We start from the raw sequence: 72,089 nt of genomic DNA, 5'->3' as shown, positions 1-72,089 counted from the left end.
GAGGGAGAAGCAGGCTCTCCACCAAGCAGGAAGCCCAATGTGAGGCTCCATCCCAGGACACTGGAATCATGACCTGAGCCGAAGACCACTGACTGAGCTACGCAGGCACCCTAACTTACCCAGATTTTGAAGGCCATTCCTCGGAGAGCAGATAGCTTAATTTTAGGGTGAAGTCAAGGAAATCCAGTTGTGAATCCTGACTTGGTGGCATGCGAGCCAGATGGATGTTCTTCTCTGGAACTTTTATTCCTTAAGGTGTGGCCATGTCCTATCGAGAGAGTTGGAACATTATTCTGGGGCCGGGGGTGGGGCGCGGTGCTATGGCAGCATCGAGAGTCCTGCACTGATGATGTTGAGCTCTAGTGACAGCGTTGCTGGTGAAGATATCCTAGAAGGACAGTTCTGTGTAAGAAATGCCTATACATCCTGTCGTCTGGTCTCTCCTCATCCTAGCTGAGTTTCAAAGCCTGGTTGCCCAGGTTCTCATCAGTTATGGAAGTTACCAAGTCTCCTTAGGCAGAGCTGGGCTCCACTGTGTGCCACCAAGCATTCTTCTACCCAGTGGTCTACAGTGTGGGATCCAGTAGTGTCTTGAAGGCAGTATAAACTAAGCGAATAGAACAGCAGCGACAGTCTGAGATTGTCTATCTGACTGAGGTGTGGCTGAAGAGAATTAGATTTCTTTTCTTTTAAGAATTAGGATTCTGATTTAAATAATTGATGTAATTATCGCATGTGGTCATGTGGAAGAAAGTGCCTACTGAGGGTCAGTATTGGAACCATGGTGTCTCTACCATTTGAAGATTGTTGGGCATGGAATCTTCCAGAAAGATAGGATGAGACAGCTCCCTCTCATACCCCAGACAGCTTTAAAGAAGGAAAGATGGGTTTCCATAATTTCATGCAGGTTAATGTTTGTTTGTTTTTTCCCCTTGAGACATCCTCTTTGATTCATTTATTATTTTTAAGTGTGTTTTTAGTTTCTAAGTATTTGAAGATTTTCCTGTTATCTTTCCATTAGTGATTTCGGGTTTAATTCTGTTGTGGTCAGACAACACGCTCTGTATCATTGCAGTTCTAAACTTGTTGAGGTTTGTTTTATGGCCCAGGATGTGGTCTGTCTTGATATGTGTCTCAAATATGAGTATTCTGCCATTCGTGTTGGGGGGGCAGTTCTATAAATGTCAGTTAAATCCTATTGGTTGAGGGTACCTTGTATTCCCTATACTAGCTGATTTTCTGTTTAGTAGTATCATTCAGTGTTGACAGGGGTGTTGAGGTCTACAATTGTATTTGTCGACTTTTCTGTTTCTCCTTTAAATAGAGAAGATGCCCATGATTTTTTTTTTAAGATTTTATTTATTTATTTGACAGACAGAGATCACAAGCAGGCAGAGAGGCAGGCAGAGAGAGGAGGAAGCAGGTTTCATGCTGAGCAGAGAGCCTGATGTGGAGCTCGATCCCAGGACCCTGGGATCATGACCTGAGCCGAAGGCAGAGGCTTTAACCCACTGAGCCACTCAGGTGCCCCTGCCCAGGATTTTTAATTGTATTTGGTAAGAGGAACAGAAAGAAATATTGAGATGAGTCCATATTGAAAAATATTGGGAAGAGTCCATCTTCTCCAAAGTGGAAATCCCCTTCCCATGGCTCTTTTAATTGAAAAATTACTTCTGGTTTGGAGAGAATAGTGGCCTAATTTGGACCATAATGTCATATGTCACTGCCTGATTCTCGAATGGGTACCTTTGGTGTTTTGGAAAAACAAAAAAAAAAAACAAAAAAACAAAAACAAAAAAACAAAGATCAGAAATACACATATTGAATCTTTGATTTAACTTCCCATCAACTATGTAGCAGGGTTATTTTTCTCTAAGGAGAATGAGCTACTCACATCTTCCAAGGGTCACTGGACACTGGCTATAGGTACCATTAATTATTGGGATCTCAGTGTACCATTGCTTTGCACTAGTCACAATAGTCTTACAAGGGTCAAGGAACGAATGGAGTTTTGATTCACAAATGCTTCTCATAGTTCCAGCAGATCACGAGTCTTTTTTTTTTTTTAATCAATTTTCTGGTTGGGGAGCATGTAGTTGTTGCATATACCGTCTATCCTGTACGAACATGCCTTTCAGATTTGATACAAGAGCTATTAAGGTAAGAGGAACCAAGTTGAAACGTATGGACGTCCCTCTAGCGATCAAACTACTAATGCGGAGGTATTATAATTTCTATGGAGAAATATTTAAAGTTAATGTTACCCCCCACCAAAAAAAATTCCGGGAAAATATGAGGATGGTGGGGTTTTTTTAAATTGTTTAATTTAAATTCTGTTAGCCAACATATAGCACACCATTAGTTTCAGATGTCGTGTTCAATCATCTATCAGTTGCTTATCACATTGGGAGATGGGCGTTAGGGCGGGCACTTGGTATGACAGGGGCGGTATCTTTTTTATTTTTACTTAACTCTCAGATGTGGCCAGGTCAATTGATCTTGGATTGGTCTTGGACAATGAAAGTGGATTATTGGGGCACCTGGGTGGCTCAGTAGGTTAACCCTCTACCTTTGGCTCAGGTCAGGTGTCCTGGGATCGAGCCCCACATCAGGCTTTCTGTTCCACAGGGAGCCAGCTTCTCCCTCTCTCTCCCTCTCTCTCTCTCTCTGCCTCTCTGCCTACTTGTGATCCCTCTTTCTGTGTCAAATAAATAAATAACTAATAATCTTGAGAAAAAGAAAAAGAAAAGAAAGTGCATTATTGAGGTTTAGCAGGTGGTAACTCCAATCACATTTATTATTTGGATGTGATCTCTTTGGAGGAGCAAGGCAATGAAAGTTCTCCTGTTGATCCACTGGGATGGCCACAACCATCTCACCGCAGAATTACTCCAGCTGTTTGGCTCCATGTCACAACTTAGTCTACAGAGGCACAACTGTCTTAGTCACTTGTAACATATTACACAGGCCAAACATCTTGGTGACATGAGCTGCTAGAATGAAGACAAGAAAGGTCTTTGGCCTTAGTCAAGCTTATGTCTGTTCATGGAAGGAGACATGAGTTCTGTGAAAACCTATTACCTCATAGTCTGAGAGATGCTCGGGTATTTGTTTTCCCCAAAATAAAAGAGGACTTTCCTTTGTTTACTCTACCTCATACTGTGTATTGTTAAGAATATGTGCTGGGGCACCTGGGTGGCTCAGTGGGTTAAAGCCTCTGCCTTCAGCTCAGGTCAGATCCCTGGGTCCTGGGATCGAGCCCTGCATCGGGCTCTCTGCTCAGTGGGAAGCCTGCTTCCTCCTCTCTCTCTGCCTGCCTCTCTGCCTACTTGGGATTTCTGTCTGTCAAATAAATAAATAAAATCTTAAAAAAAAAAAAAGAACATATGCTGTCTTTGGATGGATATTTGAAGCTAATAACTGAGTATTCAGAAATACTCCTCTAGTGGGTTGAAATATATGTCCATGTCCTAAACCCCAGGACCTGTAACTGTTATCTTATTTGAAAAAAGAGTCTTTACAGATATAATTAAGTCAAGGATCTTGAGATGAAAATCACCCCAGATTTAACTCATCCTTATAAAAACATGTACCCTAAGTCCAGTGAATAAATACCCTTGTAAGAAAAGGGAAAGATGCAAGGAGACACAGGGGGAAGTCAATGCGAAGACAGGGACAGAGTTTGGAGTAATTCGTCTGCAAGGCAAGGAACGCCAAAGATTGCCACAGGCACCAGGACCTAGGAGAGATTCAGGGGGCAGATTCTCGTCAGAGCTTCCAGCAGAAACCAACCCTGCCAACTCTTTGATGTTTAATTTTTGGCCTCCAAAACAGAGTAAATCCTGCTGTTTGAAGTCGCTGAGTTTGTGGTAATTTCTTACAAGAGCCCTAGAAAATTAAAACAATGTCCCCATTGGAAAAGGATCCAGAACAATTTTCCCTAGATGGTCCAGGTTACGGTCCAAGCAGATCCCATCAATGGCCCTTAAAGTTTTGGAGGTAGATCAAGATATTGTAGGAGACAACGACAAACCCCAGGAGGAAAGTCTCAGACCACTGAGGTTTTCATCAAGTTCCTGCTTAGCAGGAATTTATTCTCTTTGACAGAAAGAGCTTTTGGATTGATATGGGGCCTTGATAAGTACTGAACTCTTGGTTATGGAAAGCCAGGGGAGCCGAGGCCCTGAGTCACTCATTAGGACCTGTGGATCTATTCCATTTAGCAAAGCTTCACCACGTGCAAGCAGTGTGTAAAGATGAGGTCTGAGCTGGCCCTACAAGGCACAGGTAAATGGTATCAGCCTAGGACTCATGTTTTTCTTCTGCCTAGTTCTGCTGTACCCTATTAGGCTTAATTCTCAATTAGTCAGTGTACAGGCTGAGAAATCAAGGGACTCTTCGGACTGCAAAACCCGAATGTTCTCACTGGAGACTGTGACAGGGACATGCATGTAAGTCTTAATTCAACCCAGCCTGATTGGCAGGGGAAAGCATGCATTCTTCCGAGACACTGGGGAAAAGGGGCCCCAGACAAGACACTGTTCTTGTTTGTCAACCAGATTGTAGTAAGGGTGTCAGTCCAGTGGTGAAAGAAATGCAGCCAAGAGTCTGGAAAAATGTAGAACATCAGAAAGTAGGAAGGAAGGATGTGACGAGAGAGAGAGAGAGAGACACCTTCAGAAGGACGATGGGCTGGGTGAAAAAGGTGGCAGGACCCGGAGGGAGAGAGCATACAGAGACCCTATCTATAGCTGAGGTAGCTCATTCCAGCTGGTTTCCCTGAGGAAGGAATGTCTGGAATTGGGCAGGGGGAGGGGCATGGTAGAAATGAGAGGAATATCCTGGCCCAATAAAAATCTGGGTAACGCTGAAGTTCTTAAAGCTGTTAATACAGACTCCAGAAGTCTATGGTGACCTTCCAGAATATGACCCAGAATCTTACAGGTGAGTTGACGAAACAGAGTAATTCAGTGTTTACTGTGATGGATAATGCTGGTACTCCCACCAGATCTCCTTCGGTCTCTTTTATTATTAGGGTCCCAGGACTTTGAGAAGATTTTGCTCCCAATAACCAGCTCCCGAAGCTTCCCCCATGACCATCGAAGGATTGGTCTGGCAGAGTCTGGGAATTTCCTCTCTTCTAAGCCAGTGACTAATGGATTTGGGAGTTTGAAATCTCCATGCCTGTTGCCTTTGGTCAGGACAGGGCTGAGCTGCAAACTACATTCCAGTGATCCAGCGATCCCCATCGTGGGATAAATCTGAGTCAATTATCTGTAAACTTTACCTGAAGTTTACCTAATATGGCTTCCTTCTTGTTCTTGTCCTGATTTTCTGATTTGCTCAGAAATTTGCTTTTGGGATTCCTTCATTCATAAGTCACGTGTACAACACTCCCTGTCTTAGAGTCTGAGGTGGAGGCAGTGGACCTGGGACAATTACGAATCTCATCAGTAAATGGTCCCTTGAATTTGGAAGTCAAGCTTCATGTCTTTTAAACAAATAAAGCCTTTGCTGAAAGAAAAACAACACAGATCCTTTAATGAGGGACACCCTCAAGCAAGCAGCTAACATCTGGCCTTTTAATATAGTAAGTCGGGGGACTTGGAAGACAGTCCCTACTGCCTGCCCCAACACAGCAGACACAGTACAACTGATCTGCCATTAGGATTTTCAAGTATGTTTTCCCGCTGGGAATTTCAAAATTCATACACTCATGACATGTGAAAAATATTTAAAATGCCAAGGAAAGCAGATGGTAATTCACACGTTATTTTCTTTACTAATAATTCAGTTGGTCTCTTTGAACGGGTTGTTGTATGAGTACTAGGAGGGCCACGACACAGTTCCACAGGCTGGGGGGCTAAGCAGCAGAGATTAATCTTCTCACACAGTTCTGGAGGCTGGACTCCAAGATGAAGGTACAGGGAGGTTCAGCTTCTTCTAGGGTTTTGCTCTTTGGCTTACAGATGGCCACCTCCCTTCTCTGTGAGTGTATGTCCCTGGTGTCTCTTTGTGTGTCTGAATTTCCTTTTCTTATTGGGACATCAGTCAGATTGGATTAGGCTCACCCTAATTGCCTCAGTGTAGCTTAATCACTCTGTAAAAGGCCCTATCTTCAAATACATTCACCTTCTTAGTTAACCCGGGGTTTGGACGTCAACATAAATTTTGGAGGAACACAGTTTATCCCATAGCAGTTGGATAGGGTGTAAGAACGTCAGGTATGAAATATTTCTTTGAATGAAAGACGATTTAATCAGAGGAAAACACTGCTTATTAGTTGTACAGAAAAAGCCAGATTTTTAAAAAATTTTTTATTTCTTTCCAGCTTAACAGTATTCATTGTTTTTTGCACCACACCCAGTGCTCCATTCAATCCGTGCCCTCTCTAACACCTACCACCCACCACCTGGTTCTCCCCACCCCCCACCCCCCGCCCCCCAGATTGTTTGGTTTAAGGCTATGGAGTTTCCATTTTTTCTTAAACCATCTTGTGTCTTAAAGTCTTTATTTTGATAGAAAAGTTGGGGCCACTTGTGTAGGATTTTTTTTAAGATTTTTTATATTTATTTATTTGATAAACAGAGTTCACAAGTAGGCAGAGAGAGAAAGGGGGAAGCAGGCTTCCCACCAATTAGACAGCCCAATGCAGGGCTCGATCCCAGGACCCTCTGATCATGATCTGAGCCAAAGCCAGAGGCTGTAACCCACCAAGCCACCGAGGCACCCCTTGTGTAGGATTTAAGTGGGGATTTGAATAACCTGGTGGGGATACAGCCATTTTATTATTATATCACATGAGTTCCCATGAAGACATCAGAAATAGGCTGGCTGAGAATTGAAATCTTACAATGTGGTAAAGAGCATCATTTTATAATTATAGGGTAGGATTGATTTACTATCAAGTCATATATGTTCTTGCCCAATAAAAACCAAAGTATGGGTTTTTTTAAAAACATTTTTTAAAAGATTTTATTTATTTGACAGAGAGAGACACAGCAAGAGAGGGAACACAAGCAGGGGGAGTGGGAAAGGGAGAAGCAGGCTTCCTGCTGAGCAGGGAACCTGATGTGGGGCTCCATCCCAGGACTCTGGGATCATGACCTGAGCTGAAAGCAGACTCTTAACAACTGAGCCACCCAGATGCCCCAAACTAAAGTTATGCTTTAAAAAGAAACAGAAAATTAGTGAAAGGCAGCTCTGGAAGGCCACAAGAGGACCCAGAGCTGAAATCTTCCTGTGGGACATGAGTGTCACCCCAGTGATGCAGGGCCCCCAGCCCCCGAAGGGCTGATTGAAGGCAAAGCAGAGCAGGCTGTGGTCTAGGGAAGCCGTCAGCAGGACCCACAGCAGAGACCTACCTCAGAGAGCACTAGAGCCATGACCCAGAGCTTCCTTCCGTATTGTATTATGTCAGTGTTTCAACTTCCTTCTTTTCAATCTCTTTCCACCAAGTGTACATATGCATTAGTGTCCTCTGACTTTGTCCTGACTCTGTGGCTTACAAAATATCAGAACAAGCTTGCTGGAGAATGAAAACCAAAGGAACAGATGTCAGTCAGGGGTCTTGGGGCAGAGCTTGGATAGCCTGGAGAGATTTTAATGGGCTGGTTTGGGAAATAGGGTGTTTTCAGTGGTGCCAAGGCTGCCTGTTTTCATGTGAAGCAGAGCCTTTTGAGTCATATGCCTTGTTTGGTTTTGGTTTTGAAATGCAGGTGTGGGAAATGGAGAGATGGGGAGGGGGAGATTAGGTTCTCCTATTTGGCTGCTCTTGACTGTCAGACTTTGTTTTGTTTTTTTCAGAGCCTTATTTTAATTTTCATTTTTAGTAAGAGCCTTATTTTTTGAAACAAGGTCTGCCCTGAGTATCCTGTGGGGACATCAAGTATGTCTCACATAGCAGGACCGTCAGGTCCTCTTAGAAGTCATGGTGGTAGGGGTGCATGGGTGGCTCAGTCCTTAAGCATCTGCCTTTGGCTCTGGTCAGGAGCCCATCTTGATCCCAGGATCCTGTGATCGAGCCCCGCTTTGGGCTCCCTGCTCAGGGGGAAGCCTATGTCTCCCTCCCCCACTCCCCCTGCTTGTGATTCTTCTCTTGCTGTCTCTCTCCGCCAAATAAAGAAATAAAATCTTAAAAAAAAGAAAGAAAAGAGAGAGAAGTCCTGCAGGTGGATAGTGGACAGATTTTGAAGGGTTTGCTAAGACAACACCTGCCACTAGGCATTTGAATCTCGGGAGAACAGGTGGGGGCTTCACGGCTTTGCGGGGACCATAGCTGAAGCCAGATCACATCTGACTGCATATCCAGCGGCAGCCGGACCAGCGGCGGGGCCTCACCTGAGCTCATGCCGTGTTTTGAGCTTTCCTGTCTTTTTCACACCCCGTTCAGCCGTGTTGCTGAGTCTGGTTACCTGGTCTTCTTCTGAATTTTGGGAGTTTGCCCCAAAGCCTTGCAGATAACATTCCTTTTTACTTGAGTTAGCAAAGTTCTTTCGCTGTGGCTTGTAGCAATAAATTCCAGCAAATCACCTTTCTTTCGGCACTCATCTTTCACCTTTCCCTCCTCGGTTTCCAAACCGAATTCTCTCACCTGCGCCTAGAAATCTTCCCCTTCCTGCCTTTCCGGGAATCTTCTCACGTTGGATGTCCTCCTTCCCATAACTTTCTGCAGCAAAGATCCCGCTAGCCAGCACCTCCCCGCCCCAGCCCTTTCCTCTGACTTAGTCCCAGGATGCTCTCTGTCTCGCCCTCCGCCCCTTGGGCTTCATTTCTCTGTCTTGGCTACTTCCTCCTCCTTGTTTACACCCCTGTCTCGGCCTCTTCCTTTTCTCATAAGCGTTCTTATTCATTATACAGTGGAACACATAAGGCACCTGTTCCAAGAGCGAGGATTTGGGCCAACTGCAGCTGTGCCCCAAGGATCGGCCTGAGGCTCACGGCTCTTCTCTGGATTAAAACACTCTGCGAAAGTACCAGGTCTCACCATGATGCCTCTTCACCCCTGGACCCAATCTCCCTCCTGTGTGTTTCCACACGCACACCATCCTTTCTACAAACATTGCGTGCATCACCATTCTCCCGATCCCTCCACAGCGAAGCCTGAGAAGCACCTCTGATCCTTTGCTACATCTGACCCCCACCAAGTCCCGAGTGCAACCTGTCTTACCTCTGGCCCTTCCTTTCCATTCCCCTATCGCTCCCTGCATTCAGTCCATCTTCCCCTGACAGCAGGGTCATTTCTGAGATAATTACCTTTCTTATAATGACTTTTGTTCTTACCTTTCTCATACACATCCAGTAAAGATTAGTCATCAAAAATATAATGAATATTATATGAATATTTAAGAATTAGGTACTCCTTTGGCTTGGGGTAAACCTTTCCCTTTTCTACGTTATCATGTTGTCAGCATGAATTACTTTAGAGAGATGCTGATCTGTGAGCATCCAATGTGAGCTGACTGTCCCTCTGATCTAACTGACGAGGTGTATCGGAGGGAATTTTTGGAAGATAAGAAGCTCAGCATTTTGTACCCTATAGGACTTTGTCTTAGAGTGGAGGACTAAGAAATTCTCTTTATAATTACAATCAGTTAGAACAGAACTTTTAAAAATTATTTAATCAACTTATTAATTAATTAATTAATTAGATGAACTTATTAACTGAAATGTAGAGACCTGAAGTCATTGGTTTGAGACTTAACTCAAGTCTAATTCCCCACCACTCAAATCCTAAAACTCATATTCATACCTTTTTTTTCCCTAATTGAGGTAAAAAATGCATGACATGGAATGTACCATGTACATAAAATAGGGCCCCCCAGGTCCACCTATTTTATTTTATTTTTTGACCACTTTAGAGATCTCATATGAGGGGACTCAGAATATCTGGTGTGTGTGTGTCTGTGTGTGTGACTGGCTTATTTTGCGTAAAGCAATATCCTTAAGTTTCATCCATATTGCAGCGTGTGACAGAATTTCCTTCTTTTTAAAGAATAATATTACATTTTCTTTACTCATTCATACCACATTCTCTCAGTCCATCCATCCATCCGTTGGTGGGCCTTTGGATGGCTTTTTCTCTTGGGCTCCTGGGAATAGTGCCCTATGAACCTAGAAATGCAGAAACCCCGTTCAGATCCTGATTTCAGTTTTCCGCAATACAGAAGTGGGATTACCGGATCATAGAGTATTTTTTAATTTTTGGAGGAAACTTCGCACCATGTTCCACAGCAGCTGCACTGTTTCACATTCCCACCCAACCGTGCTCCAATTTTTTCACGTCCTTCCACAGCCATGCCCGCTACCAGAAGTCTTTGTGACAGGAAGGGTAGGCTGATGCGGCAACCTTGGTAGTCATCGTCTTTGAAAAAATTGCCACAGTTTTCTATCAACCACTACCCTGATCAACGTGCATCCATACTGAAACGAGACCCTCCTCCCAGCTAAAAGATTACAGCTTGCAAAAGCTCAGATGACGGTTAGCAATTTTCAGGAAGAAAATATTTTTTAATTTGGGTGCCTGGGGGGCTCCGTTGACAAAGCAACGGCCTTCAGCTCGGGTCATGATCCCAGAGTCCTGGGATCGAGTCCCCCATGGGGCTCCCTGATCCATGAGCAGTCCGCCTCTCTCTCTGTTCTTCTCCCCTCTCATGCTCTCTCTCATTCTCTCTCTCTCAAATAAATAAAATCTTAACAAATCATATTTTTTAAACAAGGCATAATTTTTATTTGTTTAGAGATAATGCTATTGCACACTCACAAGACTGCAGTGTCGTGGGATAAACACCGTTTATATGCACTGGCAAATGTGAAAAAAAATGATTTCCATAAAAAATATTAATTATTGAATTATGTGCTTTATGGTGACTTTTGCATTATTGTGGTGGCCTGGAACTAAATCTGCCTTCCCTAGGGGCCTGATGGCAGCACTTTCCACCTCCTCCCTCCAGGCAGGCCCAAGGGTGGGAACAGCTCCCCCTGTTGTTAGCATCTGGGAGTCTCCCTCTGCTTTTTGCTTTCTGCTTCCACAGCTCCAAGGAACAGAGCATCTATCTGATACATTGGGCAATTCTCCTTTTGTGTATATACGAGCTAGGTATATTTTGCATATTAACAACATTGTGTGAACATCATTTCTTTCTTTCTCTCCTTAAAATTGTTTTAAAAATTGGCAGCTTTCTTTACTGTTCTATTACTCTCTGTTACCGCCAAACTGACTAAAAGCGCCTTGTAAACCGCATGGGGGAGTTCTGTTTGCTTGCCATCTCTGAAAAACTTTTATTTTCGGTACATAAAATTTAGAAATGTCTAAGCATTTAGCAAACAATATCTTAAACAAAAGGCAAAAAAGTTTTAAGAAGTTAACAAAGGGAGAAAACGCTGTACTTTATGCTCTGCTAAGATAATTTATGAATTTAAGGTTAGTCTAAACAAAATTTTATGAAGTTGGAATAGGGAATTGTTGTTTTAGGGTTTTCTTTTCCCCAGTTTTTCAAATCAAAATTTATTCAGATACATATTAATTGACTTGTGCAGATGTCTAATGCAAGCTTATGTGTATGAAAACAGCACACAAAAATATTCATGCCATAGAAAAATGTTCTTAAAAAAAAAAAGAAAAATGTTGATTATTTTAAATGTTTGTATCCATGCCAAATTTTGATAATTGTTAAAGTAACTGGAGATCTTTAACTTAAATCTTTAACTTAATATTTTCTAGTTCTAGAGGGTCTGGTGAAAATAATACATTTGTAAGAATGACAGGAAATGACACTTTAATGGAAAAATATTATCTGAAAACAATAATGCTAAATCAACTTGAATAAAAGTTATTGTAATATCAATTAAATAACTATCTGTCTATCTAAATAATACCTAAACTAAAAAGAGATAAGTCCAAATAACTTTGAAGACAGAAAACACATGCAGATGTTATGCTGTGGTTGTGGGAATTCAGAACCGGCCTGCGGTGAGCTCAGTCAAATCCTCAGGGGGCTCTGGTGGTGTGGCCCAACTGCCTGGGCCCTCAGGTCCTGGCTCTTCTCCTTCCTGGGGGTGCAGATGATCCAAGGGTTCTCTGACACTTCTGGGCCTCTGTGGGCAGTTGGTGGAGGAGCAGGAGTAAATGGGCCACTTGGGAAAAGCTGGAAGTTGGACTCTGCTTTGGCCAACATTTGCCTGTTGTAATCACTTTCTTTCTTTAGCTCCTTGAGGCTTCTCTCGGTCAGCACAGCTGCCATCCAGCTTTCCTGAGCTCTCTTTGCATGGAAGAGGATCCCCTTTTGATAGTGTATGGCATTTTCCTCCAATTGTCTCCTGGTGTCTTCAGCGATCTCCTTGTAGAAGTCTCGAGTCTGAGACATAGCCTTGATGTTTCTACGTGTGCAGGAAAGATTCCACTTAATGTTTGCACACTGCTCTTCTGCCTCAGACCATTTTCTCTCAATGGGGCTGATGCATTCTTGATATAATTTAGGCAGAGTTGAAGCTTCTGTTTCAGCTGCTGAATCTTCTCTTCAAGCTGTGAATTTTCATGCTGCAAAGAGGCCTCCTTGGCTTGAAGATCTGTTATTTGTCCCATAAGCTCCTCATTCATTTGCTTTCCTTCATGCAATTGTCTGGCTAGTTCCTGCTTTTTCGCTTCAGCACTTTGAAGGGACACATTGGAATCAGCATCATCAGTGACACCCTTCAGATCACCCTCTGACCCGAGGATGGGGCCATCGTCATTTTCTGTTTCCCTCTTTTCCTCGACCTCACAGTTGACATGACCCAAATGATCTCCAAGGTGAGGGGGCCTGGGGAAGGTCTTCAGCAGGTTTTCACCCACCGGTACTAACTGGCTGACTTTCTCGTTCAGGGCCTGTTGGAATCCTGCGTTTGACTGTTCAAGCCTTTCTTTCTCCTGCTCCATTTCTTGGAGTCTCTGCTTCCATCTCGCAGTTTCTTGGGCGAGTCCTTCTGGACTCTGTAGATCAGGAGGGTTTCCATTCAAATCACCCAGGGTTTTCTTCCAAAGCTCCTCTCCATTCTTCTCTGATGGGTCTGTGACCAGTCTCTTGAGATGATTTAGGAGGCTGGCCCTTCAGCAACTTTTTCAGAAAGTCAAGAGTATTCTGAAGAGACAGCCTACAGTGGTTTGTATTTATTGCTGATAAGCACGAGGATGTTAAGTTGGGAAGACTGGCCTCCGCCCCGGGCAGACCTCGGGCATCATCAGCTTGTGTCAGCGGTTCCATATTCTCACTGCCTTTTCCACAGACTTCAGCGTGGGCGAACCACCTTTTGCCTGACACCTTCACACTTCCCAAAAATGTGTTGTTTCTCCACTGGCAAAACCAGTATCACAGTTTATACCAGGATCTCCCAGGGAAATCCACGGAGACCTGAAACGTGTCTCCAGCTTTCAGAAATCACCAGTGGAGGACCGCAGAGGTGGTCAGGGACCAAGTGGAAAGTGGATGGCAGGCAGGAGGCCATCTAGGGCTGTGGAGAGCTCCCCAGCTCTGCCTCCAAAGGCCAGTGTTCTCTGGGTCTCAACTGAAGGCTCAGAACCTTGGGGGGTGCTCTACCTCTAAGGTAAACAGTTGCCTGACAACCAGAGCACAGCAGTTGCATTGGGGGATGGGGAGGCCAGCCAGATTTTAGGACACAGTTGCTCTAACTTTGCTCTGAAATAAAAAGTGATCTCCCTTCTACAGGCATGGGGGAAGGTGGAAAGCACTGATTGTAGCCAGGTGTCCAGCCACTCAAGGCCCACGTGACCTGACAGGAAACCTACGGTTCAAAACAGGGCCAGACCTTGACCATTCTCTCAGGACCCCCACCTGTGAGTGAGGCTCATTCTCCTGATTTAAAGCTTCCTTCTGCTTCAGAGAAGCCTGGAACTGTCCTCCAAGGTCTCAGGGATCTGTCTCCTTTGAGATCCCCTCAGCCACTCTGGGCAGCCAGCTTCCCAGGACTGAAAGGGTCTCCCCAAAGGTATTAATTAAGACACATGGATCCTAATTCTAGCAAGCCAGAAGAAATCAGCTGGAGCTGGCAGAGTCTCATGAATTCATGAATTTTCTGTGGAGCTAGCATGTCCAAGAATATTTGGAAGGGATTAACTCTGTTCTAGGGGTGACTGCAGTGGTCCATGTGGTTCTCCATCTTTAGCCCATCACCCCCAAGATGGCCCCCAGGAGGGTCTCTGGTCCACAAAGTCATTTCCAGAAGAGGACCTCTGGGGAGAGGGAAGGTCCTTTTTTGGGCTCAGTTTGCCACCTTTTATTTCATTAAACCCTGTCTCACTCCCCAGGCATCTCTCTGGCAGACACAGCTCAGAATCTCCTTGTCTATCTACTCGGGCTCCCTCAGGAGCAACTTGTCCTTAGTCCCTTTATCTGATGGAGAAACAAGAGAACTGCCAGCTGAGGCCAGGCTGGGGGTCCTGAAGACTGTTAACCCTCAGACCACAGGGGCTGCATGGGAGACGACAGAGGCTCTGGCCCCGCTGGTGATGCAGGCAGGAAACCGCCAAATGCCTACAGAGAGACTGGGTTCTTTTCTTCTTTTCATTAGACCATTTCTTAAGAGCGATCTTAGATTTACAGAAAAATTGAGCAAAAAGTGTAGAGAGTACGCATGTTGTAGTAAACTTTCTCTGAAACAACGTGTGTTGTATTGGTGTAAAACCCAGCATTTGAATAACCCCCACTTTATTGAGATACAATTTACCTATAACACAATTTATCCATTTTAAGTGTACAATTCCACGAATTTCAGCATATATAGAATTACACAACCATCACGATGAGCTTAGAACATTTCCATTACTGTAAAAAAAAAAAAAAAAAAAGACCTCGCCAAGCCTGCTATTTCTATCCCCTTTGGCCCATTAGTTGTCAGAAGGAAATCTAAAATTTTCTGGACTTCACAAATACCCTCAGGGCAAACCTTTCTTCCCAGTTGATGTACCTACCTGCATAATTAGTTTCTTTGCCATATTGGATTAGTGATTCCTCCCTGTCTTGATAAGCTTTCTCATTACTTAAAGACTTTAAAGCAAAACAAAACAAAACAACAACATGAACAGCAACAACAAAACCCCAAAGCCTTTTCAGGCTCTTTCACCTGTTTGCTGGTGCAATGTGTGTTCACAGGACGTCCCCTCCTGGTTCCTTCTTTGCCCCACAGCTTGGATCTGAGAATTAGGGTTAGTCTTGGGTAAATGAGCTTCACTGAGCACAGTGGGGAACGGAAGGGCCTGGTGTTTGCCACGTGCTGTGAACCTCAGTGCTGCTGCTTCTGTATGTGAAGCCACCTTTGCTGGAAACGCCTTCCAGTTTGCCAACGGGATCAGATTCTGTATGGCTCATGGACGTCTCATGGGAATTTGTCCTCTGACTGGTATAAATGCTGAAGACGCTGGCTGGCCATTCCCCAAAGAAAGAGGTTTGATGATTGTTTTAGGAACAGAACGGTGGTTTTGCATCTTCTGAAAAGCTGACTATTCCAAACTTGGGAATATTTCCTCTGTTTCCCAAATAAATACCATCCACACCCATTCTGCAACAAAATTAAAATAGAGAAGTATAGGTTCAAAGATCTTTCTATCAGAAAGACCTCTTAAAAAAGAAGGAAAGAAAGACCTCTTAAGAAAACAGACACACACATGCACTCACTATAGTTGAATTCCTGGAGGTCCTCTCCCTATCTTACTGTCCTGGATAATAGTTCTAGCATCTAGAATTTGGATCTTCATTGCTTAGTTTAAAATATATATTTTTGAAGATTTTATTTATTTATTTGACAGATCACAGTAGGCAGAGACATAGGGAGAGGGAAGCAGGTCCATACTGAGCAGACAGCCCGATGTGGGGCTCAATCTCAGGACCCTGGGACCATGACCTGAGCTGAAGGCAGAGGCTTTAACCCACCAGCCACCCAGGCACGCCTTCATTGGTTAGTTTTATAGATACGGTTTTTCTTGGAGATGAGCAAGTGGGGTCTGTCTACCTTTCTCACTGGTGATCCCTCACAGAACCTAGCATAGAGCCTGTACACCTTTTAAAAGATTCGTGATTCAAAAAGGAACCATGTTAATAAAAAACCCAAGAATTCAGACCATAGATTTGGAACAAAGCATATGAGTTTCAGAGAAGCAGACATTTTAGAGGAAAACTGCCCCTCTAAACTTAGAGGCATTGAAACCATCCCTTTTCCCAAGGTCTTAAAGAAAAAGAAAGCTCATCGTTTTTTTCTCCAGCCTTTCTCTCGTCCTTTGTGGGATGGATGTCTTCGATTTATTGTAAGACGATGGCACACTTCACATCAGACATAACATGGGGGACAAAGTCCATGTATGTTGGATTTTGTCCATTTCTTTTCCATGATTCAAAAAATAGCCAGGAGAATACTTCCTTGGTTGTTTTAAAGATTGAAAAAAAAAAACCACATATAATATCTTCTTAAGCTATTTTACTATAAGTTGATGTTGACTATAAGACAAAACTAGATTGGGGAAAAAAAAATCTTCAACTAAAAGGGGCTTGTGCTTGTGTGTACGCACAGCCATATGAAGAAATAGGGGCAGACTGGAATCAGAAGAAGATGGGAGGGCCCGATTTACAGAGTCTGTATAGACTTATTTAAAGTAAACTTCTAAGGCAGTGCTTCTCAAACTTGACTTTGTATCATGGAAGGTCTTGTTAAAACACAGATTTTTGTCCACTTCCCCCATCCCCGCAGCCCTGCCATTTCTGATTCTACAGTTTGGGGTGGGTCCTAGGAATTTTCATTTCAAATAAGATGACAGCGATATTCTAATGCTGGACCTAGGACCACACTGAGAACTATTGCCGTCGAGGCAATTGTCAGATTCTCAACCTTGATTGTACCTTGAGATCACCTGGGAAGCTTTGCAAAACACCGATGCCTGGGGTGAACCAAAGCCTCAGTTGAGAAGTTCTGATATTTCACTGCTTTGGGTGGGGGGTCTGGACATCAGGAGCTTTAAAAGTGCAAAAGTTAAAAACAATTTCACAATTGTTAAAAACAATTTCCCTGTCGGTTCTGGTATATGTTAGAAAAGGGACATTTAATTTTTTGTTCATTCTGTAAATATCAATTGAGTTTCCACTATAACCTGAGCCTTGTGTGGGGTGTTAGGGATATGAATATAAATCAGACAGAGAAAGGCCGATTTCACTTTGAAAACTAATGAGGTGGCTGGCATACCAATGATTTACAGAGAGCTGTTAAGAGCTGTGAGTGGGGACCCTTGGATGACTTAGTTGGTTAAGCATCTGCTTTCAGCTCAGGGCAGGATCCTGGGGTGCTGGAATTGAGCCCCACGTCCAAATCCCTGTTCAGCAGGAAGCCTGCTTCTCCCTATGTTTGTGTTTTCTCTCTCTCTGTTAAATAAATAAAATCTTGAAAAAAAGAAAAAAAGCTCTGGTGGAGGGCAATGAGTTTTAAGTGAGCAAAGATTTCATTAAGGAACTCAAACTTATTTTGAATAATGAGGATATTTTTATGGAGAGACTTAGGGGAAGAGAGGCCTGGAGCTAGGAATGGACACATGATGTGTTCACAGGTGATCTCAGTTACCTGGAGCCTGGGTTAGGTGGTATGCGAGGAGGCGGCAGAAGTTGTTTAGAACCAGGGGAAGTGTTTCGAGATTCCAGGAGGACGGGGCACCTGGGTGGTTCAGTCAGTTAAGCGTCTGTCTTAGGCTCAAGTCATGATCCCAGGGTCCTGGGATGGAGACCCACATAGGACTCTTTGCTCAGTGGGAAGGCTGTTTCTTCCTGTTTCTCTGCCTGTTGTTCCTTTGTTCCTCCTGCTTGTTGCTTTCTCTGTTAAAAAAAAAAAAAAAACCCAGGAAGAGAGTGATATGACTGGGTTTAATCACCAGCTACATTTGAGATAGGAAAACCTACCTGAGAAATATTCTCTAGGTAGAATCATCTTTATCTTTTTAAAAAGATTTTATTTATTTATTTATTTATTTATTTATTCATTTGAGAGAGAGAGAGAGAGATAGAGCGAGAAAGAGAGAGAGCTCGCCTGTGTGCACATGGGCGAGGAGGAGGAAGAGGGTCAAGCTCCGATGCAGGGCTCGATCCTCCACCCTGAGATCATGCCCTTAGCCCAAAGCAAGTACTGGATTCCTCAGGCACTGAGCCACCCAGGCGTCCTTAGAATAATCTCTATCTTGAGGTTTTATTTAGGATATTCTCCAGAGGTATGTAATCAGGGCACCCAAACATCATAGACTAATAGGAAAATAAGACACCAGCTTCCTCCTCATTGGCTAACTCCCAAACTTCTGATTTGATTCTGGGGGGATAGGAAGGATACATTTGTTCTCACACGAGTCTACCTGGTTTTGGCCTTCGGAAATGTGGAGAAAGAAGACACCAGACTGGAGCAATAGGAAATGCAAAAGACCCCGAGGTTTGGAACAGGATGGAAGGGTAAACAAAAATTGAAGGTCTGGGAACCTTCAGAGGGTCCCTCTGAAACCCTGCTGGGGAAGACCAAAGGACAGATCTGGTGGCCTGCACTGCCACCTGCAGGTACCATCTTGAATTACCGCCTGAATTTTATCCTGAGCTCTGGGGAAAGCCAGATGGGACCCAGGATATGCCTGGGCTCCCCGCAGGTTCCCCCCAAGCTGGGCCAGCAGTTAACGATTCTGTTCCTTGCATTTCAGACTGACTGGCTTTTAAAGGATCATTCTTCGTGAATATGAAAAGGTATTTTTCCCCCTATGTTTTTATATCTCTGAAGTCCGAACATGTCTTGGAATTAATCGTCAGTTTAAGCCATAGACAATTTTCCCCTTTGAGCTACACAAAGGAGCATCTTACCATCGATACCATCTTAAACTTGGGAAAATACGGCGATATTTATTTCGCATGCATCAGAGGTGAGGCCTGATGGACAAGGCATGACTTGGAATGTGGAAGATCTACCGTCCCCTTGAATCTCTAATACCCTTTCTTTCTTATATTCTGGATCGCGGTTACTCACTAGTTCTTTGATTTTTGTCAAATTATCGGAGTCTCTGGGATGCCTGGATGTCTCAGTTGGTTAAGCAGCTGCCTTCGGCTCGGGTCATGATCCCAGCGTCCTGGGATCGAGTCCCACATCGGGCTCCTTGCTCGGCGGGGAGCCTGCTTCTCCCTCTACCTCTGCCTGCCATTCTGTCTGCCTGTGCTCGCTCTCTCCCTCTCGCTCTCTGATAAATAAATAAAATCTTTAAAAAAAAATTATCGGAGTCTCAATATCTTCATCCTATGTATCTTACACGGTTTTGTCAGAGTTTAATGATCTTATATATAAAGTCCTTGAAAGGTCCCTACCTCGCACATTAAATCACTCAGTAAATAGCTATTATCATTTCCAAATTAAAGTCTCAAAAACTGAGAGCTGTTCTACAAATACCCCGAAGGAAAAGCATCGGGACAAAAACACTCTTCATTCTAGAATGTGCTGTTGAATCGCAAAGGCAATCTGTGCGGTTTTATCCTTGGAATTTAGGAAGACCTGCTGCTGAGCCACTTGCTTTCTGTTGATTACAAAGGCAGGAGAATTCGGATGGAGGCCATGGGGGCAGTTATTTTAATTATTTGGATGTTTTAAGTCTTACGCAGGAGCCTTCTATCTTTGCCTCCTATAATTCAACACCTCCTGTCCCCAAACCGTGTTTTCTTTTGTGCCCTTAAATCTAGCCAGCTCGACTTCTGCTTTATTTTGATAAACCTGGAAAGGCAGAGCCCAATCTTTTAAGTAAAGCTTTTCCAGGGCTTAAGGCAGCCGAACCTAAATGAAACTGAAAATGACAATGAGAAGAGGTAATGCTATCTATCACTGTCGGCTGGTTGCCCTCTGTAGCTCTCCCTAGCAATCGCAGGACAAAATAAAGCCCCGTGTTGAAGGGCAGGGCATAAGCAGGCTGGGTCTTGAAGCCTCAGTTAGCTCTGCAGGGAGGTGGCTCTGAGAAGGACACCGATGGGAATGGAGCTTATTAAGATGTCTTGGAGCAGCCTTTCATGTTTGCCATGTGGCTGCCCCTTCAGCTCCCTAATACCCCTTCTCTCTTAAATGACATGAAATTGTACAGTATAAGTTCTTAGCACAAGTCCCAAGGAGAGGGAAGAAATCAAAGCTTTCCATGGTGGTCGTGCTGTGCTTTTGTTTCCTGGTAACACCATTGCATTTCTGGGGGTGCATCGGGAGGAGGAGCTTAAGGGGGAAACATGGAGTTTTTGTTTTTTGTTTTTTTTTAAGATTTATTTGTTTATTTTAAAAAGAGAGAATGAGTGGGGGGAGGGGCAGAGGGAGAAAACCTCAAGCAGATTCCCCATTAAGTGTGGAGCCTAACACGAGACCCGATCCTAAAAGTCTGACATGACCTGAGCTGAAACCAAGAGCCAGACACTCTACCAACTAAGCCACCCAGGAGCCCCTAGACAGGAATCTTGAAATACTCCTCCTGCCTGAGGTCTCCTTCCTCGGTGCCTCTGTCCCTCTTCCCGGCCACTGTTCAATCTTCCATTCCCAGCTCTCTTACATAGGTTGTAAGCTCAGTTGATACCTCGAGGTCCCGGATGCATTAAGAATCTTTCAGGTATGAGGGACACCTGGGTGGCTCAGTCTGTTAATCCGCTGCCTTCGGCCCAGGTCATGATCCTAGGGTCCTGGGATTGAGCCCCACATCGGGCTGCTTGCTGGGCAGGGAGTCTGCTTCTCCCTCTGCCTCTGCCTGCCTCTCTGTCTGTCTGTGCTCTTGCGTGCTCTCTCTCTCAAACAAACAAATAAAATCTTAAAAAGAAAAAAAAAAAAACTCGCCGGTATGAGATAAAGTCATGGTTTGAGTCCAGGTTGAGGTGACATCCACCTGTGGGTTTTGATTTTGTTTTTTCCTTGAGAGCGCCCTGCCCCCCCACGTTCCCCTCCCCAAGTAGGAACCCCACCTGCATCCTTGTCTGCGCTCCCAGCAGGCATGTTTGCAGATATGGTAAGTGTTTGTATGACTCATATAGTAAGTCTGTTAACATCTGCTAATTTATTTATGCCCCAGAACAGCCTGTGGAGAGAAAACCACTGGGTCCATTTATAAATGAGAAACTAGACCCCGAAGGAGGGAAGTAACTGGTCCAAGGTTAGAGACAGCCTGTACAGAGGGAAGTGCACATCCTCACCCAGATTTCACAACGGCAAAGCTCCTGTGTTGCCAATCAGGCACAATATCTTAACTTTTATGTTTAAAAAAATGAGAACAATGTATTTTCTTTGAATAGTATATTTTGGTGACCAAAATGACCCATGTTTTGAGGCTTCCTTCAATTCTATAATAAACAAGGATGGTTTGGAGAGTGGGGACAGATGGTGACAATTATTTATTGAACGCCGGAATCTCTTTTCACCTACTTTTACCTATGCTTGTTAGCGATTTAATTACCTCTTTTTGAAAGTTTCATTCACCTGTATAAAAAGTTATAAAAACTTTAATTAAGCACTTGGTGAGCTTTGAGGAGGCGTCTGACAGCTCTCTGTGGTCTTGTGTAACTCTATCGTCCCACCTGCTATGATAATGAAATCGTAGAAACAGCAGGAAATGTATGTAATATACTACCTCAGTCAAGGTGGCCAGGTCATCAGAAGGGGGATGGGAGGTAGGTCAGGGCCGTGTGGCTGCAGGTGTTTATCATGGGGACAAGTCACAGACTCTCACTAGTGGGAATACGGACATATGCAGAGTGAAACTGCATAGATGACCTCTTACTACCACGTGCTTCAGGGGAGAGGCCCATCATGCTGGGAGAAGGGCTGGAAGGAGGCTCAGCGGTCAGAGGCCTGGCATGGAAGTCTAGGACCGCCAGGAAGTCCAGGGCTGCCTCTCACCGGGATCAAGATGTTGGGCATGCCATCATCTGTGCCTCTTTCTGCTCGTGGATTAAACCAGGCTGATGGTTCCAACCCTGCGGGTCAGTTGTGAGGATGAAGGGAGTTAATACTGGAGCAAGCTACAGCAGATATTCCTCAGAGCAATCCCATGTATCACCCTTACTACGGAGAGGAAGAACTAGAGGACAAAAGAGAGGGAGAGGTTCCCGCAGGAGGCCACACTGCCCCTAAGGATTGGAGCCAAAATTAGAACTTGGATGTAGGTGGCCTAATGTTCATATGCTTTCCCTGCTCCATTCCTGTTCGAAATGTCCCATCGATCATTTGATCTTCTTTGCTCTTCTGGAACATTCTTTTTTCAAAGATTTCATTCATTCATTCATTCATTCATTCATTCATTCATTCATTCAGCTATTCGAAGAGCATGTATGCCCGTGAACAGGAGGGGAAGGAGCAGAGGCAGAGAGAGAATGCCAAGCAAACTCCACAACAACCATGGAGCCCAAGGCAGGGCTAAATCTCCGGACCCTGAGATCCTGATATGAGTTGAAATCAAGAGTTGGATGCTTAACAGACTGAGACCACCCACGTCCCTCTCTTCTGGAACGTTCTGACTCCTAAGGAATTTTTCTGAGCAGACCTGCCCCTTGGGATGTGGCCAGTGGCCAATGCTCATCACGTCCCCAGGTACAGTGCCCATGCAAGCGAGTATGCTGGCTTCTGAGTTTTCATTTCAGCCTCTCCTGAGAATGGCCAAATGTGAAAGACATCTCCAGCCTCTGTATCTCTACTAAGGTTTGTAATATCCTATGTTTGAACGAATAAAACGGAAGGCTATTCTGAGGGAACCCACACTGAGCCCTCCTCTGTAGGTTTCAGGTGTCAGAAATGACAAAAGCTCTTCACGTATCCACAGTCATCTCACCAGCATTTAACAAACAGAAAGGAGTTAGAGACAATGGCAGGAGATGACTATCTCTTTTTGTTTGAGAAATATCATTTCATTTGCATCAGAATAGATGAATCTTCAGGACACCTGGGTGCTTCAGTTGGTTAAGCGGCAGCATTATGCTCAGGTTATAATCCCAGGGTCCTGGGATTGAGCCCCACCTCGGGTTCCCTGCTCAGCGGGGATGCTCCTTCTCCCTCTGCCTGCTGCTCCCCCTGCTTGTGCTCTCTCTCTCTCTGACAAGTAAATAAATAAAATCTTTAAAAAAAAAAAAAGAATAGATGAGTCTTCTTAAATCTGAGCTAAAATTAAGGCAAGCTATCCAAATTCTTTGTTGTAGAAGGCAGGGTTATGTTCATAATGTAAATATATTTAGGTAATGATTTCTGTTGTCCAACATCATGTAATTTATTGATCCAGTGATGAGGACACATATATTTTATACATGCGTTTCTAGTATTATAATATTTTATCTACAGTTAACCCTTGAACAACCCAGGTTTGAATTGTGAGGGTCCATTTACATGTGGATCTTTTCAATACCGTAAATATACTGTAAATATGTTTTCCCTCTCTTGTAAGTTTTTTTTTTTTTAAGATTTTATTTATTTATTTGACAGAGAGAGATCACAGTAGGAGAGAGGAAGGGAAGAGATCACAGAGAGAGGAAGGGAAGCAGGCACCCCGCTGAGCAGAGAGCCCGATGTGGGACTCGATCCCAGGACCCTGAGATCATGACCTGAGCCGAAGGCAGCGGCTTAACCCACTGAGCCACCCAGGCGCCCCTCTCTTGTAAGTTTTAAATAACATTTTCTTTAGCTTATTTTATTGTAAGGATACTATATACAACTTGTAATATATATACTTTATGTACACAATGTGTGTGAACCAACTGTTTATATTATTGCTAAGTCTTCTGATCAACAGTAGACTATTTGTAGTTGAGTTTCTGGGGAGTTAAAAGTTATACACAGATTTTCTTTAAGATTCATTTCTTTATTTGAGAGCAGGGTAGGGAAGGGACAGAAGCAGATGGAGAAAATCCCAAGCCTGTTCCTGGCTGATTATGGGGCCCATCACCGGGCTCCATCCCAGGACTCTGAGATCACTATCTGAGCTGAACCAAGACTTTGTTGTTTAACCAACTGTACCCCCAGGCATCCCTATACATGGATTTTTGCCTGTGGTGGCATCAGCACCCCTAACACCTGTGCTATTCAAGGGCCAACTGTATACGTATACACACATGTACACACACATGCCCAGGGCAAAAGGCAACCGGGAGACACGGATGAGGTTTGTTACAGGACTTACATCAGAAGAACAGACCCAAACCAAACTGCTCCTGGCCGCCTTTTTTCACAGACTTTGTGAGACCCTGGAGAGGAGCCTCAGAGATTTCTGCCACAAAGATGAGCAGAGTGGCTGACAGATCTTTGGAGTAAGATGTGCTGAGATCTGAAGTCCCCTGAGCAGCCCCTGAGTGAAGGCAGATGCTTAACTGATGGAGTCACCCAGGATCCCCAAAGGAAATTATTTTAAGCACCAACAGCTAAGACCGCTGTCTCTTCTCCCCTAGAACAATAGGCCTTCCTTGTGCACCCAGGACTGAGAGATGCTGGGACATGAGCCTTGAAGGGCTACAATCGGCAAAGACCTTGGCAAACTGGGACGAGTCACTCATCCCACTTCCATTCTTCCCTTCCGAAATCTCTCTCATCAGATGGCGCTGGAAGAAATACAGGGCCTATGGGATCTGGCAGAGGGGAGATTGACTAAGGGATTCATTTCATTTGGGCATTGTTGGGGAGATGCTTGTGGTTGGCGGTCCTTTTGCGGTAAGTTATTGGTACGTGTTGCACAATAGGACCAGCCTCCAGCTGCTGGCCCCGACCTGCTCAGCATTCTCTCACCAAGACACAGGACCTTGGCTCACGCCACACTATAACCATGTCTTACTGCTCCCAGCACCGGGAGAGCAGGGATAGTGGGGAGAAACAGGTTTGGAGCAGGCAGGTCCAGAAATCAATGTGTAGAAAGGTCTTCCAATGATCAAATGTATCCAATTGATAGAAGATGGAATTTTCATTGATTTTTAGTCAAAATGGAAGTTCTACCCTCTCAAGTATCAACTTGAGAATGCAGTGTTATACCAATATGAAGTTATCCTAAATTTTTTTCTTTCTGGGAATTGAGCTAAATGCCATTTTTCTGATTCCCTGTTGGAAAGGTACAGTCATGTAGTGGTTTTATAGTGAATGTGTTGGTGTCTGAATTCCTGTGGATTATTTATCCTATCAATGATAGAACAAGTTTTGATTCACTTTACTAAGTGAAGGGTTATTTTTTCTTGTTATTTTCTCTATTACAATTGCAATTATATAGTGAGGTGCTTAAAACATATAAAGCCAAAAAATCTAGGAAAATAGAAACACCATAGAAGTGTTAAGCAGTCATTTCATGAAAAATGTTATGCCATCTTTCTGAAGTTAATAATGACTTTGATATCAGACTGAAAAAAGAAGAGCACAAAATGTATTCTGCAATCTCTCTCATGAGTGTAAACTCAAAAATCCTGAATAAATATTAGCAAATGGAAGTTATCACTTTATTATTTTGAAAGCCATCATGATCAATGGGGACTTACCATGAGACTTCATGTATGATTTAAGAGGAAAAAAAAGCCATAAATGCAATTCATCTCACAGACTAATTTAAAGGATAAGAACTTTCTAATATACCCAAATGTACACAAAACATTTATTAAAATCCATTATCCATCTAAGATTTGTATGTACACATACGCACACACAAAGTATAGAAAGCTACATCTTAACTTATAAGTGTTATCTAATTCAACACTATAAACAATTTTATGTTTAATAGTGAAATGTAGAGCCATTCTTTTGTAAGTCAGGAACAAGGCAAATATAAGTTCAATACTAGGAAAAAGTAGAAATAGCTCTACAATGATGATGAGCTAGCTTCTACGGAGGGAAAGCTGATTTTACTGAATGAGGTAGAATAAAGAAATAAAGCAAGTTCTTTGATTGGAAGACATGCTTTCATGAAGATGCCAATTGTTTTCAAATAATATATAAATTCCATGCAATTCTAATAAAAATCCTATCAGTTTTTGATAGAACTCAAAATGCTCATTCGACATTGTGTATAGAAAGCCTAGTGCAAAAACACCCACAAAACAAAAACACCCAAAAAAACCAAACCCACGTAATTCTGAATTAGAACAAGGTAGAGAGACTCACCCTACTATGTAGTCATATATATTGTAAAGTAATACCAATTAAGAGAGTGTGTATCAGTGCATGGTAGACAAAAAGGAAGTTCAGGAAAGATAATGTACCTGACACTATTTATGTCAAGCCTGAAACATACAAAAATAATATGATATATGCACATGGAAGAATATGTGTAATGAAAATATAAAAATATTAATAAAAATGTCAATTATCAGGGACACCTGGATGGCTCAGTTAATCATCTGCCTTTGGCTCAAGTCATGATCTCAGGGTCCTGGGATCACTCGAGTCAAACTCGCTGCTCAGCAGGGAGTCTGCTTCTCCCTTTCCCTCTTCCCTTTCCTGCTTTGTGTTCTCTCTTTCTCAAATGGATAAATAAAACCTCAGAAGAAAAAAAGAAAGAAAGGAAGGAAGGAAGGAAGAAAGAGGAGGGGAGGGAGGAAGGAAGGAATAAATAAAATGTCAATTACCAAACATTAGAATTGTAGTTCTTTAAATGGGAAGAGAGAGGTACAAATCCACAGAGGCTACAGCTGCATTTGTAATGTTTTATTTAAAAACACACACACACACACACACACACACACACATTTCTAATGCAATTTTCTTAGTTCAGAGCAACTTTATTATCTCCATTGTTCTGTGATGGCAGCTGGGCTGAAAGAAAAGTCTAAAGGTTCCCTTTCTTAAGTATTTAGAATTCAGAAAGCTTAATAGTAATGGTTGTGAGGTGTCCAATGTCCCCACGTCTCCCTTGAAAATTAAAAACATACAGTGGTGTTCCTATGAGTTCCTTGTGGCATAAAGTTTGGGAACCACAAATTTTCAAAGCCAATCTTGAAAATAATCTAAATTCAATGCACTGGTAGATTCATGAATGTTTATTGTATTTGCTCTCCACTTTTATGAAATACTGACAAATGTCAGGGAATTGGGCTGGGTACTTTGCCCAAGTTATTCCATTTTGACCTCACAAGGGATCCTGCACTCTCTTTCTGCATAAGAGGACATAGAAGTTTATTAAAGTCGAAGAAAATTCACCATCACACACTTCTAAGTGCTGAGGCCTAGACTGCGGTCAGCCCTGTCTGACTGAAGGTGATTTGGGACTGATCGCTACTGAACCTATGTTTCAGGGACCAAACCCAGCCAGCCAATGGAGAATGGGTGTAGCCATTGTCCCCGCACATGTGGTAGGAGACCAAGACAGAAAGAGTGTGAGCGCTGGAAAGACGTGTGCTCGACCTAGTGGTGAGCAGTCAGAAGTTGGGAGGGCGTTAGGGTTGAATTTGGGCTGGGGCTTGCAAGATAAATACACATTCATTTATGTACAAAATACTTTTTTGTACAAAAGTACAAAGACATAGAGGTAAGGAACCCTGTGGTCATTTTTCAAAACAATGGATTGGTTATGCCCCGAAGTCCAGGACAAACATTAAATTATTTGTGAGGCCTGCATTGTGCTATTTCCCACCCGTGGTCTCTAAAGTGTTAGTGACTTTGACTACTCACAGTCTAATTCCATTTTATTTCTATCATATCTTCCCACTCCTCCCAAACCAACAATAAAAGCTTTACACAAAAGATACTTTTTTATTTCTTAACATGTGTGCAGTTAGAGCTTACTCATTTCAGTATTTCCTAAGACCTCAGGCTATGTCCTGATTATATTCTAAAGGAAATGGCAATTTTTGAATATTTTTTCAAAATCTGGATTGTTTGGGTTCACAAGTATTAAGCTGAAAGAGAAAGAAAAGCCTCAGTGGGTTTTCATATGCTCTAGCTGTCCTATGAATACCCCTGGGTCTTAGAAATTGACAGAAAGTTTTAAGAGCCCCTGCCATCTTGATGTAAACGTCTAATGTTTCTATTGCAAAAGCAAATGAATGTTCTCAGCAGTTGTGGCTTCAAAAGTCCCTGGGAAACAGAATTCCACTTATACAGCAAGGCTCTGGGTCAGAAATCTGCCTGGATTAAGTGGTGACTTTGTGTCCTTTGAAATTCATTTAGTTCCATCTCTTGCCTGTGTGGTCCTCCCCTTCTTGTGATGACCAAGCATGGCTTACCTTTAGTCTGGGTTTCCTAGGTCTCAGTACCTAACTTTCAACTCTTGGCTTCTCCTTTCACTCAGGCTGGTCTCATCCCACCCGGCGACCCCACCTAATTCCCTTGGGAGGTCAGAAGTTCTCTGAGAAAGGAGGCACCTGTGGGCCACACCACCGCATGGCAGAGGGGGTGGGGTGTACCTGTGTTCAAGCATCCAGCTGGGTCATAGAAAAAAACAGGCTCTTTGACAGTACCTTCTTTCAGATCACTAAGCAGAGCCTACACTCAGCAGATCGATACAGGCGAGACAAAAAATTACCCATGAGATAAAAATTATCTTAAAATCTTTGATTTTTATATGGGAGGGGAGGAGACCAGCACAGAAACTGTTTTTTTTTTTTTTTTTTCCATGTTTTGGTGCAGCATGGAGTGGTACCAAGAGCTCCAAGAGCTCCAATCCTGGAGAACATGAAGCAAAAAGACGTTCTTCCAGAGGGCTGAGTACGTGCATCACACATTTGACTCCAGAAATCAGAATTTTGGTCTAGAAGACAGAAGCTCCCGCCTGAGGGGCAGGTCAAGGCAGACAGCGAGGACTGGGGAAACAGAGCTGCAGTGATCTCTGTCCCCATATATGTGACTTCTGTTGCATGCGTAGAGACCGCCATCTTTCTGCCACAGTTCAGTGTCCATGGCCCCGATTAAGTAAACGAGCGATCTGAAGAAGGCAGCATGGGTCGTGGAATGTGTGGGGCCCAAGCTGGGAATCATCAGAGCAAAACAGTGAAGCAAGGAGAGAGACCAATTCCAAGCAGACATGCCTGCCTCCCTACAGAGGTGTGATAGCAATTTCTCAGTGAAGGAGGCAGATAGCTCATGGGCACTACCTTCTGGTCCGTAGAGTTGGTGTTGGGAAGGTGCTGCCATAAATTAATAGTTTGTTCAACCATTCTGTCTCACAGTATCCTGACTTATTCTTTTTTAGAGAGAGATTTTATTTATTTACTTGAGAGAGAGAGAGAGAGAGAGAGAGAGACAGACATTGCACAAGCAGGGGGAAGGGGCAGAGGGAGAAGAAGCAGACTCCCCACTGAGCAGGGAGCCCCACTCGGGGCTCGATCCCAGGACCCTGGGATTAATTATAACCTGAGCCGAAGGCAGATGCTTAACCGACGAAGCCACTCAGGTGCCCCTGACTTATTCTTTAGAATTTAGTAACCATGTAATTGGAACTTCAACAGAAATTACTAGTAGAGTTAACATCATACTCTAAAAATATAGACCAGGCAGCCAGTGAAATCACTTCATGAACAAAATGGGGGAGAAAAAAAGAAAAAAAAAAAAAGGATTTAGTAGTGGCCTGGCCAGGACAAATTGCACAAGACTTATCACCAATGGAAGTGTGGGAATGCCTGCCATTATTGCCAGACCTCCTCTAATTGTCCAAGAGCTGCCAGTAACCCAGATTTTGACTTGAATCATTTTGATGTGTTGACATGAGTGCAAGGAGGCCAGCATTTTTTTGGCCAAACTAACATGTATATGGTACAGGTGAATCCAAAGCCCCATGGTTAGTGAGACTGGCTGTGACCCTACTTATCATTCATTCTATTCTCGATGCTGGTGCCTGAGGCATTTTAGAAAAAGCTGCTTATGGAGTCTGTTGGTGAGAAATACTTCACCATTTCTGCAAGTCTCTTTTTCCATTTGTTTTCCATCTTTTGTCAACAGGACATGCTTGTGAGTCTCAAGCATTTGTTGGGGCAGGGGTAGGATTGGCTGCTATGGTCTTTGTGGGCTACATCTAGAATGCCAAATATCTTCATTTAAAATATGTTGTACATCAACATAGTATACTTACATGCAATACTGAAGTTGCATTTGCTGAGGAAGGACATGACTGTTCCATTCTATTGCAGACTCTAAATGGTGTTCATAGGGTCGGCTTGATATGCCAGAAAACGAACAGATCTCAGCTAGGAGGGGCACAACTATTGTTTGCCTTGCAGCGTTGCTAGATGAAGATCCTCCTCCAGATATGGACCGTAGCTGTCTTGACCCTCAGCTGAACATTTTCCAAGAATAAATACTAAAATGAGGAAAAATCATCTTTTCAAAAGCAAAGTATGAATCCCAATAGGTCAAAGGGATTTTTGTACTTGGAATGAGGCAGAATGTTTCTTATAATGGGCTTCTCTGTGATGTAGTGTTTTGAGTTCATGATTAACTTAGTAAAAATATGTGTAAATTAATGTCCAGAATGATTCTATGCAGTTTGGATGGCAACGATCAAAATTTAGTTGGACTCTTTCCATCTCTAATTTCTAGTTCATAGTCAAACAGTGGTACACTTATTAGAAAGTCTGCCCAACAAAAGGAGAAGAAAATTCGCAGAAAGCAAACTTTCATTTTCTTTTAAAGATTTTATTTATTTATTTGACAGGCAGAGATCACAAGTAGGCAGAAAGGCAGCCAGAGAGACAGGGGGAAGCAGGCTCCCTGCTGAGCAGAGAGTCCGATGTGGGGCTCGATCTCAGAACCCTAAGATCGTGACCTGAGCCGAAGGCAAAGGCTTAACCCACTGAGCCACCCAAATGCCCTGCAAACTTTCATTTTTAAAACTATCTTTTATTCTGAGATTTTTATCATGAAATTAAAGAGATAGTAGCTGGTAGAGGGTTTTTTTAATGTGAGTGCACGTCTGTATTTGACACAACTTGAATTTGTGTCTTATTTTCATCTTCTAATTTAAAAAAAATACATTTTACCAATAAAAAATCCAAAATCTGGGGACAACTGACCTAAAACCTTTATATCCTTCTCTATTCTCCTCTCAAGACGCTAGATTGGACTTCAACTGTGAATGATCTAAATTTTTAGAAAGTCCAAAAAAATTAGCAGGATGAAAGATCAAATAACACATCAAAAGCGGAGATATATCAATATGTCAGGTTCAAAAATAATGACTTACAGCCAGTGATAGGAATGCTTTTCCACTGTGTCTATTTCGAGGGCAAGCTTAAAATTCACAACTTAGCAGAAAAAGTAAAAGATCTGTGGGGAAATGTAAAGAATTTGTCATTGCTCAAATCTGGTGCTCAGCCTTGGGCTGAATTTAGTATTAATCTTGATAAAGGCATGTTTGCCGTGGACCCAGAGAATAAGAGAAATGCACATAGGATTTATTGAGGAAAAAATCTATTTTTGTAGGACTATTTTTTCTTCCACAATAAATGATTAGGGGAGGAAAAAAAGAAAAGCTTAAAATTGGTGTCAAGCACTTTATTCCAACCATTTGGGATAGTGGGAAGATAAATATATCTGCTTATAATGTATCACTTTTGATGGCGCTGGAAAGATAGAGGGAAGAAAAGCATCCAGCAAGCAGGGCTTTGGTGGGAGGTTTTGCTGAAGTCCCTACCTGTAGTTTGCCAATAGTAATGGACTATCAATGGATTTTTACCGACTGAATTTAATACATGAGCTGAGTATAGTCCTTAACCAACTCTCTGAGGAGATGAATGTTACAAAATGAGAATATACCATTCCTTCCTGCCCAAGATTTACAGAGGAAGGCATTTTTCTCATCTGTTAACAAAACCTATGATACTGTGAAATGGTGATCTTTGTTGAATCTGGGGGATTTTACTAAATTGTAATGGGGCAATTAGACTAGGTGATTATTTGACTCTGTTCCCACATTAGTTAAAGACAAGCTACATGACACAAGTTTTTTTTAAAGGACAGAGACTTCAATGTAGTGGCTCAAAACTGTCCATCATTCTACCAAACACTGGGTTGAATCAAGAGGTATAATACAGGGATCCTTTGGGTGAGGTGGCGTTCCCAGGACCCTGGTATCTAGTCCCACCAGGACCCTGGGATCTAGTCCTGCATCAGGCTCTTTGGCTCAGCAGAGGGGGGAGCCTGCTTCTCCCTCTCCCTACTTCTCTCTCTGCCTGCCACAACCCTGTTTGTGGTCGCTCTCTCTCATTGAGAAGTAAATAAATAAAATGCTTTTTAGAAATAAATAAATAAAGGGGTGTAATTGGAGGGGAAAAGGCAACCACCATCATATAGTTTCCTTTTTCAACCTCATTTCTAGTTGTTTTCCAGATGCTCCCCATCTTGTTCTTAGTTGGAGTAATTAGTGCTTATCTTTTTCCTTTGCATATTTCAAAAACCATCTGTCTTAGATAACCCATGCATTCAGTCTCAGTGAGCTTCTAACAAGGAAGTTTTGAGACAGGAGGAAAGTAGGACAATGGGAAGTATGCATTTGTGGTTTGGTGCAGTTCTGGAAGTACATACCCATACAACATACATACAACATACACACATACAACAGGCCCATGGATAGCTGGTGGTATTATATCCCTCCTCTTGCAATGTTCCAGTTTCTGTTGCTCCAATAACACCAGGAAACCACGTAGATAACATCGTGGGTGATTTGCGAGGCTGCTTAACTTACTGTTCTAGGGGAATTAGAAAGAGACGAACTATTATATGCTCGCTCTTCTTGAACCCAGTGTCCATAGTGGAAATGTTTGGAACTATGTTCCTAAGGACCTTCTTTTTTTTCCACCACTGTTTTCTAGATTTGAGTGCTTTTCACTTGCATACGTGTTTCTGGTCTACTCTTTATAATTTCCCTCACAGTATGTATAACAAACCCTTCTGTATCTTATAAGCATCAGCCTTTAAATTGATAGGGGCTACATGTTTTTCCCATCGAGCCCCAATAGTTTCATCTTCATTTCCTCCATGTCATCCTTAACATTGTTTCCAGAATTTTCAGAATACCTGCCTTTGGGGGGAGTTGCTGTACATTTCATCATCACTCTCTAAACCGAGTCCTTGAGAAGCTGAAAGTCCTGTTTAGAAAATAGATATTAGCTGAGGGGCGCCTGGGTGGCTCAGTGGGTTAGGCCGCTGCCTTCGGCTCGGGTCATGATCTCAGGGTCCTGGGATCGGGTCCCGGATCGGGCTCTCTACTCAGCAGGGAGCCTGCTTCCTCCTCTCTCTCTCTGCCTGCCTCTCTGCCTACTTGTGATCTCTCTCTGTCAAATAAATAAATAAAATCTTAAAAAAAAAAAGAAAATAGATATTAGTTGAAGTCTGTATTAGTAAGTCCATCACTGTTAAGAACTCAGTCCATGACATGTTAATTTACTCTTAAGCTTCCAGCTGAGGCCGGACTAACTTGAATGGTCTCATGAGTTGGCATGAAACAGGATGGATGGATGGAGCAAAACAGCTCATTAGTTCTCCTTAGTACACTTGATCTTAGCCAAAAGGCCAAGAAGCAATAGTTCTTAGTACAATTGATGATTTTAGGAACTGTGGTTTTTAGCCTGTGGCATTGTTTGGTGGACTCCTTCCTAAGCCATCAGCTATCCAAATCAAAACACTACCAGCACCTTGTAGAATGTAATTTTATGTTACGGACATTCTCTAAGAGACTTAGTGTTGAGCTGTTCTAGAATATCCCCCCCCCACCACCACCATTTTTGTTAATTGAAGACCTCTTATTATTTAATGTTAAATATTTCACATGAACTATTGACTATCACGAGAAAGTTGATCCATTTCTAGATAATATTTTTCCTGGTTTTGAGACTGAAAAATATTTCATATAATTCATATAGTCAGAGGAAAGTTGTTGAAGCAATAGATTTTACGATTATCCCTCACCCCACTCCCATATACACATGCAAACCTGCACACATGCGCTTTTAAAAAAATCTTTCAGGCTCCAAGAATTCTTGTGAGAAGCCCAAGTACCTCCAGATAATTGATTTAAAATGACTTATGATTAAAATGCTCTTTAAAATGAAAAAATGATGGGAAATTTCATCAGAGAATAGGAATCTAAAGTACATTTCTAGAACTGAACAAAATGTTATATCTGAAAGTAAAAATTTAATTTATGGGTTTAATAGAAGATAAGACAAAACAGAACAGATGGTTAGTAAATGGAAAAACAGGTCAGTGAAAAGTATCAAATTTGAGAAACCAAAAGAAAAAAAAAAGATAAAACAAGGTAAAAAAAACACTGGACCTATATCTAACCCAGTACTATCCAATAGAAGTATAACAGAGGCATCAAATGTAAATAAGATTTTTCCAGAAATACAGAATCTGAAAGATTTCCTCACAAGAATACCTGCACTATAAGAAATGTTAAAGGACATTCTTCACACAGAAGGGGAAAACACAAGAGAAATATCAGTCTACAAAAATAAAGAAAATAAAAAATGTTGTCTGACTGATATTAATTGAATGTGTCCCTCCTAAAATTCACATGTTGATATCTGATCCCTGATGTGATGATATTTGGAGGTGGGACTTTGGGTGGTGATTACCTCGTGAGGATGAAACCCTTATCTATTGGATTAGTGCCCTTAAAAGAATAGGCCAGGAAATAGCTTGCTGTTTTTCTGCATGTGAAGATAAAAGAGAATTCAGCTATCTGCAACCAAGAAGAGTGTTCTTACCAAAGCCCAACCATGCTGACACCCTGATCTCAGACTTCCAGCGTCCAGACTGTGAGAAATACATTTCTATTGTCTGTACATAAACCAGTCTCTGGTAGTTGGTTCTATCAGCTCAAATTGACTATGACATAAGTGGACATACATAGGATTTTAAAAAATATTTCATTTTCAAAAAGGTAATAGACAGTTTAAACAACATAGTAGGAAAGTTGGTAACATATGTAGACTTACAACACATATAAATAATACCAAAAAGGCTAAGAATGGGGAAATGGAAGTATACTGCTGTTAGTTTCTTACATTATATGTGAATGCATATAATATCACTTGACACGAGACTGCGATTAAATAAAAATATTATAGGAGTGCTTGCCTGGCTCAGTCTGTAAAGCATGAACCTCTTGATCTCAGGGTCATGAGTTTGAGTCCCATGTAGAGGGTAGAGATTATTTAAAAAAAAAAACTGATTAAAATAGTATAAATATATTATAAATCATAAAACAACCACCAAAATAACAAAACAGAGTTATGTTAATAAAGCCAAAAAAAGAGAAAATTGATTCATAAGAAATATTCACTTAATCCAAAAGAAAGCAGGAAAAGAGGAAAAAGGAAACAAATTGTAGCCAAGACAATTAGAAAACAAATAGCAAGATGGTAGATTTCTGCCCACCATGTCAATAACTATATTATAGGTGAAATGTGTGAATTCCTCAATTACAGATCAGAAATTGCCAGATTGGATAAATAAAGTAAGACCCAAATATAATTCTTATAAGAAACATACTTTAATTATAAAGTACAAATAAGATACAATGTTGATACTGTTGTATTGATATTCTTGATATGATATACAAAAAGATATTCCATGGATAGTTCGTGGTACTGTATCCCATTATTTTGATTAGCTAACCCTAATCAAAATAATGCTGTTGGGGCACCTGGGTGGCTCCATTGGTTAAGCCTCTGCCTTAAGCTCAGGTAATGATCCCAGTGTCCTCGGATTGAGCTTGGTGTCAGTCCCTGTTCAGTGGGAATCTGCTTCTCCCTCTCCCTCTGCCCCTTCCCCTGATTGTGCTCCCTCACTCTCTCACGCACTCTCTCAAATAAATAAAATCATTTTTTAAAATGATAATGCTGACATGGTTTTATTAATATAAACTAGATTTTAAAACAAAAATATTACCAGAAATAAAAGTTATTCCATAACAATAAAGTAGCCAATTCATAAAGATTTTTTTTTTAAAGATTTTATTTATTTATTTGACAGAAAGAAATCACAAGTAGTCAGAGAGGCAGGCAGAGAGAGAGAGAGAGGGAAGCAGGCTCCCTGCTGAGCAGAGAGCCCGATGCGGGACTCGATCCCAGGACCCTGAGATCATGACCTGAGCCGAAGGCAGCGGCTTAACCCACTGAGCCACCCAGGCGCCCCTATAAAGATTTAACAACCAAAAAAAACTTACGCACTTACAACGAAGCTTTAAAATACATAAAGCAAAAACGGATTAGTTTCTCTCTAATTGAATAGACAAGGAGGCAGAAAATCAGAAAGGCTACAGGAGACGTAAATAATACTAACAGCCAACCTGATCTAATTGATCTATTTTACAAAATATTGCAACCAAAACCAGCAGAATTCACATCGTTTTCAAATGCATACGGACCACTTACCAATATATACCATACTCTGTGCCATTAATTAACTCTCAATATATTTGAAATGGTTCAAGATGTGCAAAGTATGTTATTTAATCACAATAGAATTTAATTAGATTACAGGGGAGAAAAAAAACCTAAAAGAGCCCCACATACTTGGAAATAAAATGGCATACTCCTTTATAAACCATAGAACAAGGAAAAATTAAAGTATTTTAATTAGATTTAATTCGTATTTTAATTAGAAAGTGTTTTGAACTGAATGAAAAGAAAAACATAAATTCTGGTTTCAGCTCTGACATGTAAGAGCTTGGAAAATGTCACTGTCATCCTTACAACAGAAAAAGCTGAACAAACCCCAAATCAATGACTTTTCTTGGGCTCCTCAGGGAACAGAGATCAAAAGAGAATCTCCTGGCTGTTGCAGTCTTGGGGGAAACTCTAAAGGCTCCATGAGATTCTCACAGTAAAAAGCCACAAAAGTAAAAAGTCCACAAAAAACCCAAAAAACAAAAAAGAGGAACACACTAAAAAAGCCACACAAAAGTGTAAATCTGGAAGGGGAAAGGGAAGATTAATTATTGTAAAATATTCTTCATGAGGGATCTATAACAAAGCATTGCCTCCCAACGGGTGGAAAGACCTTATCCATCTTGCCTTATCTCAGATGGAGAAAATAATTTTTCCCATTTCAACTCCCACTTGCCTTTTTGTCTCACCAAAGCATTGTGGAAGGGGAAGGTGAAATTATACCTCTGAGGAAACCTTGTGAACATTCATAGCCCATAGAAACAGTTCCACTAAAAGACTGAGAAGAACTCAAGATTATAAAATGCTTCCCCTCTCTCATACCTTGCTACCACACTGACAGAGCTTCAGGATAACAATGCAGTACAGCTGGAGTAACAAGCAGATGGAGACTTCTCGGAGAAGGAGTCCTTAGGGAAGGAAGCAAAGAAGGGAGAGAGAGAGAAAGAAAAAAAGGAAGAACTTTAATAATGAAGCAGATGGATATCACAAGAAAGGAAAAATACAGACCGATAACTCTCAAGAGCATGGGTATCAAATTGTAAACTAATCGTTAGCAAATCAAATCCAACAATATATTAAAAAAATTTTACATTAAAAATAGTTTAACAACAACAAACTCATCATTAATTACATATCATGAAAGAGACTGACTTCCTTTTTTTTTTTTTTAAGATGTATTTATTGGGGGGGGGTGAATGGGGTGTGGGGCAAAAGGGGAGAATCTCAAACCAACTTCCTGCTGAGCGGGGAGCCCCAACATGGGGCTCGATCTCATGATGCTAAGATCATGACCTGAGCTGAAACCACAAGTCAGACACTTAACTGACTGAGCTATCCAGGCGCCCCTGAAAGAAACTGACTTCTAATTGGAATGCATACTGACAACACTGATGAGGGCTTTATTCAAAGGCACATGAAGTTATGATGGGTGGGACATGAGGACAGATGCTGGGCCATTTTGGTCATATCCTGCTGCTTCCCATAGACACCACATCAGCCTCAACAGAAAGGTTAAATGCAGTCCTAAAGGAAGTGTAATGAATAGAGCTTGAAATATGTATTCTCAATTTCCTTCCGTGTTCTCAGTGAACAGACTAACTAGATTAAAGAAAGGTTCCCAAGAGGTATCTCAGAACTTCCCAGGGGGATAAGCAGAACATTCAGCAGAAGTTAACTCTTAGCTTCTCCAAGATCACATCAACCAGAATACCAAGCCCATCTGTACACTGTGGACCCTTAAAACATCTCATTTGGTCTTGATATTTATAAATGAATGAACAGCAAAAAAGCACCCAGATCCAATCAACAGGACCACAAGAATTTCATCTGGATTTTAAAATATCAACATCTGTATCTCTTTAAAAGCTGACATCAGTTTAAAAAACAAAAAAACACACAGTGAAGTTGTTCTCCCGGGGTTGTTCTCATGTGGAACGAGCCATGGGTTTTACACTTACTGACTGCTTGCTTTGCTACACAAATTTATTATAACAATTTCGTGTTTTAAATCCTTGCTTGGGTCAGATAGGAAACAGAGACCTTTTCAGAGCATCTAGTTTCATGTATTCACAAGCTTCTGGCAGAAAATTGTTCTAATGTGATGTGTTTATCAAGATCCTGCCAAATCCATCTCCAGAATAGGGGTTAGCAGGAATCCAAAGCTTTATCGATGTGGCTTTTAAAGCAGCTTCTGCGGTGAAGGGTTTCAACTCTGCATTCAGCCTGGGAATGCACAGAGCAGCTGCTTCCAAATCCACGAGCCAAAGAAATACCTGCCATTTTAGCTGTCATGAGTCTTGGAGACTCCCTAGTTTGGGGGCTAAACCACGTCACCGGAAAGTAAGTCAGAACGGAGTTGTTAAAATAGCCCAAGCTTAGGATGGAATAGTGGGGGGTGGGAGTTGGAAGTAAAATTCCACCCAATGGACTGACCCTGTACAACTCACAGGGCTTCTCTGGGTCTCAGTGCTCTCTTCTATAAAATGGGTATGACTCCCTATCCAGCACGGTTCCTGAGAATAAGATGCTGCTACCTAGCAGAACCTCCATATTCCCAGGAGCAGGCACGTGACATGAAATATATGCCAGCTGAGTCCACATGCCCTATAAACCAGGGAAAACAAAAAGCTTCTTCCACCAAAAGAGAAAAACATCCATGAAAAGGCACATATTGGCAAGGAACACAAAAACTAAGCACTCAATTATTGATTTATAATCTTGAGCTCACGGTGACAAAGGCAGAAGTGGACACAAAGCCGGAAGTTGGAAAGGAAGTTGTTAACAAAGCAAGTAAATGCCAATCGGTTATTAATGAGCAGGGCGGCACCAACCTGTTCAAACTTTTTCTTTTTAATCACATAAAGAGTTTATGATGTTTAGAAACAATGTATCATGTACCTTCTCAGGTCTGCCATGTCTTCTGGTTCAAATATTAACAGAGTTTGAAACTTCCTGAGAACCTTCTTTCTCATCCCTTGCTAAAGCCAAACGTTTCTGTGCCAGCGCAAATCAAATAGATTTAAGAGAAAGAAAGAAACATCAGAGAAATTCTGCCTGTTTAGGCAGGTCTAAAATGCTGAAAGTGACTTCCGCCGAAGATTCTTACAATATCCAAAACACTCGACTATGTAACAAAGTGCGTGACAACCACAGCAGAGAGGAAGTTAAGTTAGAAGGGTGACACCACGGGCGCCTGGGTGGCTCAGTCGGTTCAGCGTCTGCCCTCCTCTCAGGTCATGATCCCAGGGTCCCAGGATCGAGCCCCGTGTCAGGCTCCCTGCTCAGCAAGGCATCTGTGTCTGCTTCTCCCTTTCTCTCTGCTCTTTCCCCTGCTCATGTCTGGGTTCCTTCTCTGCCTCTCACACTCTTTGTCAAATCAATAAATAAAAATCTTTAAAAGAGGGTGACACAAAGACTGGGAGAAGATGGAGACGGTTCGTTACAGGGCCCATTTCGGCAACAGACAGGAATTCTCGCTCAAGTGAGGCACATTCCTGGAGGACAAACTGCGACAGACTCATTCACCAGACAGACAGACCAGGTGAAGTTAAGCAAGCCTGCGGCACCACTGGACCCCACCTCATTCGGGAAAGAGCAACAGGAGGTGGAAGCACTGACCCCCAAGGCCATTTTCAGACTAGAAACCTACGTATGTAATAATTATGTGATGTTTTACACTTGGTAAGACTCTTAATCATAATGATGTTGGTTACATACAATTACACTATATACATTATACACATTATATATATATTACATATATATATTATAATGTATATATACATTATATGACATTACATAATAATATAGTATCCTTTTCTGATATAAGAAGTTCTCAAACTAAACACCAACATCTTTCCCAATAGCCCCCTCCCCACTACCACCCAAAACACAAATTATCATACAATCATCACAATCATTATTTTTACTTGTTTCTGGTCTCAGTGGGGTTTGCTTCATTTTTGTACCGTCCCCTCAGTCACCTCTTGGCTCTGAACGTGGGGACAGTCATGCAGATAAGTTTAGTACTTTCTTTTCTAGGTTTCTTGACCAGATCACAACCTCTCGTGAATATGTCTTTTGTATGTATGTATGTATGTATGTATGTATTTGTTGGGGAGAGACAGAGCACAACGAGGCAGAATGGTAGGCAGGTGCAGAGAAAGAAGTAGGCCCCCTGCTGAGCAAGGAGCTGAATGCAGGACTCAATTCCAGACCCTGAGATCATGACCTGAGGTGAAGGCAGTGGCTTAACCCACTGAACCACACAGGCGCCCCCCTATGTCTGACTTTTAATGGACAAAGTTGATCATAAACTTTCAGTTCCTCAAAAGCATCCATCCAGCAAATTCTGAAAACCTGTCTGTTCTTTCCAAATGTTGCTTCATGCTACAGAGGGATCCCTGCCCACCGCTAGCTCACTCCAGCTTCCCAGTCCTACTAAGTGCAGGCAGCCCAGCCCCTCACCGCTTGGCTCCCATGGCACCTTGCCCCTTATCCTTAGCAAACAGCACACTTTCTTGCAAGTATCTGTAAAACTGTCCGACTTCCCATCTTGGCTGTAAGCTCTCAGGGGACAGGGAGAGGATTCACAACTAAAACTCCGTATAATGCATGCTCAATTAATAGCTTTTGGACAAAGGAACATGTATTTATTTATTTCAGCCACTTTCTCTTTTTTTTCCATTTTTTTTAAATAAACATATAATATTTTTATCCCCGGGGGTACAGGTCTGTGAATTGCCAGGTTTACACACTTCACAGCACTCACCATAGCACATACCCTCCCCTATGTCCATAACCCCACCCCCCTCTCCCAATCCCCCTCCCCCCAGCAACCCTCAGTTTGTTTTGTAAGATTAAGTGTCCCTTATGGTTTGTCTCCCTCCCAATCCCATCTTGTTTCATTTATTCAGCCACTTTCTAACACAATTTTTAAACAAGCCTCAACTCTGAGCACCTACGGAAACCTAATATTCTACACAAAAATTAATTTTGTAGTATTCATATCAGCAGTGCCTATAAAACAGCACTGGCTGATCTGTATGAGCTACAAAATGATCCAGATGGTTAATTTATAATAAATATGATATACAATAAGTATGATATATCAGATATGATAAATATCTATCATAAATACAAATATTTATGATAGATATTTATAGTGAGAATTTTTTTTAAGATTTTTATTTATTTATTTGACAGACACAAATCACAAGGAGGCAGAGAGGCAGGCAGAGGGGAGGGTGGGTGGGGAAAAAGGCTCCCTGCGGAGCAGAGAGCCCAATGCAGGACTAGATCCCAGGACCCTGGGATCGTGACCCGAGCCGAAGGCAGAAGCCTCAACCCACTGAGCCAGGCACCCGTATAGTGAGTACTTTTAACAAGAGAAATAACCCATTAAGAGGACAGATGGCAGGCGCCTGGGTGGCTCAGTGGGTTAAACTGCTGCCTTCGGCTCAGGTCATGATCTCAGGGTCCTGGGATCGAGTCCCGCATTGGGCTCTCTGCTCAGCAGGCAGCCTGCTTCCCTCTCTCTCTGCCTGCCTCTCCATCTACTTGTGATCTCTCTCTGTCAAATAAATAAATAAAATCTTTAAAAAAAAAAAAAAGAGGACAGATGGCAAGCATTTTACCTTACGACAATTATATGAGCTGAAACGCTGCAAATGAGCTTTCAATGAGCCCCTTGCCCCTCTGCTCCGGCCAGCCCTTGTTTGCTGTTCCACATTGCCACCCTCCTCCCACGGGCCAGATCACAGGCTATCAACCATGCAAAAGGGCCAGAGAATTTATCTCCACCCTCTCAAGAACAAGTGGAAGTAGACTCTTTTCACCTTTCCCATCAAAGGACTTGGAATCTGTGCCTACCCTGCCAATGCCAGGGGAAATGCCCGCGTTTCCTTTGTGAACTGCTTCTCGCTTCCACCCTCTCCTTGGGAGATGGCATCATTCATTGTTGATATTACTCAACCTGCTGAATTATTCAGTTGGGTTCTCTGCTGCATTATTCAATGTACCCGAACCTCCACCTTGGAGTCATGCGGACATTTCAAACTCACAATGTCCACAAAACTCATTTTTATTTGTTCAAAACAACTCCGTCCTGACTTGTGGTCCTAGCACCAACCCAGGGGCCCAAGGCACAAACCCCGGCCCCCAAATTCCTACAACCCCCTATCACCTACGCAATCTCTCAAATACTCACACACCTCTGCTTCCCGGTTGCCTTAAGCCAAGCCCTACAGCCTCTCTCCTGAACTAAGATAACTTCTTAACTCCTTTCCAGAAGACTCACTGGGGGAATTAGGGCATCTGACTCCATTTAGCCACAGCACAGCAGGCAAGTTTGTCCTCAGGACTCTGTACGGATCACATCTGTCCAGCCACCGCTGTATCTTCTTCCGGTGCCTGACATTAAGACTCAGCACAACCAGGCAGGACAAATGACTATGTGAATGCATGAATGCACAGCTGAGACAGCCAGCACTCTCAGAATTAAGTTCTGCTGCCTTCCCTGCACTCAAATTAACGTTTGTCTCAACATCTGCGTGCGGAGAAGCGAAGGCTCAGTAACCTGAGGTCTACACCCAAAGGCAAACCACCATTTGGCACACTCACACATGGTCCTCACATCTACACCTGTGTTTTTTTTTTTTTTTAAAGATCTTATTTATTTATTTGACAGACAAAGATCATAAGTAGGCAGACAAGCAGGCAGAGAGAGGAGGAAGCAGGCTCCCTGTTTAGCAGATTGCCGGAGGTGGGGCTCGATCCCAGGACCCTGGGATGGTTACCTGAGCTGAAGGCAGGGCTTTAACCCACTGAGCTACCCAGGTACCCCACCTGTGTTCTTTTTCATGCCTCCTGAAATAATGGAGGTATTCCATGACAAAATATAGAGAGTTGTGGAGAACAATCATTTTCAGAAAGAAAAAAAAAATGTGAAAATGCAAAGCATAGCTCTTCTAGCTTACTCCAGGACCTCATAGACAAACACACCATCATCTTCAAGACATCTGTGTCCTGGACAGGGAGCTGGGCTTTAGAAGAAAGTCCCCATGCCCATACCCAGAAGAAACCCACATTACAAAACAAGGCTACCTTCTACCCATGGAGGGAATGCACATGAGCCCATCACCATACCAGGGAAGGAGGAAACATCCATGTTGCTCAATTACGTATATGCACTTGTGTCCATTTGCTTTCGAAACTTTAGAAATCCCCCCAAGGACGGAATGACAAAATGGTACCTATCTCATCTGGCGATTTGTCTCTAAAGAAAAAGCTGTTAAACCCACATGGTCAGCAAATGACAATGATTGTTAAAAAGGGCCAGTCCACGTAGTCTCAAGTCTCCCTTCCAGCCTCCCCTACAAGACCCACACGCAACAAAGACACAGATGAAAACTATCCCAGGCAGAAGAGAGGGAAAGTGCCGGAATCCTGGCTGAAATGCTTTCCAGCTGTGTGCCGGGGGACACTCCCCTTGTCTCCTTGGGCTGCAGTTTTCTCACATTCAATGTAAGTGACAACAGCCCTGCTTTGTGGGGTTATGTTCATGATTAAAAGAGTTCCTATTTCTTAGCACAACGCCTGAGTACAGTCCAGGTACTCCAAAAATGCCAGTGACCATGACATAAATGATACTCATATCACAGTCATAGCAAATTAGTGTTGGCATGAATCCCACTCCCCTCTTACAATCTCCACAGGGGAGTCTTTGCCCAACCAGTTCCGTGAAATAGCAAGAGCACCAGGTCTCAAACTTTAGCACGCACCGCAGTCATCAGGAGGGCTTCTCAAAATGCAGATCGCTGTGCCTCAGACACAGTTTCCAATGCAGAGGGGCTGGGATGGGGGCTGAGAACATGCATCTCTAGTAAGTTAAAACCAGTTGTGTGGGTACAGCTGGTCTGAAAGGACATGCGGAGAACCCCTGACCAAAGGGGCCTCACTGCATCCATGGAGGAGAGTACGGGGGTCCGAACCTCTGGCTGTCTCCAGCCCTCCACCCACCTAGAATGACCTCCCTGGACTCTTCCATCTTGATAACTCCACCAACAATTCCAAATTCAGCTCAAGCCATCAGGAGCCCCCCAGGCTCCAGGCCAGCCCCTAGGACCCTGTGCTGTCAGAGTGAAATCAGCTCCATGAGGGTAGGAGCTCCCTGGTAAGTAGGACCTTGCCATAGTCCATGCCGGGACATAGAAAAGCCTCCATTAACGATGAGTGGTAGGATAAGCGCTGGGAGCACCAATAGCCAAAGGCATCCCTGGAGAGCCAAGCAAAGTAGAAGGTCCTAGAAGTCAGCTCTGGGCCTTCCCTCCAGGCTGTTTACTAGATATGAAATGCCCTGAGTCCCCAATAAGCTGAGTATCCCTCCCACCCCAGCGACCAGCCTTCATCCTGCTCGGTGAACCATGAGTCCTTTGCCTACAACCACAGTTGGCCCTCTTACTCTTTGACGGTAATGGCGCTTCAGCTTCCGGCCTCTCGCTGGCAGAGGCCCCTATGAGGGCTACAGGCTGCTAGGAGATGCTCAGTGTTCTCAGGGAGAGAGGGCTGCAATCAGGAAGCATTTTTATGTAAGCATTTCTGGTAAATTGCCCAAAAAGTTCTCAGCTGAAAGAGAAAGAAACTTCCAGCAAATGGTGATATCTTTTTCCATTCTAAATAAGCATTCACTTCCATAACTAATTTTACATTATTTTTTTAAAGATCCCCAAGTCACTTGCCTTTCAGGTGTCACAAAATCTAGATCTGCCCACTTCACATCTCATGCATACTCTGCTCCCTGGCCCTTTCGGTCTTCTGGAAAGTTCTCTAATTCATCACTCTTGGCCCCTCCATTAGAGAATCTTAACCAAGCCAAGCACACGTCTACAAACACATTCTAGTCAGGATTTCAAATATTCCTAGAGAGGAGTTCAAGGTGCGTTGTTGATTTCACTGTCAAATGAAAATAAAAATAAAAATTGTGCCAGGCAAAACTCGGGCAGAATAAAGCCTACCTGATTCTCCCGACACAGGCAAAGAGCCTCTCTTCCCCACCTCACCAAGTACCAAAAACACACTTTTTTTCAACACCTTAAGATAATTTAATTACAAAACCTCTCAATATCTCCGTATAATTACTAACAATGATAAGGAAGAGTTTAAGAAAGCAAGTGCTCTCCGTGTCAGGAATATTATTTAAAATTCTAAGGACTAGGGATAACTGGGTGGCTCAGTCGGTTAAGCAGCTGCCTTCAGCTCAGATCATTATCCCAGGGTCATGGGATCGAGTTTTGCATTGGGCTCCTTGCTCGGCAGGGTGTCTGCTTCTCTCTCTGCCTTCCACTCAGCCTGCTGTGCTCTCTCTCTCTCTCTCTCTCTGACAAAAAATAAATAAAAACTTTAAAAAAATTTTTTAAAGTCTAAAGACTATTTTCATTCTCATCTACAGCCTAGTAACTGCAGTTTGAAAATCACTTCCGTGGTTGACAGGAATTTGAAGCAATTATGAGTTGTTATGGATCATTCACTCAAAGGCTAAACTGGGAATATTCGGATTCCTCCCCACATAAGTGCACGGCAGTACTCTCTACATTTCTAGAGATAGATTTAAGGAAAAACAGATACACCTTTTAAAATAAATGTTACATATATTCATATATGATTATAGATTTATACACACACACGCAAACAAAGTCCTCTCTAGGTGATAACAGTGGTTTCTATTCATCTGAAAGATATGGAATCAAACTGACCTCTGTTAAAGCATATGAATAATAAGAAAATTACCTGCTACTTCAATGTGTAATCCACAAGGAATACCTACAAAGTTTTACCGGATTTGTCCCTCTTGGACATATTTGGTCCTTAAAAATATGTTAACAAAGAAGCATAATAAACTTTGTATTTTAAAAACTGCCGTTCATCTTCTTGGCCCAGACTGGTTATAGTTTAACCACACAAAGAGACTAAAAGTAATACTCATTTATTCATAACGGTCACTGCAACTGACGGATTGTTTTAGGAAAATAAATTTGAATTATTTTCCATTAAATCTGCCAGATTTACACTAAATGTCTGAGAACCATGGAATAGTGAAAAAGTACGGCTTTTGCATTCAAAAATATCCCCCTTGGCTCTCAGGTCCACTAATTACTTTCAACAAACTGCTAGATTCCTCCCTGCCTGGGTTTCTCACCTGAAAAGGGGGAATAATATCTACCTTGTGTATTTTACACAACAAGATAAAGTGCCCAATAACCTTATTTTGAGGATGGTTTTTCATAGTCCTTGTCAGCTGGGATGTCAGACTTCTTCAAAGATTTGCATTCTCCCTGCATTTAAACGCTTAGTACCAGAGATTTAAGAAATGCGGGCCCAAGCCCCTGCTCTTTCTGAGCACCCAGCTGCGCAGAATGAGGGCCCTAAATGGCCCCTGTGTATCAACACCTGTGCTACCAAAGGGCACGCCAACCTGGCTCTCACAAAGGTTCCTCCTTAAAAGACATACAACAAATACGTGCTGAATTAAATGCTGCTGACCCAAGCGAAAATGGATGCTAATAGGAATCATAACCCGTAGACGTGTTTGCCACTCAGTGCGTTGGGAAGCAGGTTTTTGTAAAGTTCCAAGGTTCACCTGGAAGCTGCTTGGTAACTCTTAAGTCACTCCTGTCAATGTCACTTCCAGTCCGCACTTGGTAAGTACCTACCTACACGCCGCTGAAACCTTCAGACACCGCACAGAATTTCCTTCAGACGTTCTAACCCGTTTATGGAAACCCAACCATGACTAAAAGCCTTCGGCGCCCCATTTGCTTGACAGATGGACCGCGCGCTGAGGAACTCACTGCGGAAGCAATCGCCTCTCAAGTTCACCACCACCATCACCGTATTGGGTTTTTTGGTTTTCTGGTATTTTTGTTTTTAATGCGCAAGACTCGAACCCCCACACAATTATCCTAAGGCTTTCTTCTCCTGGGCAGCTGCGCCAATGCCTGCGCTGGCAACCAGAGTTGAACCTCCGGGTCTCCACGAAGGGAGCGCAGGAAATCCCACACAAACGAGGGGCTAACCTCCGCAGAAAGAGCCCAGGCGGTGGCGGTGACTAACTCAACTGCGCCCCGAGGGGACCAACGGTGTGTCCTTTAAAAAGCCACGAATTCCTGGGACAAGCCGCCTGCCCTTCGTGCGCTCTCCGGGACTGCCCCCCTCGGATTTCTGCCTCCCTCCTTCGCACACCTTATTCCGGAAGCCGCGGCTCCCGGGAAGGAGCTCCGCTGAATTCCCAGCCCGAACCCTCAGGGTCCCCAACGCCTCACCTCGGTGGCGAGCAGGCGCCCGCCCCGGAAGAGAGCCGGCGGCTGCCCCCGCGTCCCCGCCGGGCGCGCTGCCAGGTAAGCCCGACCCCGCCCTCACCTGTCCGAGGCCGCGTCCCGGGGGCTGCCCAGGAGCCGGCGCGCCCCTCACCTGCCGGGACCCGCCGCCGCCGCCGCTCGCACGCGCAGAAACAGCCGGGACACGCCGGGGGCGGGGGCAGGTCTCGCGCCGTCCGACTTCCTAGACCCCCGCCCGCCAGCCCCGCCTCCAGGGGGCGGAGGCGGCCGCGCGTCACCTTGGAGCCACCTCCCACCCAAGCGCGGTCGCGCGGCGGCGGGTGACTCGGCAGGCGGCTGCTCCTGGGCCCCGGCGGGCCGCCGGCGGAGCGAAGAGGAAGAGATCGCTCTTAACGCACTGGTCCGGCTTCGCTCGCCAAAAAAGGAAGATGCGCCCCAGCAGTCTGTGTTCAAAGTGAGGAAAGAGAACAAGTGTGACTTGCAAACTTGTAATGGCTGAGTAACGTGTCTCCGCGGATACTCAGAGGAGTGCTTGGGGCCGTCGCTCCCGAAGGGATCAGTGGGGAGAGCAAGCTGCGTTTTTACCACCCTGACCCGGGCAGGAGGTACCAGGACCAGGCACCCCATTAAGCCTCTGCCATGTTTGCAAGACGGCGGCTCCAAGTTCGGCCACCCAGATGCGCTAAGCTCTTTATTTGCTGAGCCTTGGCTCCTGGTCTGGAGAGATTAGGCCGATTTCCGTGCCCAGCGCGCTGAGTACTCCTACTCAGAGACCCTTAGAGATCCTTGGGTCCCATGACTGGCCCTAAAGCGTTCAGCAAATATTTGCCCTTGGTTCCTTCCCATGAACTTTCTTCCTCCTTCCTCTCCTTTTCCTGCTGTGCTCTTCTTGCACTTTTATTTACTCTTGATCTCCGCCTGGCGGTTTCTTTTCCCCTCCACCAAGGAGCCCCTGTCTTCTGTGTTCTGAGTCGACCTTGCAAGACACTCGGTGGTTAGGGAGGAAACGGGCCAGATCCCTGCCTCCAGGAGGTCAGAACTTCACACCCGGCCACCCCCTTGGAAGAGCAGGAATTAGATATAAGAGAGTGTGGGACAGACCTGGCGTTCTATAGGTGATGGGAGTGGGTGGCCTGTCAACTGGAGAATTTAATTGGTTTAATTGGTGGTTAAGAGCCTGGGCTCCTAGTCAGAAAGACCTCACCAAATCCTGCCTAGGCAACTGATGGTATAAACCCAAGAGTTCACTTAATGCCTCTGAATTCCCACTTTGTCTTTAATAAATGGGGATTCAAATAACAGCTATTGTATAGATTCTGAGAAATACTTAAGTGTTTTAGGTAAAGTACTTAACCGCAGTGTCCTGGCCCACGGATCCACGCTTATGAAGCGTTGGCTAATTAGAAAAACAGCATGGTAAGAACTGTTGTGGGCCAGGAGGGAGAACATTTAGAACACAAGAGAACTTGTTTGGAAGCAGAGGTGTAGTCTTCACGCAAAGATGGCATTCAGTAGTGGCTCCCAGTGAATGAACAGAAGGGCTCACCGCTCTCCGATTTGGGGGCTCTGCCTACAATGCGCGATCCTATTTAATTTTCACAAACCTGTGAAACAGTTCATAATTTCCCTGGTTGAAGATGAGGAAAATTAGCCTCAGAGCCATGAAATCATCGGCCTTGAAGGTATGAAACACGTTCGTAGCAGGCAGAGCAGAGTCACCTGAGCCTAGGGAAATCTGGCTTTTCCCATGGTGGCCCCCTGCAGGCTGTATCCCCTTCCTCAGGGAGGGAAGGTAATGGGGGAAAAGGGGGACATAAAGGACACGGGAAGAAGGGAAAGAACAGTAAATAGGGAAAGTAACCATAGCATTGAAGGCCACTAATAATACAACAGAATTAAAATAGTAAGTGAACCCACACATAAAAGCTTTTTGCTTCCAACCCCTGCCACAATGGGGTTCCTGTTCTGTGGTTCCTGTAGCTCAACCACAGGCTGAAAATGACTAACAGCATTTTTCAATCATTAAATGCTGCAGAAAGTGAAACATCTAAAGAGACAGAAATCTAAGGTCATACCTCCTCATCTCTCACCACAATATACTCTTCTGTCAAGCTTCCTTGAAGGTTTTTTCGTTGCTTTTTCTTTCTTTTTTTTTTTTCCCCTTGTTCAAATATATTGCCTTCCTCTTTCTAGTATGTTCCATCCAGGAAATTATATCATTGCTTTAACTAACTTGACTTCATTCTGTAACCACAAGAAGCACTTAGAACAGCTGCTAGACTCACATATGTGGCAGATAAATTCAAAATACACTGTTGTGACATTGAATTTCTTGACATAAGCAAGTCTGAACCAAGTTTCATAGGCACTGTCCATGATGCCGTAATGGTGACTTTTCTGAAAAAATAAAATAGAATATCTTTTCTACTCAGTCTTGCCTTCGTAATTCACATGAACATCAAGATATGTAGCCTTTGAAGAAAGAACTCTAGTGAGAATATGACCTTCGAGGCAGGGATTTCTCACTGTCCACATTTAGATTAGACTCTTGCCAGATACAATTGCTCTTCGATGCTAGACAACATATGCTGGGTTGAAGATGAGGATGGCGATGTAATAATTTCACCTGTTCTTTTCCATTTTGAATGGCAGATGTGTCTTCTACAGATCCCACATGCTCCTTTGCCACCCCAGCTGATGTCACCTGTCATGTATCCGAAGTGCCGCGTGGAGGTATGTTAGCAATGTCGCAGTGCCTGTCTGAATAAGCAAGAGTAATTTAAATAGGACAAGTTCGGCGGATGTAGTCACCTAAGCTCTCTGCCCGTGGAGTTAAAGGAGGTTTTCCTGTCTATAAGTGCAGAGAATCAATCCAGCCGAGCTCCGATCAGAGGACTCAGAGATCATCTTGGGAGGACGAACCCCTTGGGTGCCCCAGAAAAAAAGTTTGTGAGCTCTGCTAACAGGGACATAAAAGCTTGATACCTAGATCCCTCACATTTGCCTTCATCGGTGCTTCTTGTTATTACTGGGGCCAAAAAAAAGCTGAAGTAGGAAAACAATTGAGATATAAATGTAGAAATCTAGACCTTCCAGGAGGTGAAATCCATGTCATGGTTAAGGCAAAATTTAATCCACTATCCAAGTGGCCAATGTTTAGTGTGTGCCATAAGGAAACATATGGACTTTGCTACGTGGCCTTGAGAAAATGGTATTCTTTGTATTGTTCACACGATCCGTCTTTGTTATTATATTTGCTCAGTTTGGTTTCTTCCTATCATATAATTGTCCTGAGAGTTTATAGAGAACATATCCCCTTTTATTGGTGTAGAGAGAACACACTTAGTGACTCCTAATTCTGCCATTTAATTAAGTACATGCTTTCCTGCAGTTGGTCAGAAAAAAAAATTTAAAAAGCAGTGGTTGGTAGGGTTTCAGTTTCTTGAACAAAGGGAGTGGCCCTAACAGAAAAGGAGTCTTCCTTTCTAATTGCTCAGAAGTAAGACTTGTTATAAAATCTTTCTTTGGAAACCAACACCAACAGTTAGTTGTCTTATTAATAATAAGCCTATGTAACAAATTATTTCAAATATCCAGTCACGTATTTAACACAAGCTAATTAATTGGAAGTGTTCACAGGTAGTAAGTTGCTCAAAGTTACATTTTCATAGACATTATAGTTTCAAGGGTGAGAATTTTTATGGCCAAGATGAACATCTGGTAATAGTTGCTTTTAGAAAGTTAAAATTATACTCTGGTTTCTCTTCAGATCGCATAAATCTTTTGCCTTTTAAAAAAAGTTAAAATCATTGAAGGCGTGGTAGGGTAAATCTTAGAACCTTATTCCCCCATTTATCAGATAATTAAAGCAGACCCAAACTTACTTTTTCAGGTGAAGCTTAACCTTTCTCAAGAATACTTCGTCATCATCAATATTTTATGTCTGGTTTTTAATTCCATCTGGTGAGCTCATGCTTGAGCTTTTCCCCCACATTAAACCAGAGCAAGAGAGCATTTCAAACAGTACAGCATCACTGTGGCCCCACACAGAATCACTTTGTAGGGTTGTTCTCTTGTGTGCTGTCGTTGCCCTAGTTTAAAGCATCTTGGAATTGGTCTTGAGAAATGGATTGTTGAATCTGCACCTGGAATATTGGCCAGGGTTATTGTTCTTAAAATCCTGGTGCTTGTTTTAAGATGATCCAATGTAGAAATTGTTGGTCCTCTCCAGAATGCAAACCTAGGCTCTTCTACACAATGGGTTTGTTTGCATCCCCTGAATTCTGCAAACAGCACAACTGAATTGGTTTTCCTTTCTGATTTGATTACTAGAATGCTCAGAGAGGCCCACCTCAACAGTGCTTTTTGGTACATTGTTTAACACATTTTTATTTTTCTACCTTTACTGTTGTAAGTCTGAGATGAAACTAAAGGAATTTCCAGAACCAAACTATTGGAATAATAATTTTCTGTGCAATTAGATGTACATTTGTTGACACATTCGCTCACAAAACAATAACATATATTGACTAGCTCAAGGAGGACCACAGACTAGGATGATAAGGGGCCAGGCTGATGAAATGTATGTGTGACTGTCCACAAAAAAAAAAAAAAAAAAAAATAGAGACTCACACACACTGGCCACCTAAAGGCATTCGAATTCATTTATTAACTCTGTTCTGGCCAGACAAGGCAGGTGGCTAGACATCAGGTGGCTGTTCCCGTTCCCTGACCAACAATGTGTCAAGCTCTGAGTAAACACGGTGGGTATACATAAATAAGATTGCTTCTGCCCCCCAGGGGCTTACAGTTTGTTGAAGGGGGAAACCATGGAAACAAATAAGCACAACAGCATGTCAGAAGGATGAGACTAGTTGCAGCACCTGCAGGGTCCAGAAAGTTAAGTACAGAGTCAGGTGCTGGAGCCCAGGCAGGAAATATACAAGGGAATTAGCAAACACCATGACTCTATACAGCCCCAAGGGCTGAGAGAAGAGATCCTCATGACTGAGTCACTGCAAGGAACACAGGCTCAACCAGCAAGAGATCAAGTCAGGAAATGAAGCCAGACCCATCTAGCAATATTTCCAGTTACTCGAGTATTATTACTCAAGTATTATTACTCGAGTAATAAGAAAATTAAAATATAGATACATGGAAAGAAATAATAACACTTTTAGTAGAGGGCATTAACAAATTTGGGACTGGTAGTCCCCAGCCTATATTTCTGCGTGCTGGGACATATAATTTGAATAAGTTTTCACTCATTGAGCCTCCAATTACTGGCTATAATGATGCCCTACAAAGAAAATACAGAATCACTAATTAATGGATTGAAAAGTAGTCAGGAAATACATGGGGCTTTATTAAGTGCATAGTAATATTTTCAAGCTGACTTGGTAAACACCAGCTTTACTGATTTTTTTAGGTTTATATTTATAATGACTATTGTATCTTCCTGAGAAAATCTGGGCCCAAAATAGAGAATAAAATAGTAAGAAGTACGACCTTAATGCTAAAGGAATTTCTTAATTCCCAGTATATATGTGCTCAACCTTTTTTTTCTTATTAGGGAACTCCTTATATTGAACTATATTCTCAAAATTTTTACATTCTCCTAAGAGATTATTCTTAAAAAAAAAAAAAATAGCTTGGCTTGGTAGTTTGAACTTCCTGCTAGGCTGATTTGAAAATGAAGAATGGGAGGGATAAAAATCTACTCAGTGAAATGCAAAATATACTTTAGATTATAAAGGAAAGAGAGTTTCTCAGCTGATTCAATGAAAGACAAATTTGGTTATAGTTTTGAACCTTTTACAATGATCTTTGCACCCACCCTCGAAATGAGTTTGTGACTTTTCTCCTCATTCCTGATGGGTTTTGTGAAACTAGTCCCTACTTGATGAATTTGTAAAATGGAGTCCCACTTCAGTAACTCTCATTCAAAAACCCAAGCCTTGTATATCAAACTGAGTATGGTTTACCACACACACTCAGTGGTAAAACATGATCAGGAATTCCTAAACCTAAGGCAGGAGTTCAAGCTCTATGACCATGGAAGCGATAAAAACACCCTGGGCCTTTGTTAAGTTTTGTGTCATTTCTTACAGGCTTACATTTGCTTCATTTCTTACAGGCTCTATATTTCTTCCCCAGTAATAAAGACTAATCACTTTTCTGATTCTCTAAGAAAATCCTAACATCATGTTATTTCACCTGAACAAACCGTATTTTGGTATATACCATAAATGTCAATTTTGTTAAATTAAAGAGAGCTGCAAATCGAGTCAGAAGGAGTAGCCTCAGAGGACCAGCGTTGTTTTGTTTGTTTGTTTGTTTTAAGATTTCATTTATTTATTTGATGGAGAGAGACACAGTGAGAGAGGAGACACAAGCAGGGGAAGTGGGAGAGGGAGAAGCAGGCTTCCCGCCAAGTAGGGAGCTTGACTTGCGGCTCGATCCCAGGTCCCTGGGATCATGACCTGAGCTAAATGCAGACACTACCTTTAGCCACCCAGGCACCTTGTATTTCATATGCGTGTCAGGGAGTAGGGTATGTGGGAGTGGCGTAGTTAAGCGTCTGACTCTTGGTTTTGGCTCAGGTCATGATCTCAGGATTCAGAGAGCAAGCCCTAAGTCAGGATCCCTGCTCAGCACAATCTGCTTGAGATTCTCTCTCTCCCTCTGCCCTGCCCCCCGCTTATGTGCTCTCTCTCTTTTTCTCTCTCTCAAATAAATAAATAAAATATTTAAAATGCGTATAGGACCATTGTGCTGTTTCCTGCTCATGTTTTATACAGCTCTGAAGTATACATTTTAGCAAGGTGTGCTCGAGGAAGCTTGTGTCCCCAACAAGCTGGAAACTTCCATGGTCACTTAATGATGAAACATGATTGGAGAATAAAGGACAGCATTAGCAGCACCATACGAAGTGTGACTGGACTCTAAAGGGCAGAAATTAAAAATGAGAAATTGAGTGATCAATGAACAATATAGAGAAGCAAGCTAAAACTTAAATTGGCAAGGGAAAACTACTATGAACCATCAGGGCAAGAAAATCAAAGTGTGAAGATAAATAATATAGACAATAAGTAAAAGGTGCTCCGTAAAATCAAAGTTCATACTAGGTATAGGAGTAATGTTAGTCAGACAAGAAAATGGATTTTTCTTTCTTGTGATCACATTTCTCTTGAGATGTACCTGTCACTACAACTTTTTTTGAAATGCAGACACACTCTAATGAAGAGATTACTAGCCTAATATTGTGCCTTACCTATTATTCTCTGAAAATAAGAAAACTCATTAGGTCCTGCCTAGAACTTCAACTCAGGAAGATACCATATGTTCAATGTGACTAAGGAAAGTATAATGATAAGAGAGTTATTTGCAAAACTTAATGTTTTATGTTAATATGCAATATCTCCATAACATGAGTTCAAAACAAAAGTTACAAAGATCTGTCTGTAAGAGTAGCATTTTTTCTCTTGGTATCTTTTCTCTTGTTTTCTCATGTTACATCCTGTTCATGGTTTCCTCTATGTACCTCTTGGTTTCCCATCAGTCCTGACTGATTCTTTCACTCCAAGTGCCTAGATTCATTGTCAGCAAAATGTAGTCAAATTCTATTCCCTCAAGTTCCCAAATACTGTCTCCTCCTAAAAGAATCCCCTCTTTTCTCAAACAGGAGAAATCCCTCCTCCCAAGAACTCTCATATCAATATCCTTGCCAATCTTGTAAAGATTTAATCAAGAACAATTGCTTTTGCCTTTATGAAACCATTTTTGGGGTACCTGTCTTGTCTTTCATGCATTCATTTGTTTTGCAAATGTTTCTGGAAAACCTCAATTCAAGCATAAACTGTAGAATATAAGATTTTTTGTTTGAAATTCATGCATATACACAATGAGTTAATTACTTACTCTTGATACATAACAAATTATTTAAAAACTGAATGGCTCAAAGCAGCAAGCACTTATGTTATCAGAGTTTCTTTTTTTTTTTTTTTAAAGATTTTATTTATTTATTTGACAGACAGAGATCACAGTAGGCAGAGAGGTAGGCAGAGAGAGAGGAGGAAGCAGGCTCCCTGATGAGCAGAGAGCCCAGTGAGGGCCTCGATCCCAGGACCCTGGGATCATGACCTGAGCCAAAGGCTGAGGCTCTAACCCACTGAGCCACCCAGGCATCCCAATGTCAGAATTTCTGTGGAGCAGGAGTCCTGGTGTGGCTAGGATGGATGTATCTGGCTCAGCATCTCACGTGAGGTCTCAGTCATCTCAAGGTTCCAATGGGGCTGGAGAATCTGCTTCAAAACTCACTCAAATGGTTGTTGGGAGACCATAATTCCTCACCATATGAGCTCCTCCATAGGTGACCCATGCACTCCCATGTTATGGCCACGGTGATCAAAGAGAGAGTGGAAGAGACCCAGATAGAGCCACCATTGTTTTTGTAACTTCATCTTAGAAATGAGATCTTACAACTTCTGCCATATTCTACTTATTAGATGCAAACCAATAAATTCATCACATATGCAGGGGGAGAGGATTACACAAGAACATGAACACCAGGAGGCCAGGGTTATAAATCTGGAGACCTCCTAGCATGCCTAATTACCACACGCAGTAAGTGGGTGATGAAGAAACTGTTGAGAGTTCTTGAACCTGTGAGTTCATGGTTTACATTGAATTTGATTAAGATAAAATTTTCAAACATACTTTCTTCATATATTTTATGACCCTGTTTTTTTTTCAGTTTGAGAACTATATGTATATACAATTAATATAATCATGTATAATACACATATATAGTAATACACACACATATATATGTGAGGCCACTTAAAGTTGTCCCCAGAGTTCACAAATGCTCTGCGCATTTTTGGGATCTTTTTTTTCTGGAATGCAGATTAAGTTTGCTTGGAAATAGTTTGCTTCTCGTGAGGGTTGTTTTTAAGCTTTGTTGGGTAGATATGGAACAATCTCTCATCTGGGGTTAAACTCTCCAAGGATTATAACCCTTATATTAGGAAATCTTGCCTTACGGTCTTATGGAAACTTGAACTATTTCTGGCCCAGCATGAACTTGAGGGACTGTTTCACCTGCATCTTCCAGTGATTTTTTCTGATCTTCGCGGTTTCCTTGTACATGTGAGCTAATTAGCTTTCAGCTCAACACCTGAGGGGAATCCTTTGTAGATTTCTGTATCTCTCCTCTCTTCCTGTCTCTCTGTATGTAGATCTTTCCTCTGTATACTGCTCCCTCAATGCACAAAAATTATGGCTACTTTGGTCTCCCTACTCTTTCCTCAACTAAGAAAAGCCACCAGGCTCTGCTTGGTCTCCCCATCCCCAGGCTGTGGACTGGAAATTCTCCAGAGAGTAAGTTAGGGCAATCACTGACCTTACCTCATTTTTGTCCCTTTTCTCTGGGATCGCAGTACTGTGCTATCGGTTGTCTAATGCCTGAAAACCATTGGCACATATATATTGGTTGTATTTTTTCTCTTTTAGCTGTGGGAGGGTAAATCTAGTTTCTTTTATTTCATCATGGCCAGAAGCTGAGTTCACATGCTGTAAATATTGGATCTCAAACATATAGCCTCTCAGTGACTTGCATAGCATATATTCTCTATGAGAAAAGAAACATATACTAAAAATATTTTAATTATAGCAAAATATACAAGGACTCAGGATATCTGAGTTCATAACTTAGTTCTTCATCAGATTATAATGTCATTTTTCAGGCAGTCAATTTTCTGAAGACCGATTGGACCAGAACAAAGGTTCTTAGTATTTTCACCCAAAAAGTTCACTGTATAACTATTATTTTTGATTTGTTTACAATAAATATCTTGTTGGGCTCTGATAAGCTGGCCCAGGCCTCTTACAATGTCATTAGCATGCAGTCAGAGGGCTCATAGCCATGACATCATCAGTATTGATTCTTTGAGTTGATCAATTCTAGTGACTACAAAGAGGCAGCGACTTAGACCACCTGTGACATCTTATTCTGAGGAACAGTCTACTTGCATTAAGTATAAGCCTTTATGAGCCCAGTGCTTGAATCTTAATCAGTCTTTGCCTCAGTACTAAATAGTACCTTTGCATAAGTAGAGATGATATTTAAGACTTCACACAGGGCTCGGGGCACCTGGTGGCTCACTGGGTTAAGCCTCTGCCTTTAGCTCAGGTCATGATCTCAGGGTCCTGGGATATAGCCCCACAGGAGGCTCTCTGCTGAGCTTCCCCCCCTCTCTCTCTGATTGCCTACTTGTGATCTCTCTCTCTATGTGTCAAATATATATATATATAAAAAATCTTAAAAAAAAAAAACCCAAAAACTTCATACAGGGCTTACAACTCTGAATATCAACCCAGCAAATTCCCAGGTATCAATGACACTTAGCAAAATTTCTAGGTCAGGACACTGCTCCTCATTCTCTTTGAACTATACCAAGTACATGCTGATTTCTTCCTCAAGGCACTTGGACAAGAACTCATTGCATTCTAGATTCATAGAACCTAAAGCAACTGGGAAGTGAAGTCATCAAGCATGAAGTCACTGAGCAAATTTGCCTTCCAAGGTAACTGGCAAGCTAGCAAAGATATGACTCACGATCCAAAACACCCTTACGTATCTTTCATCTATCGGCCTGACAAAGGTGCAAATGTATTATCAAAAGTTTTCTCTAAAAATGACAGGCTCTCTATATTATACTCCGGTGGGTAATTGCAATATATCGAAGTTATCTTTGACTAACAGTCTTCCTGTGCCTCCCAAATCCAGCTTAGCAGCTCCTGTCCTCTGGTTGACTTCACACTTCGAGAGCCATTTGCAGAACAAATAACATCAGTCATGTGAACTTCCACTTCAAATTAGCTCTCTTTGCTAATTTATCCATCTATTAACTTGTATACTATCCAATTCGTTTTGTTTATTCTAGAACTCCAAATAAATTGGATAATATATTTACACTCTGTTGTGCGAAGGGTTGTTTTGGGGTTTTTTTCCTCTTCCTGGTTTTTAGGATTCATCCAATCTCCTCTGTGTCAGTCATGTATACTATTCATTAGTATACAAGTTAATAATTCCTTTTTCTGTTTATCCAATGTATCCTATAATCTGAACAACAAAACTTCAAACTTGAGTCTGTAGAAGCTGATATTTGAGTTGTTTTTGGACCCACACTTGGGAAGTAGGATGGCCCTAAGGAGAGCAAAAGCAACAATAAGCTAATAGGCAAATAAAACAAACGTGGTATAGATTATAAGCTCAAGGTCAGCCATTGGTAGTCGGTGACTTAAAGCAAATTAATTTCCCTTCTATGTGAGTTGGAAATACTATCTACAGCCCAAGATTCATTTTTGGTTAATAAATATTTTGAAGGTATCTGAACCGAAGTGGATTCCTAACAAATTGAGTATTTGGATATAGTAGTGATGACAGTGATGATGGTGATAAGGCTCATTCCATCTAAGTTCCTTAAATTCACTGGGGTTTTTTTTTTTCAACATTTTTATTATGATAAATTTCAAACATACAACAAACCTGTAAAACCATGAAAACCTGTATGTCTACCGGCTAGATTCCACCAGACATTTTGTTACATATCTATACAACTCTGTATCTCTCTCTTCCACCAATCTGTTAAAGCTGGGACACATTTCAAAGTAAACTGCAGACATTCTTATAATCCCCCCCCCATGCATACTTCTAATTAGAGTTCCTTTTAGTTTAGCTAGATTTTTTCTTTCAATATAAATCTTATATATATATTTAAGTATACAAATCTTAAGTGTAAATTCACTGAGTTTTGATTAATAAATACATCTGGGCAACCAAGATATAGGACATTATCTTCACCCTCCATAATTCCTGTCTCTCTCCAGTTGATGCTTCCCTGTCTTACACACACACACACACGTACATACACACACAGGTTACTCAGTTCCAGCAGTTTGTCCATCACAAATTCGTTTTGTTTATTCTAGAACTCCAAATAAATTGGATAATATATTTACACTCTGTTGTGCGAAGGGTTGTTTTGGGGTTTTTTTCCTCTTCCTGGTTTTTAGGATTCATCCATTCTCCTCTGTGTCAGTCATTTGTCCTTTTGTTGCCGAGTCATATTCTGTTATATGACTATGATATGTAACAGTTTGTTCATCCAGTCTGTTGACAGACACCTGACAATTTCCAGTTTGAGGCTGTTATCAATAAAGTTGCTATAAACCTGTTTGAACAGACCTGTTTGTGGACAAAGTTGTTTCTTTATTAGGTCTTTAGTTCATAGGGGTTGGAAGTCTTTCCCTTCTGTTTTATTCCCCAAATACCTACTGTAATGTTGAAAAGAGAAGCTTGAAGTGCACATGTGTGTGCAGACACACACACACACACACACACACACACACACACACACCCCTAGTAGAAATGGCATTGAAAGTGCAGCCTGAAACAGCATCGAGATTCCTCAAAAAGTTGAAAATAGAGCTACCATATGACCCAGCAATCACACTAATGGATATTTACCCTAAGATACAAATGCAGTGATCCAAAGGGACACATGCACCCAAATGTCCAGCAGCAAATGTCCACAATAGCCAGACTATGGTTTGGAGGGTAGGAAAAGAATAAATGAAACAAGATGGGATCAGGAGGGAGACAAACCATAAGAGACTCTTAATCTCACCAAACAAACTGAGGGTTGCGGGGGTTAGGGGGGTAGGGAGACGGTGATGGGGTTATGGACATTGGGGAAGGCATGTGTTATGGTGAGTGCTATGAAGTGTGTAAACCTGGCAATTCACAGACCTGTACCCCTGGGGATAATAATACATTATATTTTAATTAAAAATTAAAAACTTAAAAAAAAAAACTTAAAAAAAAAAGTGCAGCCTGAATCCTGGAATGAACTGGGTGAGCTTGATTCCCTCATTTTACTGAACATGATGGTGTAGAATCATTGCTCCATTAATAAATTTATGAAAAAATAGTTGAGGTCTAAAAGAGCCAAGAGGTCAGCTTCTTGAGGCCATCACAGTCAGTGGCCTTGTACAGAATTTTAGGGACTTCAGGTCCAGAATGCTGGTCTCAAGTACACTGATAATGACACCTACAACTTCCTATCCGCTTGCATTGTGTTTTTATTTTATTTTTTTTTTTTTAAAGAGGAGTGTTCTGTATTCTGGTGGGCTGTTTAAAGCAGAGAGCTGCTCTGCTGCCCTCCATCTGGGACTTGGTAGCCAATGCCATATTTCAGAAGGAGATCTAGAGCAGAGGCTGGGGGACTAAGTTCTGATGTCTCCGCTGCCATTCACTCACCATGCCATGCTGGAAAAGCCCCTCCCTGACCCCTCATGGCATCAGCTTTCCAGTAGGGAATGGGAGGCAGGGGCCCGAATGAACATTAAACTACTACAGCAATGAATGAAACCAGTTTTAGAATATGCATTCAAATAAACCAGTTACACTCTATCTTGTCTTCTCTTTCGAATTTCCTTGGGATTTCTGAGTCATCAGAAATTGAGAACTTTGGAGGAGATTGGGTGGCTCATCGGTTAAGCATCTGCTTTGGCTCAGGCCATGATCTCAGGGTGCTGGGGTTGAGCCCCACATGGGGCTCCCTTCTCAGCGGGGAGCCTGCTTCTCCCTCTCTCATTCCCCCTGCTTGTGCACTCTCACTCCCTGTCAAATAAATAAAATGTTCCTTTAAAAAAAAAAGAACTTTGTCTCAATTGTCCAGTGATTGCAAAGGAAGTGTTACTCTTTTTTAAGTCCTGCTGTGCACTAGTCCCAGATTTCCATGCTGGGTTATTTAACCCTCCCCAGTCCCAAGGTCATGTGGCCAGTACATACTGAAATTTCAACCTAGATTGGTCTGAATCTAAAAAGTGGTCTGAATCATTTCACATTGGCCTTTGGAGAGTACATGAGCTCTTCGACTATCTGAGGGAGCTAGCAGACGTTCATTAAGGATTACTAACGCTAATAATAAACCACCTCCAATGAAAGCCTCCTGAGCATGCTGTAAATGGTGAAAATTGCTCCTGGCTTCATAGCCACGAAGTAGTTGCATTTCCTCCTAAGCAAACACCAGCTGGGGTCTGGGTATTAAAGCATAAGGCCGCAGGTGCCTCACGCAGACAAAATACTGCTGACTTTACACTGGGACTCTGAGCCTTCTTTATTGCTCTGTTAAGATCTTCAATAGGTAGACCAAGTTCTAATTTCATCTCAGATTGCAAGATCCCTTCTCTCGAACTCCCCACATATTTTAAATCCAGTGTCAGTTCTACTTCACAAATATTTTTTAAAATATTTTATTTACTTATTTGGCAGAGAGAGACATCACAAGTAGGCAGAGAGGCAGGCAGAGGGAGAGGGGGAAGCAGGCTCCCCGCTGAGCAGAGAGCCCTATGTGGGGGATCGATCCCAGGACCCTGAGATCATGATCTGAGCTGAAATCAAGAGTACAAGGTTTAACCAACTGAGCCACCCAGGCACCCCTATTTGATGAACGTTGACTACACATCTTATTTCAGGATAGGCATAGGGAATGCAAAGATGAATGAAATAGCATACATATCCTTATTAAAGGATTTTTTTTTAAAGAATGGTAACATCATGGCTACTATGTGGATATAAAATGAACAAGTATTAGAGATTCTATTTAGCTTGTTACTAATGAGGGGACCCTGCTAAAATATCACAACCTGGTTCAAAGGGAGAACCCGAAAAAACACACCAGTTTATATTGATCTTGGTTTGCAAGCAAACTGTCCCCCATAGGTGGAGGGCAAGGAGAGATCAAAGACACAGGCAAGCCACTCCTGATTGGCAGGTGACAGGTTTAATAAACAAGAGAACATACATACCCTTGCCCAGCCCTGAGATTAGATCTCTACACCTGCCTTGAGAATCTGAAAAATTTACACAGAGGCCTTAAAAGCGTTCAGTCATGTATATTGTCCAGATGACCCCAACAATACCTTTCTCTCTCAAGGTTACATCTTTGAAAAGGCTCTCGCTGTGGGAATAGTAGGCAGAGCATACATTCCAAGGACAGGGGGTGAGGACCCTTCAAAAGCCTTAGTACAGCTTGAGTGTCAACTGACGGTCACATCCTCTTGCTGACCTTCTCAAAGATTGGAGTATGATAATGTTGAAATGAACTTGAGGATGGATGCAAAACCACATTTTTTTGCATGGTGGGAAGAGAGTCATCCTTTCAATGGACAGACTTAATTTACATAACTATACACAACAACTGTTTTGCGTTGCTATTATCTAAAATTTGCCAACTTACAAAATAGTTCAAGAGCAATGAAAGGCTAAGATCAGGTAATCTGGAAGGATTTTCACAGACAATGCAGCCTTTTCCGTGGAAGCGCATATTTTTCTCTACACCCTTACGAGAAAAAGATATTAACATTTATTGAGTACCTATGGGTCGGCACAGTGCTAAACATTATGAAATTCTCCTGGTCACCTTGGAAGATTAGGTATTGCTACCTAATTTTATGATTCAAATTAAAGAAATATTCAGAGTCCCTGCCAGTAAGTTGGGAAGCTGGGATTGATTTATTTATATTTAAATCTAATGATTCTCCCAACTCCTGTTCAACCTACAGAATACTGCCACACCAGGAAATTAAGGTGTAATATTAGGGACAGATGTGTAAACAGTAATTATATACTGTGTGTTACACAGGGTATATGTATGAACAAGGGCACAGAAAAAAAAAAATCCAATGTCACCTTTTCCATTGTCCCACTCTTCCTGCCATGTAGATGCGGAGGCTTTATCTTTCTAAAGCCTTTTCGTTTTTAATTTCAATTATTTGTTAATTTCATATGCCTGTCTGACTCCTCCCATCCCAGAAGGGAACAATAAAATTCAGAGCAAAGAGGCAACAATTTAAGAATATCAACTGTTTAGGGGCGCCTGGGTGGCTCAGTGGGTTAAACTTCTGCCTTCATCTCAGGTCATTATCTCAGGTGCCTGGGATTGAACTCCGCATTGGGCTGTCTGCTCAGCGAGGTATCTGCTTCCCCTTCTCTCTCTCTGCCTGCTTGTGATCTCTGTCTGTCAAATAGATAAATAAAATCTTTAAGAAAAAAAATGAATATCAAATGTTTAGATAAGTTGATTTCATTTATTCACACATGATCCTTGTCAACTATAAATTTTCTTTGTAGACACTTCAATTTCAGCAAGCTAAAAATATCTTTTCTCTGAACTATTTTTAAGCTTTTTAAAAATCTTTTTGTTCTAGATTAATGTTAGATTAACAGAAAAGTTGCAAAGACAGCCCTCAGGGTTCCTATTACACCTCCTTGGATAAGCTCTTAAAATACCATGGTACTTTCCTCAAAATGTTGAAAATAGAACTGCCCTATGACCCAGCAATTGCACTACTGGGTATTTACCCTAAAGATACAAACGTAGCGATCCGAAGGGGCACGTGCACCTGAATGTTTATAGCAGCAATGTCCACAATAGCAAAACTATGGAAAGAACCTAGATGTCCATCAACAGATGAATGGGTAAAGAAGATGTGGTATATATACACAATGGAATACTACGCAGCCATCAAAAGAAATGAAGTCTTGCCATTTGGGACAGCGTGGATGGAACTAGAGCATATCATGCTTAGCGAAATAAGTCAAGCGGAGAAAGACACTATCATATGATCTCCCTGATATGAGGAAGTGGTGATGCAACATGGGGGCTTAAGTGGGTAGGAGAAGAATAAATGAAACAAGATGGGCCTGGGAGGGAGACAAACCATAAGTGACTCTTAATCTCACAAAACAAACTGAGGGTTGCTGGGGGGAGGTGTGTTGGGAGAGGGTGGTGGGATTATGGACACTGGGGAGGGTGTGTGCTATGGTGAGTGCTGTGAAGTGTGTAAACGTGGCGATTCACAGACCTGTACCCCTGGGGATAAAGTATATATTATGCTTATAAAAAATTAAAAATTAAAAATTAAAAAAAATACCATGGTACATTTTTCACGATTAAGAAATTGTCCTTGGTATTTACTACCATTCAACTCCTGACTTTATTTAGATTTCATCAGGGTTTTTTGTGTTTGTTTGTTTATTTGTTTCCTCGTCTGTTTGTTCTGTTTTAATTAACAGGCTCTTCCTGCTGCCAGACTCACCCCAGAGACCACAATGCTCCTAGATGTCATGCTTCGCATTTCCTTTGGTCGGTGACAGTTTTGAGGAGTCCTAGCTGGGTGTACTGTAGAATGTCCTGCCATCTGGGCTGGGCTGGTTTTTCTTCTGACTAGACAGGTGTCTAATTTTGGGGAAGATTCCAGCCAAACAAAGTATCTTTATTGTCACATCCCGTTGCCTGGGTACGGACCCGATCCGGGACATCCACACAGCACTGATGACGCTTCCTTTCTCCCTCCTGGGATTTCTCAGAAACTTTAAGAATAATTTTGGATGTTGTCTGGGGATTGCATCACAAGTAGGGAAAGTATGAAGTTTAGAGAGTGGGTATAGTCCTCTGCTCGGCACTCTGGCAGTTTCCACCGACCATGAGTCAGGGACCTGGCGTGCTCTACTGTCAATATCTTTCTCCAAACAGGAAAGGACAAGAAAACCACCAGCCCTATTAAATGCTGCTTGGTTTATCCGAGCACAAGCCAGAGCAGGAGGAACACACCGGCTTCCAGTAAACTGCAACAAAGTTCTGCTAAGTCATGCCTCTCCCCTCCTACAGCAAGCCCAGTAGCGTGTGAGAGCATTTCTCCGGCAGAAGCCTGGCCCCCGCCTCCCCTGCTGCAGTAACGTAGAACGCCTAGGTAAGTTTCAAAATCAAGAAGACCCAGCTGTGTCTCAGACTCAGGCTCTCCCAGTCCCCTTGAACTCATCCAGTCGTTATGGAGAGATTTTTACAAAAGTCACTGCAATCCTCTTTCAAAGGATAAAAGGATCACATCTCAGACAGGCCTTCCTCTGTGAATTCATGTGGCAAAGGTCTTTTCTAAAATACGGGTAGAACTGGGGCTCCTGGGTAGCTCAGTCGGTTAAGCATTTGCCTTTGGGTCAGGTCATGATCTCAGGGTCCCGGGTCTGAGCCCCACATTGGGCTCCTTGCTCAGTGGGGAGCCTGTTTCTCCCTCTCCCTCTTCTCTTCCCTGCACTTCATGCTCTCTCTCCTCCTCTCTGTCTCAAATAAATAAAGTCTTAAAAAAAATAAAATAAAATACATGCACAATGGATGAAAATTAGTCTCTTTTTCCCCCCAAGATTTTATTTATTTATTTGACAGACAGAGATCACAAGTAGGCAGAGAGGCAGGCAGAGAGAGAGGAGGAAGCAGGCTCCCCGCGAAGCAGAGAGCCCGATGTGGGGCTCGACCCCAGGATCCTGGATCATGACCTGAGCTGAAAGCAGAGCCTATAACCCACTGAGCCACCCAGGTGCTCCAATCTCTTTCTTTTTAAGTTTTTTTTTTCCTTCACATATACAGTCTGTACATTGGCAGTTTTTCTGTTTTTCTTCATCAAGATGTCAGATCTTAAGAAAATATATCTGTGTGCATTGGTCTTTTCATATAAAACTGAGTTCTTTTATTTTTAGATGAGTTTGGGAGGGGATGAAGAACAAAGGAAAGTTCACTTAGGGAGTGTTTGTTTGTTTTTTTGGTCTTTTTCTTTTTTTTTTTTTTTTGGCTTATTTTATGGGTGGTTTAAATTGGCCATGCCTACTTCCTTTTAGGAGAGATATGCCCCACATAAAGGAATATGCTTGAGTAAATAATTAAGTTTGGCCCTACGTGGCTGGCTCCTGCACCTAACTCACAGGCTGGGGCTCCAGGGAAGTGAAACCTCATGGATATAGAAATGACAAGGATTTGCTGCCAGGAATTACAACTCACTAAAGGGATAACTGGGTGGCTCAGTCATTAAACATCTGCCTTCAGCTCAGGTCATGATCCCAGGGTCCTGAGATTGAGTCCTGCATCAAGCCCCGTATCAGGATCCCTGTTCAGTGAGAAGCCTGCTTCTCCCTCTCCCACTCCCTTTGTTTGTGTTCCCTCTCTGGCTGTGTCTCTCTGTCGACTAAATAAATCAAATCTTAAAAAAAAAAAAAAAAGACACATTTCCCAGTGCTATCTATAGATGGGCTTTTGCTGTGTTTGTGCTTTTAATTAGCCAAGTAGGAAGAATTACACAAATAGAACCATTTAACTAAGTCCTAAAAGTAAAAAAATATTCAGCAGAATTATTAACTAGTTGAATTGTGTTTTGGTTAGAAGGACTAACTTAGAAAAATTGTTAAGGCACTCTTTCACAGAACACTGTAAAGTTTAAAATCAATTTCACTGGGATCCATGTATTCAAAATGTTATTATTAGAAAGGGATCTTACACTAGTATTCATTGTAACCCTTAGAAAATATTGAGGTATTGTTGACCTTTAATAAAGTTTAAATATTCAAGTGTATGATTTAATAAGTTTTGCCCTGTTTATGTAACACTATTATTTAATTGTTGACCTATAATAAAATGTACCCACTTAAGTGGACCCACTTATTAAAGTTTTGAATTATTTATACATCCACAAACCCATCATCACAATCAAGACAGTGAACAGGGACGCCTGGGTGGCTCAGTTGGTTAAGCAGCTGCCTTTGGCTCAGGTCATGATCCCAGCGTCCTGGGATCGAGTCCCACATCGGGCTCCTTGCTCCTCAGGGAGCCTGCTTCTCCCTCTGCCTCTGCCTGCCATTCTATCTGCCTGTGCTCGCTCTCTCTCTCTCTCTCTCTCTCTGATAAATAAATAAAATCTTAAAAAAAAAAAAAAGACAGTGAACATATCCATCTTCCAAAGTTTCTGTGTGCCTCTTGGCAATCCTTCCTTGCTTTCTATACTGTAGATCCACTCACATTTTCTAGAGTTTATATAAATGAAGTCTACAGAAGATATTCTATGTCTATCTGGCTTCTTTCATTCCGGATAATTATTTCTTAGTTCATCCAAGTTGTGTACACCAGCAGCTCATTCTGTTGTTTCCATTGTGTGGATATACCATAATGTATTTATATACTCACTTGGTGATGGACATTTGGATTCTTTCCAATTTATAGCAATTACAAATAAGGCTGCTGTGAATATTTGTATACAAATATTTGAAAGAACATATGCTTTCTTTTCTCTTGAGTAAATAGCTAGGAGTAGAATGGATCATATGGCACATGGATGTTTAATTTTTAAAATAACTGCCAATGATTTTCCAAAGTGGATATACCATTTTACATTTCCAATAGCAGTGTTTGAGAGTTCTAATTTTTCCACACATTTTCCAGCACTTTATATGGTTTTTATATAATTTTATATATTTGTAATATTATTTAAAATATATAAATATTAATATATAATATAGGTCTAAATATTTAATATCTAATTTTAATGTGTAAATATTATATAAATATATAAATATAAAATATTTATGTATTTGCAATAATTTTATATAGTTGCAATGTTTGGGCTCTTTTAGCCATACTAAAAGGTATGTAGTGATATCTCCTTGTGGTTTTAATTTGCATTTTTAAATAACTTCTCAAAGCCTACCATGTTTGTATATACTAATTTGCCATCAATATATCTCCTGTGGTAAAATATTCAATCAGACTTTTTGCCCATTTTTTAAAATTGTACTGGTTTTTTTGAGTTTTGAGTATTCTTTATATAGTCTGGATTCAAGTCCTTTATCAGTTAAGCTTTGAAAATATTCTACTAGTCTGTGGCTTATATTTTTATACACCCAACAGTGTTATTTGAAGAGCAGACATTTAAAAAATGTTGAAGTATGTTTAAAAAAATATTAGACTATAAACATGCTTTGAGGTTGGATCTAAAAAATTTTTTTTGCCTAATCTGAAGTCTACATCGTTAAATTTATTGACATAGTATTTATAAAATTCCCTTGGGGTTGCCAGGGTGGCTCAGTCTGTTAAGAGACAGACTCTTGATTTTGGCTCTGGTCACGATCTCAGGGTCATGAGACTGAGCACCCTGTCAGGGCTTGTGCTCAGTGCGAAGTCTGCTTGGGGTTCTCTCTCTCCCTCTGCCCCTCCCCACCACTCTCTCTTTCACTTTCTCTTTAAAATAAATAAATTAATTATTTAATTAAATCAAATAAAAGAAAGAAATTAGAAAAAGTCCATAAAATTTCCTTGGGGTTCACTACTATCTGTAGAATCAGCTGTAATGTAATCTATCCCATTAGTAATTTGGGTCTTCTTTTCTTTTCTCCACATCAAGCCTGGCTAGTTTGTCAATATTACATATTATCAATCTTCTCAAATAATTTTAGTTTCATTTATTATCTCTAGTAATAATTTTTTTCTGTCTTCTGTTCCATTAATTTCCATTTCTATTTGCTTTTTTCTTCTTTGGATCAAATGTGCCTTTACTGTTTTGTAGATTCTTAAGGTAAACACGTAAGCCATTAACTTAAGACATGTGTTCTATTTAATAGAATTGTCTGGTGGTATAAATATCATGTTAGTGTTATTTCACAGTAGTCAAAACTTACCATGCTGTGTTTTTATTTTCTTTTTCTATTCAACATAGTTCCCGATTCTCCTTTTGGATTTTTTCATTGATAAATGGAATCTTTCAAAATTTATTGAGATTTGTTTTCTGGCTTAATATTTATTAAGATTTGTTTTCTAATCCGTGCCACACAGAGAGCCTGATGTGGGGTTCGATCCCAGGACCCTGGGATCATGACCCGAGCCAAAAGCAGAGGCTTTAACCCACTGAGCCCCTCAGGTGCCCCCCAAATCATAACTTTATAAAATGTTCCATTTGTGGTTGAGAAGAATGTATATTCTGATTGGAGTGGGTTTTTCTATATATGTAAAGTAAGTCAGGTTTGTTGATAATTTTGTTCAATTTTTCTCTATCCTGGCTGACTTTGTCTGCTCACTCTATCAATTATTGAAGGAAGGGGATACAAATCTCTGATTCTCTTTGTAAATTTGTTTTTGCAGTTTCCGTAGATTTTGTTTTAAATCTCTCTTAGATACATAAACATTTTTGGTTGTTTGTCTTCTTGACAGACCCTTTTACCATCATAAAACTACCTTATTTATTTCTACTAATATTCTTTGAAATTTACCTTGTGGGATACTGATATACCCACTCTTCTTGGTTTTTATGGGGTTTTTTGTTGTTGTTTTGGTTTGGCTTTTGTTTTGTTTTGTTTTTTAGTGCTATCATAGCATACTTTTTTTCATCCTTATTTTTATTCTATTTACATTGCTATAGAGCTCATTTCTAGCATAAAGGTAGGTCTTTTAAAAAATATATATATATTTATTTATTTGACAGATCACAAGCAGACAGAGAGGCAGACAGAGTGGGAGGGGGAAGCAGGCTCCCCGCCCAGCTGAGAGCCCAACATGGGGCCTCACCCGAGGACCCAGTGACCATGACCCGAGCTGAAAGCAGAGGCCTAACCCACTGAGCCACACAGGTACCCCGGGTCTTGTTTTTATCCAAGCTGTCATTTTGCTTCTTAATTGTAATGTCTGGGCTCTTTACCACTAATGTAATTATTGATATCATTAGGTTTACCTCTGTTTTCTTGTTGTTAGGTCCCCATTTGTCCCATTTAGTTTTTTTGTTCCCTTTTTCTTTTTTCTATCTTGTTTGGAATTAATTGAATGTAATTTTGTGATTCCATTTTTATCTCCTTCTTGGCTCATTAGCTGTGCCATTTGTTTGGTTATTTTAGTCATTGCTGTAGGGTTTGCCCTACATTTATCACAAAATGCTTGCATTTCTCACCTCCTGACTAGTGGGTAACTGTATACATTTTACTTAATCATAAGACTGAGCAAAAGTAAAGTTAGGAAAGAAGAAAGAGAGAGAAAGAGAGAAGAGAAGAGAATCAAGGAAAAACAGAAGGAAGAAAGAAAAAGCAGAGAGAGAGAGAGAGAACAAAACAGAACTTTAATCTCTCTCTTTTTTTTTAAAGATTTTATTTATTTATTTGACAGAGATCACAAGTAGGCAGAGAGGCAGGCAGAGAGAGAGGAAGGGAAGCTCCCTGCTGAGCAGAGAGCCCAATGTGGGGGTACCTGGGATCACGACCCTAGCCGAATGTAGAGGCTTTAACCCACTGAGCCACCCAGGCGCCCCAAACTTTAATCTCTTAATGACGATTCCAAAACCCAACAAATTCTACAAACCAGAGATTATCATGTTATGTTTTACGGTAATACCTGACCCAAAGTGGCATGATGCTGTTCAGTGTCTGTGTCATTATTCACAGATTTTGCTGCAGAAAGTCGTGTGGAAAGAGTTAGCACAGCAGCCCTGAGACTGCTCCTGCTTAAAAAAGCCTCTTTGCATGATTGGCTCATGCCTGGCATCTGGGAACTTGGATTTGGGGAGGGTTGCCACCGTCCCTGACTCCTAAGAGTAGCTTACTAAGCCAGGCTGTTCTTGGAAAAATATAGCTTGTCCCGAAAGCCTGTTTTTTCTTACGGGAGTCTTAAATTTTGGTCTGTGCAAGGCAAAGCGTGTTTATGTGTTGAGTCCCCGATAAAAACCCTGGGCGCTGAATCTCCGATGAGCTTCCTTGGCAAACATCATTTCACATGTGTTCTTGCAATTTGCAGCTGGAGAAATCAAGTGCATCCTGTGTGACCCCATTGGGAGAAGACTCTGGAAGCTTATGCCTGGTTTCCTCTGGACTTTGCCCCTTGAGCTTTTTATCTTTGCTGATTCTACTTTGTGTCCTTTTGTTATAATACATTGTAGCCATGAGCGTGACTGTATATTGACTCCTGCGAGTCCTTCGAGCAAATTGCCAGGTCTGGGATGGTCTTGGGAACCCCTGACAGGGAAGTGAATGTGACTGAGTTTAGGAATTTATTTGAAAGCTCTGATTCCCCACCCCCTTTTTTTTCCCTCTAAACTGTATATGACCTGTGATTTGGGATAAAAGATTGTGTAACTGTATCCACAAACACCCATACAGTAAAATATAGTTTGTGTGTATAACTTGCCGGGAAGTTGTTATGAACTACTGATCTTTCCCAGGTAGCATCAAACATGGTGCCTTAGACTAGAATGATGATGTTGGAAAGTGCTAGTAATAATAATAATAATAACAGCTAACATGTCTTGAGTTCTCCTGCCCAGCATCAGACAATATTTGTAACCTTTACAATAACTCAGCAAAGTGCATAGTATCAGCATTCCCTTTTGGCTGTTGTTGAAAAGTTCACAGGAGTGGGAGACAGGACATCAGCTCACGTGGACGTGGACAGACGCCTGCGCCTGAACGTCAATGCCACGGGGAGTGAGTCTGCTCCGCACAGAGCTCATTTCTCTATTTTCTTTCAAAAGTGCTTTTCCCCTCACTCACAGA

The 72,089-nt window shown here is 42.0% G+C and overlaps 1 protein-coding gene across 1 annotated transcript; it reads left to right on the top strand.

Moving 5' to 3' along the window:
- Positions 1-44,538: 44,538 nt before the first annotated feature.
- Positions 44,539-71,493, top strand: LOC309858071 (uncharacterized protein; the record flags this gene model as incomplete). Its single annotated transcript, XM_082750763.1, has 7 exons — positions 44,539-44,576; positions 47,593-47,734; positions 47,766-48,128; positions 50,327-50,407; positions 65,281-65,497; positions 70,040-70,184; positions 71,335-71,493. The coding sequence occupies 5 exons, from the start codon at positions 44,539-44,541 to the stop codon at positions 65,425-65,427; spliced, it is 771 nt and encodes a 256-aa protein (XP_082606889.1). The 3' UTR covers positions 65,428-65,497; positions 70,040-70,184; positions 71,335-71,493.
- Between the last annotated feature and the right edge of the window lie 596 nt (positions 71,494-72,089).

Source organism: Mustela nivalis (genome assembly GCF_964662115.1).
Source record: "Mustela nivalis genome assembly, contig: HAP1_SCAFFOLD_1827, whole genome shotgun sequence".
NCBI classification, from domain to species: domain Eukaryota; kingdom Metazoa; phylum Chordata; class Mammalia; order Carnivora; family Mustelidae; genus Mustela; species Mustela nivalis.
This window is presented reverse-complemented; position numbering and strand designations above follow the sequence as displayed.